The sequence below is a fragment of the Mya arenaria genome, chromosome 10 (assembly GCF_026914265.1).
Source record: "Mya arenaria isolate MELC-2E11 chromosome 10, ASM2691426v1".
Classification (NCBI taxonomy): domain Eukaryota; kingdom Metazoa; phylum Mollusca; class Bivalvia; order Myida; family Myidae; genus Mya; species Mya arenaria.
This window is the reverse complement of record NC_069131.1, coordinates 34,447,734-34,519,822: the sequence shown is the minus strand read 5'-3', so window position 1 is coordinate 34,519,822 and position 72,089 is coordinate 34,447,734. Positions and strand designations below refer to the sequence as shown.

At 32.7% G+C, this 72,089-nt stretch overlaps 4 protein-coding genes and 1 long non-coding RNA gene across 12 annotated transcripts; 3 read left to right on the top strand and 2 right to left on the bottom strand.

Annotated features, from left to right (window-relative positions):
• Nucleotides 1-2,716: 2,716 nt before the first annotated feature.
• On the top strand, nucleotides 2,717-7,076 carry LOC128204125 (scavenger receptor class F member 1-like). Its single transcript, XM_052905487.1, has 6 exons — nucleotides 2,717-2,876; nucleotides 3,685-4,578; nucleotides 5,445-5,565; nucleotides 6,094-6,149; nucleotides 6,289-6,443; nucleotides 6,747-7,076. The coding sequence occupies exons 1-6, from the start codon at nucleotides 2,825-2,827 to the stop codon at nucleotides 6,777-6,779; spliced, it is 1,311 nt and encodes a 436-aa protein (XP_052761447.1). The 5' UTR covers nucleotides 2,717-2,824; the 3' UTR covers nucleotides 6,780-7,076.
• Nucleotides 7,077-17,890: 10,814 nt separating this feature from the next.
• On the top strand, nucleotides 17,891-24,649 carry LOC128204227 (multiple epidermal growth factor-like domains protein 11). Of its 3 annotated transcripts, none has more exons than XM_052905616.1 (5): nucleotides 17,891-18,027; nucleotides 21,544-23,451; nucleotides 23,668-23,774; nucleotides 23,900-23,985; nucleotides 24,509-24,649. In XM_052905616.1, exons 1-4 carry the CDS (start codon nucleotides 17,970-17,972, stop codon nucleotides 23,918-23,920), a joined length of 2,094 nt encoding a protein of 697 aa, XP_052761576.1. In that variant the 5' UTR covers nucleotides 17,891-17,969; the 3' UTR covers nucleotides 23,921-23,985; nucleotides 24,509-24,649. The 3 variants fall into 3 exon arrangements, with proteins under 3 accessions (XP_052761576.1, XP_052761575.1, XP_052761577.1); XM_052905615.1 differs by having other exon boundaries at nucleotides 23,656-23,774; XM_052905617.1 differs by lacking the exon at nucleotides 23,668-23,774.
• A 3,141-nt stretch (nucleotides 24,650-27,790) lies between these two features.
• Nucleotides 27,791-35,513, top strand: LOC128204228 (uncharacterized). Of its 4 annotated transcripts, XR_008256128.1 has the most exons (10): nucleotides 27,791-27,847; nucleotides 29,002-29,137; nucleotides 29,513-29,644; nucleotides 30,463-30,565; nucleotides 30,954-31,031; nucleotides 31,701-31,820; nucleotides 32,137-32,265; nucleotides 32,545-32,691; nucleotides 32,856-32,991; nucleotides 34,055-35,513. It is a non-coding gene; the product is annotated as an uncharacterized LOC128204228 (long non-coding RNA). The 4 variants fall into 4 exon arrangements; XR_008256129.1 differs by having other exon boundaries at nucleotides 27,803-29,137; nucleotides 32,545-32,556; XR_008256127.1 differs by having other exon boundaries at nucleotides 27,804-29,137.
• A 9,156-nt stretch (nucleotides 35,514-44,669) lies between these two features.
• On the bottom strand, nucleotides 44,670-55,690 carry LOC128206918 (multiple epidermal growth factor-like domains protein 10). 3 transcript variants are annotated; one of them, XM_052909656.1, is made up of 6 exons: nucleotides 55,435-55,690; nucleotides 52,096-53,100; nucleotides 47,886-48,021; nucleotides 47,337-47,392; nucleotides 46,943-47,097; nucleotides 44,670-45,195 (listed from the first exon to the last, which is right to left on the bottom strand). In XM_052909656.1, exons 1-6 carry the CDS (start codon nucleotides 55,478-55,480, stop codon nucleotides 45,172-45,174), a joined length of 1,422 nt encoding a protein of 473 aa, XP_052765616.1. In that variant the 5' UTR covers nucleotides 55,481-55,690; the 3' UTR covers nucleotides 44,670-45,171. The 3 variants fall into 3 exon arrangements, with proteins under 3 accessions (XP_052765616.1, XP_052765617.1, XP_052765618.1); XM_052909657.1 differs by lacking the exon at nucleotides 46,943-47,097; XM_052909658.1 differs by lacking the exon at nucleotides 52,096-53,100.
• Nucleotides 55,691-66,571: 10,881 nt separating this feature from the next.
• Nucleotides 66,572-69,793, bottom strand: LOC128204626 (uncharacterized). The gene is made up of 6 exons (XM_052906028.1): nucleotides 69,660-69,793; nucleotides 69,005-69,060; nucleotides 68,651-68,711; nucleotides 68,207-68,262; nucleotides 67,780-67,934; nucleotides 66,572-66,595 (listed from the first exon to the last, which is right to left on the bottom strand). The coding sequence occupies exons 1-6, from the start codon at nucleotides 69,677-69,679 to the stop codon at nucleotides 66,572-66,574; spliced, it is 372 nt and encodes a 123-aa protein (XP_052761988.1). The 5' UTR covers nucleotides 69,680-69,793.
• Nucleotides 69,794-72,089: the final 2,296 nt, after the last annotated feature.

Below are 72,089 nucleotides of genomic sequence, written 5' to 3'. Positions count from 1 at the left end.
TTTATATATTTACTGAACGTTGTCCCTGACAACATCATACAAACTAATAACGTAACCAACATTCTGCGTGATTTAGATCATACACTCGAGTCAAAACGGTTCGGTACAATCTTGATTTCTCAGGTTGTGAGTGCCGTACCTATTAATAAACCCTTTTTGAATGTCGATATGATCTTATTTACCTGTACAAGGGGGGATGTAGGCAAAACTATTGATAAACTTATCGTGATGAACCCAGACACCTCCAGAATTATCCCCTCTGTCGAGTAGAAAAAATAGGATTATATCTTGGACAGACAAGTGATTAATCTTTAAATCGTCTTGGAGCTTGTATACACTGTTTGTTATCATAATATCATCATCAAGTTATATCATCAATTGAATTGTAGAGGGCTTTTAACGAAAAAAAACAAATGAGAAGTACTTTCCAAAATGGCTGCCATTATTTCCTTTAAAGAAAATTTTCAATTGTGGCGATCACAAGATTGCCATTCAATTTGTTGGTATCGCCAACGTTTTGGGTGGAACTGCAATCATGTCTGGTGGCGGTACATTTCCGAAAACTTGCGGCTGATTCACGAGTATAAAAGCGCCACAGTATTCGAGCAGACAACGTTATGGTTGGTATAATATTAAAGGTAAGGTAAGTTTTAACTGAAAAAATAAATGTAATAACGTTATAGTATAGCTCGACATGAATTAATATTATACATAAATACATACTAAATTTGTATACGTCATACATTAACTCCATTTTTTTTTTAAATTGATGCATTTAGCATATACATAATTTACATTTATATAACCGATTACCAGGGCCGTAACAATGAGGATGACTTGTATATCTTATCACTCTAAGATTGCTCGTATTAGAACAATACCAAAATAGCGCTATACAGCATGAAATAACATCGTAAGATTAATACAGCAAATATTATCATTCAATACTTATGAAACTCGCGCAAGAGCAACGGACAGAAGTCCACCAGTAGCCATACATTTAACGAATATACTATTTAAATGTATACTGCCAGAGCCTAACAGACACTTAACGGGATACACACTACGTACCCAGCAACATAGACTGACCAAACATATATCAACATATATTCAGGTATAATATATAGAGTTAGGTTGTGTCTTGATCCTTATGCTGTATATAGAAACAGTTGGCAAGATATTTTTTTGGTGTGTGGATATTTTTTGTTTCATTCGTAAAACGTCTTTCCAGAAGTATTCCGTTTTCAAATAATTTGGAACTAATTTATTATATTGATATGTTGGTCATTTGTTGTTATATTCAGGTTTCTGTTCTTGATGCGTTCATGATAGAATTCACATTCATACCAACAAGCATACAATGCTTTATGTCTTACAAGTAATGTATTTTTGCAAATATATTATATCAAAAGTGACATATAACACAAATTATTTAATCAAACTCAACTGTAGAAGGAATATGTTATCAACTTGTGGAAAACAGTTTTTTTCCATGAATAACAGTAGTATGTGAATGTTTCATTTAGATATACCTGCTATAAACATAATAGTATATGAACGAGCACTGATATATGAATATATATAGTTTCTTATTGTTGGCATGGCCTAAAAAGCTATTACTTTTGTCTTTAATATTGTTATTGTTTCCTATTTGGTTAGTCGTGTACATACACATTGGACAAACATGGCATAGCTTGGTATCTTTCATTCGCATTTTCACTTATTAATGAAGAAAATTGATTTGAAAGGCATACCATTTTTGCTTGACAATGACTCACAAAACGTGTAGACCTCGTTCATATTCATGAAATTTATATTAACAACATACAGTAATTGAGATAGTTATTACGCATCTGAAATGAACTGATATCTATAGCACAATATGACATTTCTAAAACATGTAAATGCTTGAGTATATATAATCATCACACATAAATCACCTGACCTGGAGACTACAATACTGTATGTAAATACTTTTTCATCATATGGAAGAATATTAAATACATTATTGTATTAGAACCCCAAAGCCTTTGTACTTAATTTAAGGCAACTAGCTTTGACAATTTTCTTCGTTTTAAGCGGCTCCACATTTGATATCCAATTGATAAATGATTTCTTATAGCAATCATTGATCCGAAGCAATCCCTACAATACTTAAGATTATCTTCTTTGTTTTCGTTTAAAGTATTCAAGATAACCATTCAAAGTTGTATAATAATTCAGACGACGCTTGTAGGTAGGGGTAGGGTATATTTCTTGAAAATACCATTATTGTTTAAATGACAAAATGCTTAAAAATAAAATTTACATCTATACGTGTCTGCAGCGTGCACAATTTCTAAAGTAATTAACTTAGACCTCCTGTGATCAACGTTGATCAATTTAAATTTCATTAAATCTCGCACTTATAGTCATCTTCTTTACAAAATATCAATCGTTTGAAAAGTTCGCATTGGTTTCAAAATTCAACGTCGTATTAAACTAGAATGAACGAGATTCAAAAGTCGTGTATTTATGAAACATTTTGTAAAGTTTTGGATTATTTCAATTTTAAGTCATGGTCAGTATCTAGTAACACATTAGTTCTTTGTTCCTGTAAATATGTAGCCGAGAGTTCACTGAACTTCCTGGTTTGAATACTAAATAGCGTGTCTCGAAGCTTGTCTAATAATTTTACATTCTATACTTGGCTTGCAACCTGTGTGTTTAAACATTGTTTATTCATACGATGAACGAATTAAAATTCTATCTGAATGGATTTAATATGAAAAAAATGACGGTTTAACTATCATTTAATAAGACGTTTTGAAAACGTATAACAAAGATGATGCCATGCAAAATGTTTACGTTTACTGTTCTGTTCATACTTGTTCGAGGTAAGTTTTTTTCTTGTCAGATAAAATTAAGAATCTCGTTATTTATTTCAATATTTTAAAATTTATATATAAATTGTTTTTATACTGCCAATCTTTGAAAATATATATTTACGAGATGCACTAGACACTATCATTAACTACAATTCACAACCATACAACCATACATATTTTTGAACGGTATATTTTTATAATACCATTATTTGTCTAATAAATAAAACGTGAAACAATCTGATGTCATGCATAACATATATTTCCTTCCAAACACATATAGTATGTGAATCCCGTTCTAGGTCTAAAAATAACCGGCAAACTGTGTGTTTATTGCTCAAGATATCAAGTGCGTACATTTTTGACTTAGGATTTTAATGTAAAATTAAATCGTATAATCTAGCAGATAAAGCTTAACGTCAGTTTAAACTTAATGTACGTCCAATCGTAAAGCATCGAGCTGTGCAATCATATACGGAGACCAACTGTAACGACTAATAATAACATATGTTGTGTAAAACATACCATGAATAGAATACTTTTTTAGAGTAACATTGTTTATGTATTTGATATCTGATAAATTGGATCAATATTTTTCACCACACAGGTTTTCTCTGAGGAACTACAAGTTATATTTCCATCTTTTATAATTGTGTTAAGAAGACCTATTTGCAATGCGTTTCAAATTGGTTCAAAACTATTAATTTAATTTCAAGATATTTTGGAAAGTTATGCAGCATCCAAATACAATATCAAGAATTCCAATTTAATAACATACATACGAACAAATTATTCTTGAGGAATTGTTTTTTTTTTACAGTTGTCTGTACACAGGAGTGTTCAACATGTCAGTGTTGTGCAGACGGCTATCACCCAAAATGTTCTAGTAGAGGCTACTGCAATAACGGATGTATAGACGGGTATTATGGAGCAAAGTGTAACTACAAATGTACTTCTCACAACTGCCTACGTTGTCATCGACGTCATGGTAATATCTGTTTAAAATGTACATTCGGATACTATTTGAACAACTATAATTGTTTTGACTGTCGACCACAATGCCAATCATGCTCTTCATACGGCTGCAACTCGTGTTATGACGGCTACTGGGGAAACCCATGTGATACAAAATGTGCGCAAAACTGTGTTTCGTGTAGTAAATCGGATGGTAAATGTCTGTTCTGTGCTTCTGGATACTTCTTTCATGATGGCAAATGTATCACTTGTGATATACACTGTGCAGTATGTGGCACAAGAGGGTGTACATCGTGTCATGACGGATACTGGGGTAGTTCATGTGATAAAAACTGTGCCCAAAACTGTGCTTCGTGTAGTAAATCGGATGGCTATTGTCTGTCCTGTAGATCTGGACACTACTTGAACAATACTTTTTGTTATGCTTGTGGAATTCATTGTTCTTCATGTGAGTCAACCGGTTGTCAAGATTGTTTGAACGGACGTTGGGGAGGTACATGTGAAAAGTGTTGCCTGCAACGTTGTAGCGAATCGAAATGTGAACAGTCGAATGGTTATTGTTTGTCATGTGTTCCTGGATATTGGGGAAACAAGTGTGAACAATCATGCAGACATCATTGTTTAGCATGCAACAAAAGTAGTGGGGAATGCATATCTTGTAAACATGGATATTGGAGACATCTGTGCACTGCGTGTGGATCACGTTGTAAAGTGTGCAATCAGATAAATGGATGTTCGGGTAATAAATATTGTTTTAATATTGCAAAACTACTTAAAACGTTTCTGCACAAGATAGCGCATAGTGTTTGCCCGTACGACCATTTTAGTGTTACCTTTGCACTAAACACATATATAAAAACAAAAACAAAGCTAGACATGGCTTTGTTTTATCTTTAATGTACATCTGAAACATCTAATACAATATGTAATTATAGTTGAGATGAAAATACAATATGCAAGAGCATAACATTTATTCTGGCTTGATTTAAGAGAGGAAAACGCCGGTCACGGTTTAGGTGCAGTTCTCGAGAACAACATACGTTGGGTAAACAGAAAACGGTCGGTGACTTAAAAATCATTAATGACAAAACTATTGTAAATAAACCATCCATAAATATTGTAGGTAATATCTGAAAATATTTTACTCCACCGAAGGTTTCGGCGAAGGATTATGCATTGTCTTTCTTTATGTCCGTCAGTCCTTCCGGTGGCATTTTTATGTAGCTATTGAACAAAGATAATGATGTTGTATGGAACTAACAGTTTCAAATTATTATATCATTATAAAAAATATGCGGTATTTATCTACTGAATATATTTTTAAAAAGCAAACACACATCATAATTGTGAGCATAACACAGCTTTGTCATTTATCATTAACACTTATTTTTGAAATATCATAACACTTTTCTGAGTTTTGATAAAAGTGGAGTCTTTATATGATTATATATGATATGGTTCTTCGACAATGGATGGCTCGGCGGGGGACATAATAGATCGATTTTGCTTGTTTGATAATAGCTTCTTATTTGATTTCGGGTTAAATAGGTTGATAAGTGTCAACAGAGATAGGTGTATACTTATTCTATACTATCTTTTTTGCAGACGTTGGAAATACAAGTGAAAAACAGACCACATTGACTGCAGCACTTGGAGGAGGTCTTGGTGGAGGCTTTATGGCGCTCATTATCCTTGCAATCATCGCAATGCTTTGGTTTCATAACAGGTTTGTAACAATGGTGACAAACACATACATTTAACACGTTATTAATTATGAGAATAAAAGAGACAGCATGGATAAACAAAACCCAATATATTTGATAAAACCGGCATTTATGCATATCTCTAGATAAAAAAATCAATACAATGTATAGCTTTTGCTGAATTATAGGTTTATATCCCGTTTAATTGACCATAGATAGTGATATTTACCTAAACAACCATATTTATACAATCGCTTCCACACAATATTTTGCTAGTACAATCATGACAATGACGTTCAATATATTTCGAGTTGCTTTTCTTGTCATAGCGTACAAGAGGAAAGGCGTCACGATCTGTTACACACACGAGTTTGTTAACAAAAACAACACTTTTTATTGTGTATATCACTCTCTGTTGGTTGGCTTCTGACAGTTGGCCAATGAAAAGACCGAAAAATACAAAGCGTACAATAACAGTTTTTATATCAGTGTACTGATTATTTTTTGGAAATATGTTACGGTGTAAATTATTGACCAGTAATGTATTTCAGGCGAAGGTCGAACACGGAACACAATGATTTGCGACACAATGATTCTCTTCATGAGGGTAAAGTTATTCAATAAATTTGCATCGTTGCGATTGATTGGCACTTTATTGCTAATATCTATTTCAACAAACTACCGTGTTTGGTACAAATGTGTATAATATTACTTCGCATGTAATCACATATGTTTCAATGCTCTAGCCCAAGGAGATTATACCACAGTGGATGCTAATCTTCGTGGGGTTGAGCTCAATGATCTTAGGTATGAGACACTAAAAGGAACAGATGTTCACACGATGGATCAAACAACTGACTATTCAAACGTATCTGAAAAAGTAAACGACAACAACACCTACGTACGAAACATTTATATGATATTTATGCATATATGTTATTTCATACATCTGAATGTCAGGAAAACAGTTTCTCTGAAATTGATTTACATTCGAAGCCCGTTGGCTCGATATCTATTGGCTCCAACTTGATGCATAGAGCTTTGAAATCTTATCTTACATTTATTTCTGTATTTTCTACATTAATTGGTACATTTTTTTCACACAAACAACCTGTTAACACTGAGCAAAATTGTACAAATATGTAACTGAGCTTATATCGGGGTTGATTTGAAACCTCATTTTGAAGCACAACTTTTATTTCAGCAAAACGTTCTTGGCGGATCATTATCTGATTGAGTCTTAACAAAGAAAGACTGAGTTTCCAATGGTGATGGCAGCAACAGTGATCAGACGAAAGTCAAAAAGGACACACACGAAAAACAGTTATTTCTCATAGTGTAAATTCAAGTTTGCAAGTCAAATATTGTATGATATAATTTTATGTAAATCCGAATTGTTCAACATTTCTTAGTACGTATACTATTGCATGTATTGCATTTCGTTATTAACATCATAATACATGTTGACGGTTATACAGACACTGACTTTGTTCCAGATAAAAAGAGATTGATATATGTAACAAATTGTATGTATTTTTATTCAGAGCCATATATGGAACCAATGTATTCAAGTGAAAAAAGTGTTGCTTTTCCTTTTTATTGACTACAAAAGACAAATGCATTGTATATTTTATTGTGTTATGTAAGTTTGAGGAATACACTTACAAAAACATATATTCTTAATGTACGCGTAGAACCAGCACCACATCGTTTTAACATTGTGTATTTTCTGGTATCTGTTACCTGTTATCAGAGAAAATGAAGTATATATACATGAACTATAAACGAAGTGGCAGATTTCAGACAAACTTAAATTGTCAACGTTTTTGGTTCTGTCTGTATCACAGAAACATCAACGTGCATATCATACACCAAAATGCACCATTTAGACTATAAAGGCAATAACAAATTTTGTAACGGGAACCCCAAATCCTTGTTTCGGTTTCGTGTAAAAAGAGGTCGAATGTCCTAAGCTGCCTTCCAAAAGTGAGCCTATTCACTCTAACATTCTTGATCCACACCAAATGAGTTTAATATTGTACTATGCATTTGACTAAGTAAAATTTCCAAACGATATCATGGAAACAACTTTCAATGAGGTCAAACATTCTAATGAAGTTTTAGGAGAATGGTGTACACTTATAAAGGGTTATATACGACACTTTTTCATGCCATTTCCGACATGATAAAGAGGAATTATTCTTGTCAAACCGATTAACATCGAATGTGCACAACAAACCATGCTAACCAGCAATATTCATTTTGGTTTTATGAGTTTAGATGCAATATATTTTCCATCTACATGCTTCTAGACGCGCTAAAACGTTAATCATCTATAGCCACAAGTCTTTTCATTCAAGTGATAAAATCATAGTTTTTTTTAATACACTTATGACTTTATGAGTTAATTACAAATGTGACACTTCTTTGGTCGTATACAATTAAACGTAAAAGTAGAATCAAACTATGCTTCTTTAATAACTTAACTGTTACCAATGCCTTGTTATGCAGAATCCGCTATTGAAAATAACTGTACTGTGCAATTTGAGATTTAAGTGCAAACTGTGGTTTTTTTCTTTTATATTGAAAGCTTAAGCAATGCATATCCCATCACTTACTCGATCTGGATTCCATAAAGATCACACGTTTTTGTTTATTTTTGTACCTTTTACATGAAATGGGACATGTTTTCACAAATATATTAGCATATATAATTTTGCCTTTATTGTAATTCCTTATCAACATTATAGTACATTTTGACGGTTAAAAACATTTTGTTCCAGTTACATGATGATCAATATGTAAAACAAACTTGAACGGTTTCCAGGTATTTGTATTCAAAGCCTTATGGAATACCAATCTAATCTATTGTAATAAATGTTGATTTTCTTTAAAGTTTCGGTTCCCAGTGTATTCAAAAGACAAATATATTGTATAATTCTTTGTTTCATGTAAGGTCGGTGAATGTTGTAATGAACATATATTTTACATGTACACGTGGCACCAGCACCATTTTATTTCACCGTTGTACTTTATTGTGTTGTTTCTATAATTCTATAGATTCGCATACCCAGATGTTATCTTGCAAACATTTTTCTACTTCATCTGTATCAAAAGACAAACGCCGAATAACGAAAAATCATCATTATATATAGACTGGTCAGCTGACCATTATATTATGTTTGAAATGGCCAATGAACATGAAGAATAGAACAAAAATATATAATATTAGTAACCGCCAAATTTAGTCATTCAAGCATCGGATGTTAACGGTTATTCCGGAACTGGTGTAATAAACTAACTAAACAAATGAAGTAAGCAGAGCTTTTCAATTGCGAACAGAAAAGTACTTTCAATATTAAATAACCTATATGTCCTGCGTCCGTGGTATCGGCATCTTATTTTACAAATATGTCGCTAAATATGGTAGTTGAAAACGGGCTGGTCGCGGTGTTTGATGTCACGTCGGCCCTCCAGTTTGGTTACAAATGTGCTGTATCGGAAAATATTTTGACCATGACAACATATTAACGTTGTTCCGACCTAAGTCGCCCATATTTATCCGCGCAGAATGAACGTTGTCCTGCTTAAACACAGTGAAGTCGAGGAGTATTCACATAAATGGTGATAGCATCACCAAACGCTCATTTAACGTTGCCAAGGTGTCAACACGTTCCGACGGAAAGGAACGTCCAAATGCCGTCCTATTACAAGTTTTATTAACGGGTAGGACTTAAATCTAACTTAGGGATATTTCTTTCAAGTAAATATCTAACGATAACAGTTTCTGAACTGATTGACTGGAAAATGTTTAAATGCATGTATCTTACAGAAAATATGTGTTTTATATCTGATTCAACACTTGAACTAAATGCAATTTAAAGTTCATGAAAACTAGATCATCAATACATTGCATTTTCACAGCTTGCCGCCAAATAGTTAAGAGTTTCTTTTCAACCAGCTATGATACTCCAGGCTGCCATATTTAAAGGCAATGTTCTCATTTGCAGCATCACAATGTACTGAAAACAGATTAATTTTTTGTTCATATATTTGAGGAAAGAACTAGACAATTTGAAGTCGTTACAACAAGGATGCACTTAAGACCATTGAACATCTTGACATTAGCTTATGTTTATCTCAACGATGATCTTCTAACGATGTGTCATTTCTACTTGTTTTATACGGGCATAACAAATTATGTAGAGGACGATGAAATGTACCGATTTAAAGATTTAAGATTTTAAGTTGTAAGTTAGGCGGTTGTGAAAAACTATATGCAATTTGGAACACTTTATTGATATAGGACGCCTAATACACGGCACTAACACTACTCAAAACCGTTCCGATATAATTTACAAAGAATCAAATAAAACGATTTTATTTTTCTTGATCACATTGGAGTTTGAGATACACTAATACATTTCAAACTTTCTTGTAACTTAAATGTGTTCTAATATTAACAAAAACAGTTACATTCTAATTCAAGTAGTAAATCCAGAAAGTAAATAATTGTTCAACTAAATTTTGTATTTTTTAAACAAAGATGTTTCCAATATTTAATCCATTTAAAACAAATATTAGAAACGTTTTTATGGAAAAACAAACACACAATAACAGAAATTGCCACGCATCGTATACCAAAGCTATTTCCCGACAAACAAGGATTTACCCGGGGATTTATCCGTCAACGGCGAAGAAATCGGTACAAACGAATTTGAAGTACATTTTAATCGGTGCAATAGTTTTATAGTATATTCTTAAAGAATCGATATAATGGTACTTAATTCATATTAAAACTACAGTCATAAAGCATATTTTAGTTGATGTCGACTGTACCAAATAGATAAACATTTTATAACATTTGTATTTTTAAATAATTCTATATTTACTTTTTAAAAACGATAAATGTATTTTTTAACAAGGCATGTATGCGAAAACTCTTTTAAAGGTGTTTTTTTACGGAATGTGTTAGCTAAAGTGTATTTGATATTTTGCAAACGAATGTAAAGCATCTGCTTGATTAAAGGAGTCTTATTTCAAGATAAAGAGTTTATGATTTGTTAGCAAATTTACTAAACTGATTATAATATATAACTATATTTATTGGTGGTATTAATGAATTGACCTGTAAAACACTTCAAGGTTAACCGAAAACAACAACAAATAAAACAAATAAATAAATAATAAAATGTGCCAATTATTGATATTTTAGTCTCAAATAGTTACTATTTTATACGTTCTGCTATTATAATCTACCTTTACATGCTGAAAATTTAAGCCTTCAAATTGTTTACCAAATTTGGTATTGTCTTTCAAAATCATTTACTAGTACATGAACAATGGACTTACTTTTGAACCAGATCTTTATAACTCGCTATACACTCAGTTACAACGACATGATGCAAATTTTATAGTAGTATTACACAATATCACATATTGGAATGTACTTGTTAGGTAAATGTTCAAAAGTAATGCTCTATGTTCAGAACCTTATATTAGGTTCTTACTACATCTTAGAGAAGTCTTCTATACGTATTTCAACAAAAATAGGGTTCAGTTGTAAAAGTGATTTAAGACTATGAAATCTTAGAAATACGCACATCAAAGCGGATGTGTTTGTGTGCATTTCTGTAACAATCAAAGCCCTCTTAAACGCTTAAAAGCCAAAAGGTTCAGAGGGGCTTAGACCCCTAAGGCCCCGACAAAACCTTGGTCTGGACCCACCTGAGGACTTCTCCTTGACCCATAGCCTTATTTTAAGCTTCTTTTGTTGTTTCATTCTCATGCCTGTGGGAACTATAACAAGATGTTCAGTTTACAATGTCCGCAGTGAATTTCAACTTCTTGCAAACGGAATGACGGTTCATTTGGCAGTTGTAAAGATGGTTTCAATATGTGATCCCAATACAAAAAAAAATCTGTTCTAATAAAGTCGTGTTTTATTGACAGTTTCCAAGGCGGAAATGTCATCATCTGTTCTTATGCATGTGGACCGTCTGTTGGTCCTTACTCTGCGTCTCGTTACAGGGTTATTATTTGAATGCTCGACTACTTTGCTACTAGAGTGTATTGTATTACTTAATAATATATATCTAATGACAATATATAGATTTTTGGACATACCTTGGATTTAATTGTGCACATTCACTAAAATATGTATGCTGTACTTAATAAACAACACTGAAACAACAGCACGTTATTCAATTGGCAGCATTAAAATTTATCCAGACGAAATTATTGATTAAAAAACGCACGCAAAAGTTTCTTACATTAGTTAACAAAAGTATAAAGCGGTATACAAAACACACACTTTTAACACAGCTTTAACTAATTCATAAGTATAAAAATAAGTATAATCAACACACTCCGTTTTAACAATATCTGCATCTTGAACAGCCGTATAATGACTCAAAAACAATGCTATCAAATGCCTTAAGGGAGGTTTCTACGTTGGTATTTGGTTAAGGTTCAACAGTTAGATGTTCTAGCACATTCAACAATGCATTCAATTATTTTCAAGTAGGAATATAGTGAGGTAATAGAGAGGAAAGTGTAGATAATAAAGATTAAATATAATCGAACTGGCAGATTTCATACAACCTTTAATTGTCGGAGTGAATGTTTTATATCGATATCGGAGACAAAAATCAATATGCTTATCATACACCAAAATGCATCATCTAGACTAAAAAAACATTAACAAGTTTCTTAACACAGGACCCCAAACCTTTTGACCACATGTAAACCCAATATGTTTCGGTTTTGTGAGAATGGGTTCAAAAGTGAGTCCTTTTATTGTAAAGTTTTTGATCCACACCAAATATGTTTAATATTGTACTATGTCATTCACTAAGTGAAATTTACAAACGATCTCATGGAAACAACTACCAATGGTGTCAAACATTCCAATGAAGTTTCAGGAAAAGGGGGTAGACTAATTAAGGGTTACATACGACATATTTTCATGCCATTTCCTACATGATCAAGGGGCATTATTCTTGTCAAACTAAGTATCAAACGTGCACAACAAACCATGCTAACCAACACTCATATCTTTTGTTTTATGAGTTTAGATGCAGAACATTTTTCATCTTTATTTTTCTTGACGCGTAAAAACTCAAATACTTTATAGCCACAAGTGTTCTTCTATCTTTTATCCTTATATGAGTTTATGCGTTTATGAGTAAAATTCGAATCTGCTTTGTTCGTATAACGATTAAACACGAATGCAGAATCAAAGTATGCCTCTTTAATAACTTAACTGTTAGTATTGCCTTGTTATGCATATTCCGCTATGGAAAATAAGTATACTGTGTAGCTTGAGATTTAAGTGTTCACCGTGGTTTTCAATATTTTTTGCGTTTCGTGACAAAAGCAATAACGTCTAAAACTAACGTCTATATCAGTTTGTAATGAGATGATAGGGACCAAAAATACAGGTAAAATATGAAGTCACGTTGTGTATGAAATGTAATGCTTTTCGTGTTTAAACAGCCTTTGATGAAATTAAAGCGACATGTTTATAATAAAACATAATGCGTTTCGGCAAGCTGGTAGGGTTGATTTACGGCTAGTACTAAAACTAATGTGATGAATGAACGGCACCGTACATCTCCGCATATGTGGAGTTTACGGGAATTTATGCTCTTCTGTACACGTTGAGAGTACGGGATCATACCATTCCCGTACACGATGAATATACGGGCTTATACATTTCCCGTATATTATGGATGTTCCCGTACACGCTGAGTGTACGAAAAAGTAAGAATTCACGTACACTATGGATATACGGAGATGTACTCTTTCCCGTACACCCATGTTTTAAAATAGTTTTAAATTTTGTAATTAAGTAAGGTTAAATGTCCTATCATTTGACAGCATATATGATATGGACAACATGTATTCCATTGACTTGCAGAGAAACAGGAATATGTAATTAAGAGTCACGTTTTGTATATATTGTAAATGCTTTTTTGGTTTTTTTTAACAGCCTTTCTTGAAATTAAAGCGACATTTTTATGATACAAAAGAATAAGATTTGACAATGCTGAGTGGTTTTACATTTGACACTTTATATATCATGATCAACATTTTTTAGATATGCCATTGACTAATTTTTTTTGTGTGTGTTTCACAGAGTAACAGGGGCTCGTTTTGTAGGAATATTAACGCTTTTATGTGTTTTAACAGCCGTTAAAAATAACAATGACATATATATGAGACAAAAAATAATAAAATTCAACAATGATAGGTGGATAAATTCACGGCTAGGGCCCGGGAATGTTTTGTTTCCGTGCATGATAAATATACTGGCATGTGTATATTATGGATGTCCGGAAATATGCAAGTAACATTACCCGTACAAAAAAGAAATACGGACATGTTGTGTTTCCCGTACACGCTTAGTGTTCGGGAATGCTTAGTTTCCCCAAATATGTTGAATATTGCAATGGGGCATATACGTTATGAGAGGAGGAGTTCACTCCTAAATGTAAGGACTTATATATATTAACACATAAAGCTATACCACTTATAGTAAATCGTAGGAATTAACTAATACATTTTTTTTAGAGAAGTCCACAGACAACTGTTGCAATTGATGGGTGACCGAAGAAAGGGGGTGCATAACTAATATATGGGTGTTTTTTTATATTGAAAGATGGCACCTAAAATATTTAAGAAGTGTCATCACTGTCATTTTCGCGGGTACTTTTATTTCCTTTCCAATTAGTGCATGTCGCACGGAGAACATTTGTTTTCATAACCACATGACCAGTGGGTCATAAATCTAAGAAACACGAATTATTAAAATTAGAAATTAATTTCAAATAAATAAATAAAAAAATAAAAAAAATAAGTGAGTGAGTGAGTGAGTGAGTGAGTGAGTGAGTGAGTGAGTGAGTGAGTGAGTGAGTGAAATAAATAAATAAATAAATAAATAAATAAATAAATAAATAAATAAATAAATAAATAAATAAATAAATAAATAAATAAATAAATAAATAAATAAATAAATAAATAAATAAATAAATAAATAAATAATGCAATCAAATAGAGAAAAAAATGTATTATACTACTGAAGTGCAGATTGTCGGAGGTCATGGCGGATATCAAAGCGAACTGATAAGCCACGCCAAATTTGGTCAGTCGGGTATTGGCCGGCTAGTTTGACTGACAGCCCGCGTCAATTAGTTACATGATCATCATCATGACCAGTGGGTCATAAAACTATACGAAATACAACTATAACACACAAATTCTAAAACTTATTAATTAATTCGACATACTGCGGGAAATTTTATGACCGAATTAAATATAAATTGAAATAATGAAAACTAAATAAATATATAAATAGCCAGCTTCCATATCTCACTAATAATTGTATTTAAACAATTGTGTCAACTGTTTTGAAGAATGCTGATATAATCCGATCTGAGTACATATCTAAAATAAGAGGCATCTGTTTTTAAAGAAATTAGACTGAATACTTATTAAAATCAAGAACAATAATTATTAATTTCAAGTTTTCATCATATTGAATGTTCTAAAGTGAAACTTAGTGTTCATCTTCTTGGTTAAAAAAAAACAGTTTAACAATTAAATCAAAATTTAAGAAGCAGCAAACTAGTTTTTTTTTTTCTATTCCTAAATTTATTTAAAACGGCTTAAATTGTTAGCTTTCTTCTTCATCATTAGTTACCCATTAATAACTTTATTTTTATTGAAAGCGGTTGAGATTAACCCATCCATTGGTATGAGAGAGTTGCAATAAAGATGCCCTATCTTAAAAGTTACACTCTCTCAAGTTTTGTCTCAGAATTAGCTAATTTTGGGATCAATATATTCACTTCAGTTATTAAGATAACTCACAATAATGATCTCAATTATTTTTTTTCTTAAAGCGTTAGTAGTAACGCTTTTAGCCATACAACATCATTTTTTTCTATGCATATTTATGCGACTATAATAATTTGAATTTGCTTTAATAATAATAATAATAATAATAATAATAATAATAATAATAATAATAATAATAATAATAATGACTACAATAGTAAATATTTTTTTCGTAGTATTTTGTTTATATTTTCAAGAAATGCGTAAATTTCAGCCAATATTTAGCTGCTGGTCATTTAACCAATCGAGAGCGTATAATCAATAGCCGATCGTAATAGCGGGATGCAGAAAGCGCGAGAATCGATATCATCTGTGTCATTCAATGAGCCAAATAGCAACAAGGAAGAATACCCAACAATAATGAGGTAAGACCTCGAGCTAGCATATTATAAGCATAAGATATAATTGTCATTTATTTTTTTTCAATTTTGATAGGCGAGTATTAGTTAGTTATTATGTCTGTGAACCGTGCATTGTAATTTATGTTTCGAACGTGAACAATTGAATGACCGGATAAACTTTAATTCTGATGAAATGTGGGATTGTTATTTTAATAAAGGTACAGCGTTGTGAGCTTAAAATATTTTAAGTAGAAAAAATGCACATCAGAATAAAGATGGCAATCTAAAATGTTTGACATTTTGACATTAGACAATTTTTGGCTCGCTGGTACAATTTTGAGGTACTCATATTAGCTGTGGAATGTTTTCTTGATGTTTGTTTTAACAGCCTGTATAAATTGTTGTTTGACAAGACTGTGGAATTTTAATCATACAACATTTTGTTTGAGCAAATGCCACAATGAAATGCTTATGTTAAGGAAGATCTTGAATGATATTTAACATTGATTACTCAAACATGCCATTTTTAAATCTTAAGAATTTATATAAATATATATTTTTTTTCTATGTTTATAAATAATGTTTTATAAAAAAACATCATGTATTTGTTATTTCATATCATCCGTGACTAACATTGCCAAACCCTACCTAGGTCCATCCAGTATAAGGTCCGTACATTCGTCAGTGTACGTGTTTCGTATTCCAATCCCGCACATGTTGCGTGTACGGGTCCGTATATCCATCCCGTACACGTTGCGTGTACGGGGTCCGTATGTTCATCCCGTACTCGCGGCATGTACGAAGTCCTTTATCCACCCCGCACACGTTGCGTGTTCGGGGTCCGTATATCCATCCCGTACACGTTGCGTGTACGGGGTACATATATTCATCACGTACACGTTGCATGCACGGGGTCCGTATATCCATCGCGTATACGTTGCAAGTACGGGGTCCGTATATTCATCCCGTACACGTTGCATGAACGGGGTCAGTATATCCATCCCGAACATACGAGTGTACGGGCTCCGTACATCCATACATATCTTTTTGCAAAGAAATACTATGCTAAAAATATGTATTTCTTCAAAAATACGTGAAAGAAACAAAACATTTTTTTATATACATTAAAACCTCCGTATATCCACGGGTACGGGGATGGATATGCGAAAGACCGTACACGATATGTTCCGTATACGTATTTTTGTACGGGTCCCGTACACGTTAGGTGTACGGGTCCAAACACACCCGTATATTCAAGATGTACGGTACCGTTCTTTCCCGTATATTCAACCATTTTCTGCAGTGATAAAAGTGAGTTTTTGCACACAATCTGGTTTAAACCCACAGTAAATTTACATTTTACTGACTGTTCCTGACAATTCATGATAAACACCCCTAGTTCTTTATAGTTTATATAAAATGAAATGGTTGTGGAGTTTCTTGCTGCTGTTCTGCTTTACAAGTGTTTGTTTAACCCCCCAGTAAATTTACATTTTACTGACCGTTCCAATGTGCTACCTAACACTCCTTAATAAACACCCTTAGTCTTTTTATATAGTATTTATAAAATGAAATGTTTGTGCAGATTAGTGCTGTTTTTCCATTTTTCTTGTTTTTTGATTGTTTGTTTTTGTGTTCTATGTCTTTGGCGTCTACTCTGTGCCATTTAACGGGGTTAATGTTTAAACTGTCGGCTACTGAGCTTGTTTCCGTAGTTTTTCATATAAATATTGAACTGAATTGAAGGGATTTGAAGTTGTCATATACGTGAAACCGATAGAAAGAACGCTTTTGCAATCTGAGGTTTGCCAATTTACATTGAAATGTATAAGGTATTCAATAAGAAGTTAATGACCCCAAGAGAAATAATCGATTATTTACTCGATAATACCATTTAACTTTTACACCTAGTCCGAATCTTATGAAATTGTGCCTACCTTGCAATTATTGTGTATCAAAAGCGTATAGATCAATACAAATATTAATCCAAATCCAAGTCCTCATAAATGTTTTCATTCGCTATCTGAATGTTGTAATTTTTTAATTTTGCTTCCTTGTTTAACTGTTGAAATATAGAAAATATAAGCTCACTGGATACCACATGATATGGGAACGTGCCTAAGTTATCTATTAAACTAAAATTCTGATAAAGAAAACATGAATAAGCTTAATAAATACATCTTAAAATGGATTTTCGGAACAGCTTTGTGATCGTATATACGATTCTTTGTTTACATGTGCAAGGTAATGATTAACTTGTTCGCTTTTTAATACCTTTATATTGTTAGATAAGATTCGATATTTGGTTTGCAAATGCGTAAAATAATATTTATTTCAAAGCACTCTCCATTTGTTTCAGCCGTTTTAGTCTGCTATGGATTTAAAAATAATATGACAGGCGCAAACAAAAAAAAATGTTTATAAGCGACAGCCATCGTGATATTTGTAATTTACATTTTGTAGAGATAAAGACTACTTTATATAAGTTGAATATATGTATACAATTAGAACATACTTCAAAGGAGAGGGTTTTTGTTTCAAATATGCTTGATTTGATTGACAAAATAGCTTAAATGAACCTGCTTTTTGTTTCTTATTGTAACTAGTACAGAAGAAAAAAAAAGATTGATTTCTTTATTAAAGGCGGGCGACTTAAGGTTAAAAGCTATCAATTGTAACAATATTTATATGAAACACTACAGAAACAAGCTCAGTACCCAAACGATTAAACATAAACCACGTTTTATGGCACAGGATAAACGCCAAAGACATAGAACACAAAAACAAACAAAACATAAAACAAGAAAAAATAAACAAGAGCACGAAACTCCAGAAAACAATATGTGTGTTTATCAAGGAGTGTTACGTACCGTCTCTGAACGTCAGTATAATGTAAATGTACTGGGGGGGTCGAATATTTTGCGTGCGCAACCTCAATCAGACTTATGGTTGGAAGTTTTGATCATTTATAAGATGTGCTGAAATATACTTATTTTTTACAATTATACATTTTATACTTCTAAAACTGGAATGTGGTTTTGTCCTTATATATCAACAATCGTTTACATGATATTTTGACTTCGCAAAAACCAGAAGCAGAAAATTATTTTTAATTCGCGTTTTAAAATAAGGTCTGCCTAGCGATGTTAGAAAATTATATTCTTAATTTTTTTTTTCCAAGCGCATACACTGTCAGGCAAATAACATAATATTTTTTATGTAATATCGAGATTCATAATGTAGTTCTTTGTATTGAAGCTTTATATTAAGCTGAGTTATTTTGTGTGATGTTTTTAAAGGAGTAACTGTTTTTTACTTGCGTCTTTTGAATGACAATACGTGCCAAAAAGTACAAAACACTTTCTTCAGTGTCCCTAATCAGCCCGTACTATATACAAAAGGTTTTTAAGTTGACCGATTTGTTAGAGAATTGACGTGATTGTATTCATAATACGTGTGAACGGTAAACTAAAGATGAATCATTTGGAGATAAGATATTATGTATGTGATATGGATTGGTCACATCACAATTTAGATTAGCAGGGGCATATGTACGTTACTCTGCAGATGAAATGATCTAAGGTGTGGCTTATATCATCATTAAATAGTTTGGAATGAAATGAGTAAACGAAAATGAAATCGATTAACACTTTGGCAAACTCCCCTTTTCATGAGTTATATAAGTGACATGTTTACCTGCAAAACACAAAACAGACTCACGTACGACACATGTGGTAATATGTTGAAGTCGTTACGGTCTGATTAGGGACACTGAAGAAAGTGTTTTGTACTTTTTGGCAATGTAAAATAAAACACCTTGTTAACACTCTATATGCAACAAGGCAAGAAATGGTGCAACTTGGTCAAAATAATATAGTTAATTTTTGAACAGTGTCAAATGCAATTAAATTAATGTCACTTAGTTAAAAAATAATCTTAACACTTTAACTTTTGACATAATAAAAAGAAACATGGTCAAAATGTTTGTTTTCATAGAAGTTTTTTGAAGTATAATCGTGGTTGGTGTGCAGGCAATATCTAGGTTCTTAGGCTAATAATTACAAAATCACTGCTTCTCCACTTTTCGGCTAACAGCAACATAATTAACACCGACTGTTGTATAATCGTGGTTTGTGTGCAGGCAATATCTAGGTTAATAGGCTAATAATTACAAAATCACTGCTTCTCCACTTTTCGGCTAACAGCAACATAATTTACACCGACTGTTGTATAATCGTGGTTTGTGTGCAGGCAATATCTAGGTTCTTAGGCTAATACTTACAAAATCACTGCTTCTCCACTATTCGGCTAACAGCAACATAATTAACACCGACTGTTGTGTATAATTAGTTAAATGTCCAACCATGTGGTCCGGGACAAGTTAAAACTTGTTCGACGTTTATTTTCCCATACAACTATTCGAGACTTGTATAGCCGTCGAATCGAATTTTTGCTGACTTGTCAAGACATGATATTTCAGCAATGCCACATATTGACCTCAAAAGAAGTACCCAATTGTATGATATCAACGTATATAAATTGTATATGAAAATAGTAGGTCTGTCATTATGTATGTACATATTTAAGCTTTTAGTGACAATCTCTTTCTTCTTAAGTACACTAAAAAAGAAAGTATTACCTGTGAACATAAGAAATATTTTGAACATTTATTTAAAAAAAGGTAAAGGACCATCAGCTTTCTTAAGCAAAAACAACAAAATTTGTGTGAATTCGATCGAGTGTTATACATTTCTTATTTACATTTTGAATAACAGTATGTGCCTTATTTTGAAACTAAGTTTTTGTAAGTTGTTGTAATATTGCAAACTATATTATAGAATATTATATACACTATATCTTATTCATAAATGTTATAACAATAATTTACTTTACTGTGTATATTCTTTGTTTTTAGCCCCACTTATATAGTGAAATATTGAACAAACGATCTACATTCATTAGCACAACTCTTATCTGAGGAACCAGTAGCAGCTTTAACACATCCACATACGTGGAATATCTGGGTTTGCAAATAAGTACATTGAAGCGTGCTAATATCAATACATACAACATGACAATATAACACCTCCAAAGATAAAACTGATGAGAACACAAGTATTGCTATGACAATTACTTGTAAACTGTTCGATCCGGCTTGCGGTTAACCGACATAAAAGTTGATACTTAATAATGTATAAATTACTTCCTAACAACTAAACATGCTATGAACAAAACAGTTATCATTTTACTTGTCAAAATAATAGTTAAATGAATATTGGTGTTACTGCAGGCTGTCGTTTATCACAGATAACATAATATATATTTAAAACAATGTATACAGACTACACTGATATAGGGAGCCCTTCATATTTGTAGAAAAAAGAAAAGCGAGAGGAACCACATAACACGGAAACAAACATGTAAAAAACTGTCATATATTCTTGAAATAAATGCTAAATATTCCAATTAAAGTTATTCAAAAATATTTTCAAAAATTAAAGTTGAATTTGCAACGCTGCTGTTTGTTACGCAAGTAAGCCAAAAATATCCCATCATGCTTCTTAAGATACTTCCTTTTAATAAATCAAGAGATCAAACGAAGGTATCCTTCGATTTTATTTAAGATATGACCACAACATTACTTGGGAAAACACGGCAGACGAACTGATAATGCAAATATTACCAGAATACTTTAACTCGTACTATCCCTATATAGTGTACATCCAACATGCAAAATGTTTTCATTTGATCATTTCTCAGAGACATTTCAACAAGCCACTGAGTGTAGGAATTGTGGTTGCTGCGCCGAGGGAAATTACGAGACTTGCTCAAGTGGCTACTGCAATAACGGGTGCATAGATGGATATTGGGGAACCGCATGTTATAACAAGTGCAATTATAACTGCCTTAAATGTTCTGGAAGTGATGGCTATTGCTCCGAGTGTAAACCTGGGTACTTCGGGCGGAAATGTGAGCGTCCATGCGGATCTCGTTGTTCTAAATGCCACAAGACTTATGGATGCCAATCCTGTAAACATGGTTTTTGGGGAAATATTTGCAATCAACAGTGTAATGAATTGTGTTTAGGGTGCAGAAAATTTGACGGTTACTGCAATGATTGTGTAACCGGACACTATGGTTCAGATTGTAATAGTGTATGTGGAAGCCAATGTAAATATTGCAATCGACTGGGAGGGTGCATAACTTGTCACAATGGGTATTATGGCTCAACATGCGAAAACACTTGTGGCTCTTATTGTTCCTTTTGCGATAAGAATTTAGGTTGTACGTATTGTTCAAATGATAGGTTTGGAAACACGTGTCAATATAATTGTAAATCGAATTGCATTCATGGAGCATGCAGGTCTGACAAAGCATCTTGTTTCTGCTACAGCCATTTTTCCGGAAAAAGATGTCAGCGATGCAGTTTAGGCTTTTTTGGCGCCCATTGTAGCAATAAATGCTCCGTAGGCTGTAATAATGAATGCTCTGAGGACAACGGATTTTGCACATGTAAATCCGGTTGGTCAGGAGATATATGCGATAAATGTATGAATGGATTTTACGGCAATTCTTGCAGCAAACGTTGCCGTAATAAGTGCGAACAGTGCACAGCGCTGTATGAATGTCAGAGTTGTAGGCCTGGTCGCTCTGGATCCTATTGTCAGTACAGTTGTGGTAAAGGCTGCATTCATGGTATATGTTCCATTTCATCTAGCTTTTGCAACTGCATCAATGAATATTTTGATGAAACACAACATTGCAAAGAATGTGTACCTGGAAGGAATGGTCAAACTTGTCAGCAAGATTGTCCAACTGCGTGTTTATCATGCGAAAATGAGTCCAATTGTCTACATTGTCAAGATGGCTACTACGGTATAGCCTGCCAACATAAATACCCTAACCATTGTTCAAATGAAGTTTGTAAACAGAATAATGGTTCGTGTTTTAGGTGTAAGGATGGATATTTTGGAGAGCACTGCAATAACGCTTGCTCAGAAAACTGCCAATCTTGTCACAAATTTGGTTTATGCACAGAATGCAGACCTGGATTTTCAAACACTAACAGGCAGTGCACATGTAGAACAGACATTTGCGTCAATCCTGCAAATTGCGACTCATGTACAAATACGTCTTTTTTTGCTAATATGAATGAGTGTTGCTTGTGCAATCTCCATAAATGTGTTTCCTGTTCAAATACCTTGGGTACCGTAAATTGCAAACTTTGCGAAAGTGGATACTTTCCAGGAAATAATGGGCAGTGTGAACCATGCATGTCAAAATGCTTCCAACATAGATGTGATTCCTCATCGGGAAAATGTTTAAAAGGATGCTCTAATGGATACTGGAATCAAAACTGTGAAAAAGAGTGTGATCCAGAATGTTCTTCTTGCAATCAAGAAGATGGATTGTGTTCACAATGCAAAAACAAAACAAAACATGGGACAGACTGTAGACTGGTATGCAGCACTACCTGTAAAGATTCCACGTGTGACATAGCTGGTTATTGTACATATGGATGCATTACAAATACCTTTGGAATGCAATGCGAAAACAAGTGTGATGATTATTGTTCACCAAAGGACAACATAACACTTTGTTCTGAAAGGACGGGAATGTGTTTACACGGCTGCAAGACGGGCTACAAGGGAACATTTTGTCCTCCAGGTAAAACTGGCTTTATTTACAATATGTAGTATCGGCATTATAGTTGACGTAAGAGTGTATTTGTATGTGGTATTTAGTTAACTGGTTACTAAAACAGTACGTTTGTTGTACAAAACTTATTGCAATAATATTGCCGAAATATATTTTTTTGCAATTATTTTTATGCATGGCTTCTATATCATTTTACTATTGAAATGTCCATAGTCATCACAACAGAAGCGGAACAACAACCATCGTCAATTGCGTCTTGGTTCGGGAATTGGTGGGGTAGTTGTTGCTATTGTTGCCATTGTGGTTCTTGGAGTATTCTTGCTTGGAAGACGGTAATTAACGAAATATATACTGCTGTTTAAAGCGAAAGAAACTGCATTCATTATAATTAATCGTGCTGTAAAGGTATGGATAATTTACATATTTGAAACTAAAACTGAATCCCTTGTATTTCTAGAAGAGGACATTTGAGAAATAAAAGAAAATCACATGAAACAGAACCTGAGAACTTTTCTGCGTTGTACGCAACAGTGAACGAACTAAGTACGTAAGCGTTTTGTATTGCATGTAGTTAATGATGTATTTTGAGTATTCATTGCAAAAGGGTGACGGATACGTATCACATATGTTACTAATTGTTAACGTTCCGAAACATTTAAAAGCTATCATAAATAAAAACGAAACCGGACGAAAAGCATGCGTTCTCAACATTCAGTGATCCTTCAAAGCTTCACTCTCACAGCTTACCCTTTTTACAACTTTTTAACTTAATTAATGTTTTATGGCTTAAACCGTTAGTAACGGTTTGAGAAAAAAATGCATTAAACATCAATTTTCCAACTTAAAATCTGCGATCTTATTTTTTGACAGCCGTCTTATATAACTGGTTTCCATGGATGTTCGCAAAAAGTGGACCGAAAATAAAACAGTTGTCAAAACGTTCAATCTGTGAAAGTGCAGCTTTAAGCAAACCCTCTTTTTAAATGAGGTTTTATTGAAAGGACAACTGGATGTTAAAGGAAGGCCTTATTTAAACGAATATGTTGCCTTTTCTGTTTGTATTTAGGACCTTCTAGTGCAGAGAATGCCATTGAGGATACCGACAATTTTCACTCTGTCACCATCACAGTAAACTCCAATTACCAGAGGTTACCACTGAAGAGCTCTGGCAAGGATAACACGCTTATTTTGACTGAAGATAATCTTGAAATTGGTAAGCTGGTTATCTAACAAGTATAAATGACAGTTTGTATTTTCACACAAAAACACTTTCACTTATATTTACGTTTTTTTTAGATGAAGATGATGTTTGCGTACGGGAAATCACAGACATGTTTGATGGAAATGAAGGTGTTTATTACAATAACGCAAATGAAGTTAGCAAATTCAAACTGATGCTGGCGGATTTACCTGCATATGTAAGAAAAATATGTATGAAGGACCTAGAAGAAGAAATCCAGGTACCCTGCACTGCTTTGATGTACAAACTGTTGTGTTAAGCATGTGTTTTTGTACTATGTTATGTGTTACACTTAATATGGCGTGTCTAGTTTTACGTACATTTTGTAGTTACTCATAAACATTGTCAATATTCGAATTAGAATATTGATTAATTTTAATAGTTTTTTATTCTTGTAAGTTTTCAATTTGCAGAAAGTACCGTATGGTCTCGTAAAACCTTATGAAGCTTCACAAACGAAGTTAAACATGCACAGAAACAGATACAAAGGAATATATCCGTGTAAGATACCTTTCATTTTGTAGAAATCAGGTAAATTCTGTTGTCTTTAAAGTGGACTACTTTTTTATTTTCTATACGAATAAATGTTGTATGTGACTGGCGTTACTGACGCTGACTGTTGATTTCCTTTTTCTTGATCATTTTCCATTTTGCTTGACATTTTTCTTACGTTATTAAGTACGATAACCATAGCCTTATAGTATTGTTCTCGTGTTTTCAATTGTATTGTTGATGTCTTTTTTAGATGATGACACGCGAGTTGTTGTACGTGGAGGAGACACAGATTATATCAATGCAAGCTATATAGACGTAAGTCTAAACGACGTATCATCATCATCATCATCATCATCATCATCATCATTATTATTATTATTATTATTATTATTATTATTATTATTATTATTATTATTATTATTATTATTATTATTATGTGTGTTATGTGTATTACTCATATATTTTTTAATATTGTGTCAGTTCTTTGGTATGTCCGCCCTATCATATTTATAAAGCGAAATGTGGAGTTTATTATTTAAAACCAGTTGTATTTGTCAAAACTATAAACATGTGTTGTGATTGTTTTTGTAAAAACGTATGTGTCGCATGTAATGTTAAAGTTTGTATAACTACTGTTGTTTTTATTTTACTTCAACAGTGCAGACAATAAATATGCATGTTAGTTTGAACAATTCCATTCGTATAAACGCAATGTTAAGGCCATCGCTGTTTCTGATTTCAAATGCTATAATTGAACTCTTGGTAATCGTTAATACAACTCGTGAAAAAATGTAAAATTGAATGACCGTAAGCAAAATTAACATATCTTCTTTCTTACAGGGTTTCAGGAAACGAAATGCATACATAGCTGCTTTGGGTAATCTGATGTACTTATTAAACGTGTGTTTATAATAAATTGAACATCTGCGTAACAAATTTAAAACAAGAAAACTAATTGTTCGTAAAAAAAACACATTTAAGTTAATTCCAAGTACATTACGTATATAGTGTATATTATACAACATTAAGGTCCAATGGCAAAGCAGCTTGGCGATTTCGGTCAATTCTGGCGAATGGTCTGGCAACAAAAAGTGGAGAAGATTGTAATGGTGACCAACTTTGTAGAGGGCCAGGTAAGGTGTTTTTTTCAATGACAAGTTTGTTTTCTGCTATGATTAAGAGTGTTGTGGTTTTGTGATGAATGGACAAGAAGTGAAAATAATAAATATGTAGTTTGAACTACAACGATCTACAAATTTAAATAACAACAATATAATATGAACTATGGTACTCCATTATGAATACAATAAACATTATGCAGATGGAATATTATGTTCTATCGGTATTTTAGAATATTAAAAAATATGGTTAAGATTATGAAATATTATATAATTTATACAATGCTTTTACGGCATAAGATTGCCGTTGCCATTAGTCTGTTTTATTATAATACTTTAGGGCAACGTTATCTCAGTATAGTTAATAATTAGTTATTTTTTGTTTCTTTGCAGAAAACCAAATGTGAGCAATATTGGCCTGATAACGGTAAAAGTAAACTATACGGCGATATACAAGTTGTGTGCAAGACTGAAAATTTGTACGCAGATTTCATTTTGAGACAGTTTACGTTTTCCAAGGTAGAGTTGAATTAACTTGGACATTGCCAGTAATTTCAGAATAAACGAAAACAATTTGGCTAATTGAATCTGATCAATATTACCCTTAGCCTATAAGTGATAAAAATGACAAAACAATATGTGACTTAAGAGTATGGTAGAGCATCTTCGGATTCGCACGACTGACCCATTTTATGACACTCCATCCCTCAGCTGTCAATCAGTTACCAGTACTGAGTACTCAAATGTCAACCGACAAGGTATGGGACAGGTATTGGACAGATACCATGTTTAGCGTCTAGGTTTCCAACATGTAGCCTCCCGCATGCAAAAAGGCCATAATACAAAGTAACATTTGAGAAACCTAGGCAGAAAAAGCTCAAATAAGATTTAATAAATAGTTTCTGAAATATTGATGTCATCTTTAATTGCACGCGGAAGTTTCTCCCTAATAATATGAAGAAAACACTGTATGGGATAAGTGTGATTTCAGGAAGGGAGGCTAAAACATATAATTACTTTGAATGACTCAATAGTCCCCCACTTGAAAATAAGTTTTCACTAGATCTTGAAATAAGTATGTGCACTTTATAGTTGTTACGGGATTAAACTAGCGCGATAATGACTTCCTTAAAGGTGAATGTTTTTTTTTGTAAATATGTTAAATATTTCAACCACAATAAAATATTAACTTACCGATTGTTTTGTTACAAGTTTGAATTACTCATATTCCAAATGGCATGCATCGTAGACATATAACATCACAACACGAGGTTATCAATATGAACAAATGCTTTACTTTATTGTTCGTTTCCGAACAGGGTATACAGAATTCCGAAGAAAGAAATCTGCATCACCTTCAATTCACAGCGTGGCCAGACAAGGACATTCCAGATAACGTCACATCAATTATAGAGTTTAGACAAAAAGTGAACGCCTTGCCGAGTACCTTTGATGGACCAGTTATAGTGCATTGCAGGAGGGGTGACAAGCTTTGGTTTTGATTATGTAACCGTTCATTCCCTATCTTGAAGCAAATGTTAAAAAAATGCATGTGAGGAAATAAATTCAAAAACATTTAGGTCGAAAAGAAAGAAAATAGAGAAGCGATTCACATAACAATCTTGGTTTTGTTTAATAGTGTAAATCGTTTATAAAAGTATGTTTTTGTATTAGATAATTAAATAAAATTTAAATTACACTAGCTTGGAAATATGTATTTCAATTTGATTTATACTATGATAAAGAAGAATAAATATTTTGGTGATAGGTAATAGGTATATCAATACAATTCTTTTCATGATCTGCCTTTCTGTTAACTGCACCGGTTCGTTCCGATATCTTTCACTCATAGCCATTGTGATCTTATAAGTCAAATTTATTAGCTAACGCATAGCGGGGGTGAATTGCCCCGGGCTTGGTTGTAAATCTAAAAAAGCATACAGTCCGTATATTAAGACTGGATGACTAATTGAGAAAGTAATTTCCTAAGATAATTCCATACGCAATGAATCTATATAACTACATCACGTGGCATAATAACGTTAACGATGCATTATATTTATTGAAAAGAGATTAACAACATGACTAATTATTTTCTTAGTCCCCATTAGCAAAATTAAACAACATTCATTCTATAAGCCATATTCCTACAACGAAAAGTGTCCCAGTAACTTTGATCTGACATTATAATTTCCCATGGATCGATGCATACACTTCTCCCATAAAACATTACATGTGCATTTATGAACTAAAATTGATAACGTCATTAACGTTTCCCATTAAAATGTATCCTTAAGCTATTTGATATAAACGCGTGATTTAACTCGTAATCATACATTACATGTATTTATAAAACTCAACGGTCTTTCCTAAGCATATCTTGGAACACACGGGAATCAAAGTTAAAGTTTAAAAGCATTTTCAGTTTTGTGAGTTAAATTGCTTTCCATCTCGCTGAGCATTTACTTATCACATCATGTAAGTCTGAGAGTATTGAGTATGTTTACGCCAGAAATAGTGAAATAAATACATTCTACGATTTACAGGTATAATATCGTAGATTATAATGATGTATTAAAGTAAACACATTGAAAATAGTAGTAATTGTAAACTAATCTTAATAGAATTGAGGAAAAAGAATGCATGTTCTTATGCTCTCTTCTAGGTAGATACAATATACAGGTATTAAGCTTTGTATGTCTTCAGTGCCGGTGTAAGAAGAACGGGAACCTACATAGCTCTGGACATTCTGACCAAAGAGGGGGAAGCAGTAAGAGCAATAGATATCCCGGGATGTGTTCTCAATATGAGACAGAACAGACCAAGCATGATTCAGACTTTGGTTAGATGCTTACTGATATATCTGTTGTATGGGATTAGTAAATGAATAGGCACAAAAACGCGAGGTTCGATATTCAATGGTTCCAGGGAAACAATTCTAAAGTACTCTTTCTGTAAAAAAGTAGGTGAAAAAATAAGGCATTTATAGGACAAAAGAAATATTGTATACTTCATTTTTTATTTGATTTCTTGTTAGTTAATTGTTGTTTCTTTTACTCATTACCAATTTGAATTTCTACGTCTGAACATTTCAATGCCAAATGCAGTTTATGAAAATGTAGCATTAATTCATAATATAAAGTATTCCAGCACTACGTCCGAAAGTTGAATAATCTTAATTCACTGTTTATCTAATAACTATGATTACTACTTTCAGAGCCAATACAAGTATCTACACCAAGCTTTGGTCCATTCATTGACACTTGATTGATCGTTGATAAAAAGAGAACACTACCATGAATATATGCATATGATGTCCAGCAAACAGGAAATACAGAAGCAGTTTGAGGTAGGATTGTTACTCAAATTATCAAAGATTATAATAAATCATTGTTTAAAATAAATGCAAACACAGTTAATCATTATCCAGATAAACGATATCGGTATAACGATAACTTGGATTAACAATTTTCGAAAATGATAGGGTTCGTGTATTATTGGAGGCATAAAATAAGCAGTCGTGAATATGTTGTTGTTTTTTGTTTGAATGATCGTTTTCAATATTTTTGATTATTGTTTAAAAAATAAAACTTAGTTAACTTATTTCGTTCGGCTCTTCTCCACTTGTTCGGCAGCGTGTCGTGTGAGTAATTTTCATTTGGCGTTAGATAGACATTTCAAATCAGACTGTGTAAACCAGCCATTTTATACAAACTAAACTCATCCAAAACAAATCACTGAAGATCTGACATCGTTGTATAATTCAGAAGTGTGCTCAGTGTCTGTCTCTTACAAGAACAAACTGTGCTATAACCTCAGACCGAGGCCCGCGTCTTATCAAAGTATAGTGTGAAACTATGCGGATTTCCATTTACGAATTCAAAGGATGATTGCTAACTAGCCGTCAAATATCAAATCGGGACCGTAGTTTTGACTTCGAAATGGCGATCAATTCGAAATGGCAATATCGGATTTTTGACCAAAGTATAATTTGAATAAAGTCGAACACATCAAAACCCAAACATTAATTATAAACAACGATTGATTTGGATAAACGGAGCTCGGATTTACGGTGTTGAAATGCACTATGTAACTTCTACATATAAATTGTGCATGGTTTACGTTAATACTATTCATATATGATGTTGCATTCTGATTATACGTTAGAAAATGCAAATAAACCAAGAGCAAAAGTCGGATCAGGAACTACAGGCTACGGAAAAGAATCGGCTTCTAGTAAAAATGAACAGGAAACACGCAGATATACCAGGTACCACGACTATTATGATTGTAAAAGTGCAGCATTTCTTTAACTGACTGAGATAATATATTGCTTATATATCAAAAGCAACTATTTAGACAAATATACATGAAATGAACATTTTCAAAATACGGTAATCGTACATTTAACTGTAATAATGTTAAATTATGTTTGTTATCTTGTTCAAAGGGCCGGTACCTATCCTTATGACCGTTGGTATCATCATTCCTTTGATTTTAATGTGCCACTTGCTGTTGTGGCGCGGTCTCTGCTGTTGCCGATTGATCATGCACCCTCATACGTACATGCCTAAATCCCGTCCCTGCTTTTGATGAAGAAACGTTAAAGTTTACTATATGTTCACATGATCTACATTATTTGTATTGTGCACTGTTAGGTGATGCCAACAGACCACGTCTTTATCTGTTTTTTAAAACCAGGCGAATCTGATTACATCAATGCGATATACATCAACGTAAGTATATGTTCTAACCAAACCTGATAGAATGGTTTAAATATATAGCTGGATGAGATTCGTCAATCGCTCACTATGCCTCATTCTCAACAACGGGCGTGCGATAACATATTGTTATCGTTTTATTTTTATATTGATATATCATTTAATCTATGTTGACAAAAACAGGTTAATTTGTCAGTTTAAAACAAGTTTGTTTAATTAAAGAGGTAAAGTATTAAACTGAAATTGTAACGCTGACAAACGTTTTCGTTCAAGCTTTTGATGATATGATATTTTGTCGAAAGCATGTTAATCTTATAGCTCTATTTGGTTTGTAATAAAAATACACAGTCAGCAGAAGATTACATTTTAGGATTTTAGGATAAGAACGATATAAATTTACCAGTAGAGTTCCTTACCCTGTTGTTATAAATTGCAGCTGGCATTTGAGGCAGTTATTACTGATGAAGTTATTATCATTAAAGATATATTATTTAGTACAAAGGTTTCTCGATGTCAGACTTGTTGAGATTTGTTGGCTTGCTGAAACATATTTTTCATTACATTCGTTTTAAATAAACTGATAAAAAGGCAAAATAAATGTTAAATAATACTCTGTATAAAGGCCTACCATACGTTAAAGACGAGTTAGTAAAAATGCGTGTGTCACTTTCAACTTCTTTTTAGAGTTTCAAAACAAAGAACCGCTTATTGGTTGCACAAACACCTCTACCTGACACAGTTTCCGATTTCATTGCACTTGTTGTTCAAGAAAACTGTTCCTGTATTGTTAGTATGAAAGCACAGGTAAATTATAGACAAGTCTGATTTTTGAAAATGACTTTAAGTTAGTACATTGACACCGACCATTGGATGCTTCTCTGTATATGTAAATAGTGTCTAAGTTTTATCATTACGTCCTTAAAAAAGCGTTGCAAATTGTATATTACCCTATAATGTTCACTATTAAGCGATTTTTATGTATTTAGCACTAAATATCATAATAAAATTTGAAAAGTACAAAGAAATCTTAATCGAGTTGCAATTTATGTAAAAGCCTCTATATCGTATTCAGGTTTGAACAAAATAACTGGTTTCCTGTTACTTATATACTTTTATCCAGGGGATTGGCTTGTACGTTCCTGGTGACTATCAACCAATGACGAAAGGTGTGATTACCATACTTTCCACAAGAGTTCAAAGTACGAGACCCTTTGTAAAAAGAGAGCTGCATTTTAAACACGACGGAAAGGTATGAAAATAGCAAAATGTCATATTTGTTTTGTTTGAAAACTGAAAGAAAATGTTTTAACAGTTTCCTATGGTTTATATATAAACAAATATATTCTTTCTAGTCTAAAGTTAATGAAAAATAGCATAAGTAACAACAACCACAACCGCACCAACACCAACAACCGCAGCATCAGCAATAATAAAACTACCAACACCATAAACAATAACAATCTGTTGTGCGTTTGCGATATTATATCGCAAGCATTATGTCTAAAAGATAGTTTTCGCTGGATTTTAGACCAAGTCGGAGGTGAGAATACCACACTATGAATATATAGATTTGGATAGAAATTACAATACTCCCAAGTCAGCAGAGCACTTTGTTGCCTTCATCAAAGAGGTTGAAAACGCATCCAAATCATCCCCCTTGAACGGACCGATACTGGTGCATTGTATATACGTACAATCTTTTTATGAGCTCAAAGTCGCCTTCAGATTTTGTCTTAGTGTTAATATTTAAAAAAAAAATTTGATATTACAAGAAAATAATTAATTAATTAATACGGTCGTAGATACCAATCTTTACATGACATATTAACATTGTGACAGGAACAGCGCTGGTAAGAGCGGACTTTTATGTGTTGTCTCGACATTACTTGAAACACTGAGTGAAGATAATGAAGTCAGTGTGGTCAATGCGGTAAGGAAAGTCAGAGCAAGACGACCGCTTTCCATTCCAAATAAGGTAAATATAAAACTACTTTTCAAACAAATCAGTATACATGACTTATGTTTGGTATTATTATTGCACCACAATGGTACAATGAAAACCACAATGACAAACCAGTAGTAATTTTAACGATGAGTCTGTAGAGAGGCGCCAAGTTCAAAACCTAACATACACTGAACGAGAGACACATTGAATAACAACTGCTTGTTTAATACGAATGTACATGAATGATATTTGCATTTATTGCACAAGAATAAACTTTAATAGTTTGTATCTTTTGACTTTTCGAGTCCATCATATGTTTGTTTGTTAAACTACTTAATATATGTTCATTTGTTTTCAAGGTCGACATATTTGGTAGTGTTAATACCAATGTGGCATTCAGATAGCATAATAATATAAGTATATATCATGTGTTTCCGGTACGGATAGAAAAAACCGACCCGAGGGCACGTGCGTAAGCCGGTAACGAGGCTTGCCGAGTTACCGGCCACGCAGCGTACCCGAGGGTCGGATTTTCTATCCGTACCGGAAAAACATGATTTATTTTTTTTCTTGCATATCTTAATTTATCAATTTGTGGAAAAAAATGACGTAGAAAACGAACTTTTGTACAATTACACCAATGAGCGCGTGCGACGTTGTTTACTGACATCATAGAGTGCAGATATTTTAAATACCTAAAAATAGCGTTTTTTTACGATTATTTATTTTCAAATTTAATTTAAAGTCTTGCAAACATATATATTTGATTGCGCTTTATTGAAATGGCATAATATATTTTTCATAAACCAGACAATAAAAGAAATAAGAAGTGGCGCGTTGTTGCGCGTGACTCATCTTACATGGAGTATGTAAGATGGGTTTTTCCAGCACCGGTCACATGACCGGAAACACACGTCCGGTATGCAAGAAAATAAGTAACGATCGTATTGTATCGCCTAGAAGGCATCCAAGTGATTACGTTCTTTATGTTATCGAATCACATTTTTACTTTGGGAGATTTCGTCTTTTTTATATTTTTAAAAACTGTCTATGCATAATGATCATTGCTTTGAATGCAGGTTTAATTTTTCAGGAACAATTTTACTTTTGCTACGAATGTGTTCTCCAATCCTTGAATGCAAAAGATGACGCTGTGAACTACAACACAAGTGCGGGTATCAAGAGGAAATGAACACGGCTGACCATTTTGATACAATTTTTGACGTCGAACGTTGCCCTTTTCAAGAACACATGAATATTTACATCCTATATATATTGGCAATACTCATTAATTTTACAGACCTAAATTTCATACCGTCTATGCAGAATACTTTGAATAAGATATTCATGAATTAAAAAATCATTTGGACGAAAAATATAGAAAATATGTAAGAAGTCCACGTAATTCTGGATCACCCCTCGTATGACATGTTTAGCTACATTACTTATAATTTGCAGACATGGTGACACTTGTAAACATAACATAATTGCAGTTCTGCATCACCGTAATCACATACATTACAAAACACTAGTGTTTATCTGTCTATCTGTCTATCTGAACATTGTTTTGTGAATATCATTGTAACTATTTGCAGAATTACTGCTATCATTGCTTGAACCATAATTTAGTGTATTGTATTTGATCAAAACGAGATCCCAAAGGAGAGGCATTAATTCAAACTTATCGTGCGATAGGTACCATTTGATAGGATACAGCGATTGTTCAATGTATGCACATCACTTTCTGCACAGTAAGCTTGTCGATATAATAAACAAAATATACCACACGGAACCCTCGTGATTGAAACTGGAACTTTGATGCAGCAAGTGTTGCTTTAATGTTTCATAAACGCATTGTATATTTTAATTATCATGTTGTTTACATTATGTGTATTGAATTATGCTGGTTGCCTTTGTAGAAGCATCTTTGAATACACAATAAATGAGCAACTTGTACAAAAAAATGTCCAAGCGATTAAACATGATTTGTTTCATTTTTATAAAAAAAAATGTTGTATTTAAACGAGCCTTTAAGTTTGTTTTAAATGGTTTAAAGACGAGATGTATTGTACGAGAAGATTTGCACTTAACATAATAGTGTATTGAATATTTAAGCCTTTGCATAACTGTTGCTTCATAGCATAATTAATTATTTTATAGAAGTTATATTTTTATCTAAAAATAGTTTTCTGATAGTATTCTATGTTTTCTACGAACTTGCATTGGCCTTAAACATACACTTTAAATAATCCGTATAACATTAAACAGTTAATTTAAAAATAATTGCATTATTATTGATCAAAAGGCAGAATGTGGAAAGGCAAACATGTCCAAGGGAACAAAAAATATCACGCCTAAGTCAATCTTATATGACATTAATATCAAAGTGAATTGATGAATCTGAAAACAGGATTTTTGTCTGTTTACTTTTTTCTTTGTTATTTTTCATTGTATTAAAGCATTTTTTGTATTGAAATGTTTTAATAAAGTTCCATAAAGACCTGTTTCAAACATACATGTTGTATATATCCTAATACCGAATAAAATATCTTATTCTCTGTGACTAGTTGGATCAAGTCTGTGACGTTATAACATACTTCCTATCAGATTTCCAAAGATTAGCCTCAACAAATTAAGACATATATATGGAGAAATGAATCAGTGAATTATGTTTTTGATACATAAAAGTGCCTGATTCTAAATAAATAAAGCCATTAGTACAATGATACTTATATTATATTTAGTTAAACAAATGGCATACTATTAGTAGTGTTCCTTGTTTTCGGCTACTTCTTAACATTTCCTTCCATATCGGACAGTAACAAGAAGAATGAACGTAACATTACCGAACTCAATTATACCACATTTGTTTTGTTACACAGTACAAAACTGCAGCCCTCATGATATAAATGACACACCTGTGTTAATATAATATTACCAAGATGTGCCAAGTGTGTCAAGTACACGACTGAAATAAGAAATAACAAGTGAAAACATAAAACAGAAACGTAAAAGCTTTAATAGGCAATGACAACAACTAGAAAATATTTAATTTTAATAGCAGTGCTCTCCCATACACTAGTATGTTTAAAGCTGGTATATCTAAATGAAATATCGAACGAAATACTGTTATTCGTGATACTTTTTTTCAACTAGCCTTATTTGCATGTTAATATGTTATCTTAATTTGATTAACAGCTTTCCTCCAGTTATTCATACACTTGTTCTCCTATTTATTTACATTTTTACAAAAAAGACCAATCAGTAACTGCCTGGTTTTGATCAATTAATTATTATTAAATGAACTTATCTGGTCTTTACCACCACGATCAAACGTTATTCCACCACGAACAAACGTTACCTTCACCACTTCACCTCGTCACGATTTGACTCGGTGTTATATGTTTGATTTAATGCTTTATTTTCTTTGACATACACCAAAGAACATTTGTTTGTTTTGTGTCATTTCCGCACTAAAGCCATGTTCCTAAGTTAAGTTTCTCACTGGTCATTATATACACTAACTTCACAATATCTAAACTACAATATTTCTCATAACACTTAAAACAAAGTTCAAACCTTATTGGAAACAAACTTTTATTAAGATATTTTAATTTGACTATGCAATTGTTCAGGAAAGTGATTTAAGTAAGGAAATGACTTTGATGTTTTATGAATACCGACCAAACTCATCATATCAAGTGAGAACTAATGAACATCCACTTTTTTCAAATCCTAAGGCTTACAAACTCAAACAGTTATTGCCACAATGCCTTATAATTGTATAATGCTTCAAAGGCAGCATATTCATATATTGGAAGTGGATACAATGCATAGAAAGTATTTTTGTTAACATTCGTAAAAGATATTTTAGACTATACGTTTCTTCACAACCCCGAGTATAAGTTAATATAAATATTGCTAGGTCATTGGCCATTCCTACACTACGGGTTCTTGAAAGTGCAACTGTGTAAAGCTCTGTCACAGGGGTCACTCCAGTTAAATGTATTTCACGTCATAGTGTAACCTGCTGTGCATTTTATATCACGAGGTCCACGAGGTCAACTTGGAATATCCCATTTCCACAAAAAAAAACTTGCCCAGACTAGACACCTAAACAACACGCTAATATTAGCCTAAAGCCGCCTATTACAAATCAAATCTGCTCCAATCACTAAACTTTTATTTGCACAAACTCGGCTTTCTGGATGTTTCATGACTATGCGGGTACAGTTTTGTAGAGGTCTGCAACAAGACACCCTTTACCGAGGCTAGTCATGTTCCATTTCAACATTATAATACACCGTTTACGTTTTCATAACTCACTTGTGTCAGGAAAAGTTGCTATTCAAAAACAACATCATAGTTATTATGGTTATATTAACATACAAAAAGGAATGTTAACATGTTTATATCAGATGCAGACGTTTGTATTTTGATATACGCTGCGGAATAAGTACTCAAGTAATTATCACAATCTTAGAACTTTGTTATGATTGTATGGTGTGAATTGTACCGAAGGATTACTTTACTTTTCGTCTAGATATCAATCCTACGTTTCTGCTAATATAATTTTAATTAAAACAATAAAAGCATAAATCATGAGTTCCATAAAAGATCACTTTTAGCCCATGTCAGTGAGAATGTTTTATAAACGTATAAATATCAATCTATTCAACATGTATTCTTGTATGTGTATCCGTCACTGTTAAGCAATTCATTGAGTTTCTCTGCCCAACCATTTGTTGGAATCATTAAATTGTTTGGTTTTAGATATCGTGATGATACTCTTGTGCTTAAATATAAGATAAAATCATAACGAACTTCGAGAATTTTTACTTCAGTATTGGTATACCTGTTTAAGTCATGTCCATTGTTTAATTGGTAATAAATGGACACCGGGCAAAACACATAGCAGCAAACGTTCAACGCAAAACAAATGCATGAAAAGTTGTGTCAGGGGAACAAATCAATACAAGAATATCATAGCATATTTATATATTTAACAATATTATTTCCCTTTAGCTATAGGTGTTAAAAACAGTTGGTATACGTAATAAGTTTTTTGTGTAATGTTTAAGAATACTTTGATTTAAAAAGTGTCAAGTAGGCGTTAAAGTATTTGTTACAGTATTCAGCCAGGTATAAACATAATTCATTCAATAAGTTTCATTAAGTTAAACTAAGCAAACATGCTTGAAGTATATTGGTGTTATAGTTTATGATGCTGGGGTGTTTTTGTTAATTACATTTAACTAGTAATCATTAGATACATGTACTTAGCATGCCGTTTGATCCCTATACCTCCACGACGTTATATTACCAAATTAAGATTTGATTGTACTTTGTTCAGGTTTATAATGATGTTTGGTCAAATGTTTCACCAATTTTATCTGGCTTGTCATTACTCTAAGGTGCATTCTACTACGATAATTATCTTAGCTAGTTCAAGAGATTTTGCAATAGTATTAGTTGTCTGGGTCTTGTGGTAGTTTGTTAATATGTACTCTACCTGAGAAGCAACTCGTACAAACGTATGGGGTGTGGTGTCAGCGTTATTGATTGTCGTAGCAGATCAAACTAGAATCGTAACTTAACCGTAGCTTTAGCTCTTCGCATGGTAAAAACCGTGCGCGATGGGAAGCAATGCGTATAAAACGTTTTGTTTCTTCATTTATTATCATTCATACTGTATAGTGACAAAGAATCAGACGCTATTTATTTTGAAGACACAAATATTTCCTAGTACTTCTCTTCAGTTTGAATAAAAAGATTGTCCTACTGTAACGACCAAATTGAACAATATAACAGATTTGTCGCCCTTCCAGATCTAAAATAAATCATATACAGCAGTAGGCAAGATTTATGCAAATACCGTCCACTATGTGGTCGCGATTTACTACGTTTAACCATTATCGCTCGATTTGCTTACCGATGTTGTCCCGAACCTTCACCGTGGGAGTACCAATGGACACGCTAATAACCCTTATTAGTCTACCAAGTCAGAACAAATGTCAACGCCGCTGATTGGTTGAGTTGAAAAGTTACTTATATTATCAAGAAGCTGATTTGCTAAACGGCCAAATAACCATCAATAGTCAAACTGCCACGGACAATGCAACAAAGCAAAACGTCCATGTACAAGAGAAACACGTCATTACCACAACGTTAATATGCTAATTTAGAGAAGAATATTACTACCTGAAATTGTTTTCGATGTCTGTGTGAATAATGGCCAATCTTTACTTACACTTCTGTTAAGCTGGGTAATTTTCAATTAAAAGTTTTAGCGTAAAATTATATAGAAAAGTAGAACGTTTATTGCATCAAGCATTATGAAAATATTTATTTGATAAACTCTTAAAAACTGTCCTTTATCAACGGAAATAAGTGCAGATATGTATATTCTCCGTGTGACCACTTGTTAGTAAGTTGTATGTTGCATTGGTTTGTCTTTAATTTGCTAATCATCGAAGTATTTAAAGTTTCAGTAATTATTTTGTGTGCAAACCTGCGTATGCGCATTTCAGAAAATAAAACAGCTAAGTGAAAGCTACAACAACAACAACAAGATAAATATTTTTTTTATATAAAATCTTCATTCGACAACTTTAACGGCTGTTGCTCACTCATTGTGTTCGACGCGAAAAACGTAGGGGTGCGTGTTCATATTCTTTATTCATTTGATTTTCATAGTTTGCAACTTCCTTGCAGACTTATGAGCGTCCTTGCATGGCATTCACTTAAAACGCGTTATGTACCTAGCCTGTAATATCGTGCAGTTGTCCTCTTCATCAAAAGTTGACCGTATTAACTAATCTTATCCATATTTAAAATAGTGCTTTTAAAGTAACTTGGCCAGATATTGTAGTCATATTGCTCTTGTAATAGTAGTTCTAAGATAAATGTTTCAAGCATGATACAATCCATTCGCAGAATTCTTCTTTTTTGGGCATTTTAGCTTCTTAAGGTTTTATTGTATCAATCATTATATAGAGAACAACGAACACCCATACGTATATGTGACGTATATATGACAATAACAATCAAATTTATTCAAAGTACTACAAATATAACGCATAGCCCACTAATAAGAGGAAAAGGCCGACACCTGTCAAGCAAACTTAATGTATGAAGATTTCGTCTGCAAATAAGTTAAGTATACAACATCATAAATAGTTCAATGACAAATATTTGTTCTGACATTAATATATTGATAAAGCAGGTATTGAAGAAACGGCTCATTTAAATCAGGTTATCATGTACAAGTGTTTTCGTCAAGATACCAACTGGTATACCGCGTAATGAATGTATTTTGTTTCAGACATAACACTTTAAGAACTCCAAACACTGTACGTATATTTTGCTTTACATATGGGGCATATATTTTGGAAACAAAATATGTTGTTTTATGTTGCAATGATCATTATTCGGAACTCAATCTCGAACAGCAATAACACACGCCCGCTCGATACAAAAACATAGTGTTTAAGAAATATTTTACACCACTGAGGGTTATATGACGATATAAGGACCAGCCAGTTAGTGTTTTTGGACTTGGCGTTAGCCAAGGTCTATTCGCCTTCGGGGACTGACTGGCCAGTCCTTATAATGCCATATGGCCCGAAGTGGAGTGTAAATATTCCTTATATTATACCGAACATTTTATTTTAACATTCAATATTTTTAATGCGCTTTAGAAGTGTTTTATTTAACAAAGCTAATAATGTTTACTTACGACAAATTTTCCGTTGTAAAAATAGCAAGCCGCACTTACCAGGTGTATGACGAAAGTGGTCCATATTACATTTTTGGCGAACCGGTCAAAAATATGATCTGGACCGCTGACGTAGAATTTTTGATAAAAATACAGTGATATACTGACCGATCGACTGTATATATACACTAACAAAGAAGGGACACATTTATGTAAGGTGTGATATATAAATATATTTCCTTTTTAACTTTTACCTGAATTTTTTTACAAACATTGAGAATAACTATAATAAAATGGCAATTTAAATTTAACAGTGGTTTGTCGAAAGTACCAATGAACATATGCAAACCAAACATTTTAAATAATTCTGGAGATTTCTGGCAGGTTAAATTTGGTAAAAAACTAGTATGGCATTTCGCTTTTCGATCTGAACTAGTCTTCATCTGATGAGAGCAATTGAGTTCATTTGACATATAAACGTTATAACAAACATGCCATTTGGACCCTACAACAACGACGTAACATCTTTTTAGTACAACAAAACAGACATAATATTTGACTAAAACAATAAAGGGTCAAAACTCTTTATTCTTGTTTATGTTTAGTGTATGTATAATTCATTGATATCCGTATTCAACATTCAGATTTTAATTGCGTCTCTCGTTCAGTGTATTTTACCCCCTCAACCTTGTCACTCTTTACAAGCTCATTGTTAATTGTTTTGCTGCTGTTTTTGTCCTTGTGGTTTACATTGTATCATTGTGATACAACTCTATTAATAAGCAAATTCATACAAAAAACAGGAAGTTTTAGATTAGCCTTATTTGGAATTACAAGCAATCTTCTAGCTCTGACTTTCCTCTTCACATTGACCACAATGATATCATTATGTTGACACTTTGTTACAAATAATGTCGAGACAACTCAACAATCACCGCTCTGTCCAGCACAGATCCTGTCACAACGGAAATAGGTCGTTTAAATATTGCAAATAGCGTTGAAGATTAAATTGACGCTCTGGCCTTTCTCATTTGTTTGTATTACTAACGTCAGTATATAACTTTAAACAATCAGAGATACTAGATATATTGCGATATCAAAGGTACAAGGGTAGATAAAATAATAACACGTATTAACAATTTAAATGTTAATAGGGGCTTACATGTTTTGGTTAACACAGAAAGTGCAACAGCACCAATCCTTTAAGCTGTGATGATTATGATACGTCTTCAACATTTTTGTTGAAGGCAGCAAAGTGTTCTGCCAGCCTAGAAACATTGAATTTTGTATCCGGGTTCAAATATTCGTAATGTGCATTGTAGCATCTTTCCTATGAACTAACGAAGACATAATACTTTTATGATTGTGATGGTATTTCGAACATGCATTAAACATGTTGTTTGCGTTGCTGTTGTTGCTGAAGTGTGGTAGTGGTGGTTGAGTGGGTGCTGCTGTTGTTTGTTGGTGTTATTGCTGTCGTTTCTTACATTTATTTTATACTAGAAAACACATATTTGTTTTTTAAATGTAAGGACAATATTAAAAATACGTATCGATTTTGAAAATAAAATAAATAAATCGGCTTTTCCTTAATTTGGGACAAAAAGTCTTGCTTTTTGATCGCACAGACTACACACGCGTCTTCTTTGTTTAATTGTCCTGCAGCAAACAATATAAGGAGCAGGAAATAAAAGAACAAACAGTATGCGATAAGGAGGATATTACAAATTACACATTAAGTGGTTATTCATTGCAAAACTTAGTTTCCTTACATGTATAAACTTAAGAGTTTGATGTTGAATAATGTCTAGAAAAAAACTACACTGTAATTAATATATGGCGTGAAGAATTAACAACGCTGTTTCATCATTTACGTCAGGTTAGAACGTATTACACTAATTATGTATTAAACGTATACGTATAATGACGTTATTTCATAATAATGGTTTCGTGGAGTTTGATATGAAAACAAATATTAGAATATCCAGCCAGTGAACTATTTATTTAATGTTGGTTTTTTCCGATATGCCACCAATGTAACGATTCACGAACTGTTTCCTGATCATCAAACAATGTTTGCGCAACCCAAAAGCACTTTTTTGTTTTGAAGCTCTGAAAAAGTGATATGTTATGTTTTAATATTGTGCTTTATGTTTCATGCGTTTAGTGTGTGTAAGGTGTTTCCTTTATGCCTTTGAGTAGGGTATTTTTTTACTTACTTGTCTCTGTAGTTTGATTGCAGTTTTACTTTACAAGATATCGTTTTATTTCAAACATTTTTTTTTGACATAATTATTAAGAAGTCTTTTCAAGTACAATATATTTTTCATAAATGTTCGTTAATAGTTCAAGTTAAGTAATTGTCAATTCATTGAACAATGACCTAAACATACTTTGAAGAAAATATTATCTTATATTATCTTCTTCAAAGTCTTACCCACAACACTCCTTATCATAGAAGGTCACATGCTCCATTGTAATACACCACCATACCACACCCTCCACCAAGATGGTCACCATGACAATCGTCTCCATTTCCTGTTGCAATGACATTGCCCAGAATCGGCCGAAATATTCTAGCTGCTTGGCCATTGGATAATAGTATTGCCTTATTGATCGTTTCGAAAACACACGGACACACGCACAGTAGTTTAGTATATACATATATATTTGCAGCAAACAATGATAATCGGGAAATATTATTGTCCACGGTAAAGTAAGTGGTGAACATTTAGTTGTAACTATTTCTAATACTAGAGTCAGACATCAAATTTAGTCAAAATAAGTACACGCAATGAAATACAAAGCTGATATTCACTGTATACCAATTATCAGTTAATAGCTTAATAATAGCAAATGAGTCATATTTGCATCATGTACACTACAACGTTATGTAATATTTTAATCGAAAAATAACATCCTCCTAGTGTTACATTAAATTGTACGATTTTCATTCTGATTTTAAAATGTTAATTATTAAGATTTACGACACGTGTTTATACCAGTTGTGATGCAAAGCAAGTGGTCAGTTTTATTAAACACCTTAGTCTTAACTACTATTTTTGAATTATAGGAACCTAAGTGGTGGACAAATGTCGATTGAATCATTTTCATTCTTGTTTTCAAAATTAAAACTGGCTAAGATTCAAGCATACGATGGATACAGTTGCCAACCTTTTTAACGATGACCCTGTTAAGTGGTACACCGTTCAGGTCTAACTTACACTGAACTAGAGACATAAAACGTATCAACATACCACTGACATAATTAAAAAGGTATACAAAATTGTTAAAAATGTTAACAAATTGTCTTGGAGGTTAAATTCAAGCTTTTAATTTACTCAATGAGATTGCAAATAACAATATTATTGCAAGTTTGTATCCACTTACTCAAAATATCCTTTTACAAAACTGGCCCCTGTGTTACTTAAAAAAATACTTATATAAAAGGAAGATACAATATTTCTTTTGAACCAAAATACGTCCATATAGCTTGCGTTAAAATGTAGATCTGAAACGTAATATATCGGAAATCCAAAAATGTACATGAAAATTTATGCTGCTGGATATTTTATATTTTTTATCGTAATCGTATGGTAAATTCCGATTTATTTATCCGTTACGACACGAATTATAGTTCTATTCGAGCACATTGACTTATTGAATTATATGACACCCATGAATGTCAAGGAATTAATAATTTCTCATTACTAAAACTCGTATTTTCTTTCATTCAATTCAAAGTCAGCTCCAGAACAATCGTCATAATCCGACGGTTGTGTATATTGATGTAGGCGGTCAATAATCCACTCTTTTAGTGTTCTTCGTGTTCATTAGTCATTTGAAACTTATTATATAGTGTTTGGTTTATCGGTGTGTGACTTTTGTAACGGACACAATGGAAGAATGATGGCAATATAACATATGGGTTTAAAAATATTTATTTACAGTTACAAACTAAAATACAATGCAAGACGATGTGATACTTGTGTAATGTGTACATGGTACATGTATTCTTAATGATTGTAACAACATTTCTCAAACGTACATGAAACAATGAATTAAGCTATAGATATGTCTTTTGTAATGAATGAAAAATGGCAACATAATGTATAGTTTAAATACTAGGACGGTTTTTTTAAAGACTTAGAATTAAAACAATAGGAAAGCGTTTGAGTTTGTTTTATATTTGGAACACTTTATAACTGGAACAAAATGTATGTTTATTTAATCGTCATTTTTTATAATTTTGATAAAACATTACATTGCATGCAACCATTAACGAGCTTATACATACAAATATTTTATTTATATTGAAAAAACAAAACATATTTACACTAACTCCGCAGCAATATTTGTTGTTACTTCCATACAGCATGTAAGCTTAAACAGTTGTCTTTTGCATCTTTTTTGACTATCGACTAATGAAAATTGCTGTCATCCCCTTTGAAAACGATGTCCATTGATGAATAGTCTGGATTAATAATATATGACTAAAGTCCACCAAAAACGTTTTCCTGAAATTAAAAATTATGCTTAAAAATGGAAATTCAAACTATGCCGGACATAAGTTCAGTTATAAATATGTACAACATTGCCCAGTGTAAGCACATTGTATCTTGAGCTTGGCTTATTTTTTAAAAATTAATTTATAGAAAGAAGTACAGGGCATGTGTTTACCGAATCAAAATCGTGGATTCGAGGATTTTATATATGGAAACATATTATTTTGCTTAGGAAAATCATAAATGAAAAGAAAGGCCCGCTGATAGGCAAAGTTTTATAGACACCATTGAAAGTAACTGCCCAAAATTATCTTGATTATATTATTCCAGTGCATAAGAAAATAATGGTTGTTCAAGGTTTGCAGCTTTTCATTTCACCGATATGGCTATTTCTATTTTTTAGATTATACCATATGTTCTAATACTTCTCTCAATCTTTAAGTTTTAAATACACTCTTGTCAAACGTAGGGTTGAGTTGTATTCATCCTGAAATTTTACTCCATTTTGTTAAACATGTTACTTAATTTTGCTCAATATTACAGTTAATGATCGACATCCAGCCGTTAATATAAAGTATTGCTTTATAAGCTCAGCTAACTGTAGTGATATTTGGCTTGATTCTTGTTTGAATGTTCAATTGGTTAAATAATCGACAGAAGTTAAGAAGTATATACGTATCAAAGTAAATTACTACGATAAAGGCTCAGATAATGTCTGATTAAACTCCTAGGGCCACGCGATGCCTTATTAATATATTTGTATGTGAATGTATTAAATTATCATCCCGAGGGTTACAAAATTTTAAGAGACATTATTTGTATACAAAAACACTTTGATAAGTTTACATTACGAAAACATAATTGGCCTTTACAAAAGTCACTTAATAGTGACTTTTTGCATGCCAAATTAAGAATGTACTTTCAGGGTTTTTTTCATGTTATTACGACGGTTTGTAATAATAATTGGTGTCAAAATGTCAAAACAGTTAAGAGAAGTCGTTTTAGTATACAAACACTTCGATAAGTTAACATTACCGAAACTTACTGGGCTTTAAAAATCCGTGAACGTATTCGTACAAATTTGATTTTCACTAGTTGTAAAAAACCCGCATTAATCACTCTAGATGATCTTTATTTAAAACGAATACATGTATACATGAATATTTCACTGTACAATTTCTAAAAAAGAACTTTGTACCTGGATTCAGCAAAATCATTTTAAACATTTACGAATTAAAATTGAGTTCATTTCCTTCATTTGACTGTTATTATGATGTATATATTATGTTAAATTCTATTATCATTTTAAATAAGTAAAGGTTTAAGAAACGCATGTTTATATGTTTCTGCTGTATCGGTCTGTATCGGTAAGTTAATGTAAGCAGTATATGTATATTCCATTTTAATCCAAACACATTATTTTTATATTTAACCTTTTGCAAGAGTGTTTAGAATGGTTTTGGGCTAAGTGGACAATTCATTTGATATTAACACAAGCATTTGCACATGTTTGTGTAAATATTAAATGAATTTTCCACTGCAGCAGAGCTGCTTGTTATTTAAAATGAGGAGAAATACTTCCAAGTTGCATTAACATTTGCATAAGAATTATTACGTTTCCCTTCCACTCCTGGCATGTTTCACTAAGTTATGGAATACACTTTAATTAAATGGATTCCGGCAACTTCAAGCCCGTAGAGGCAGCGCATTTGCGCACATTATTACTCGCATGCATATACATAAAATAAGTGTTCCTTACGTATGCAATGCTGACATTTGCGTTTGAAGAGACGTTTGAATAATCAGTTGTTTGGTCCATCAAACGAACATCTGTTACTTCAAGAGTTTCATACCTAACATCGTTGAGTTCAATTTCACGCAGATTAGTATTCAGTGCGTCATAATCTCTTCGGGCTAATGTATTGAAACATACATAAGTTCATGCTTAGAATTATACAAATAAAGCCAACGTATTGACTGTAAACGAACACAGTTCTTTTTTATGAATGATATACTGATAGGTACTGTGTGTTTGTTGGAGTGTGCGTTTCTTGTATATCTATTTTTGTGCCCAAAACAAAGATAGTAGTTTAACATAGACAGCTCCAAATTACAAATCAATCAAAATGATACAAATGTATTGAATTACTTACCATCTTGAAATGAATCGTTGCTATGTATATCATGGTGTTTTGCGTTTGACCTTCTCCTGAAATACATCATTGGACAATTATTGCTTACTAAGATTAAACATCATTTGCATTACCACCGTAAACATCTGGGTTGGTTCCATATCGTACTGCCAAGCGCCGTAATATTGCCGTAAAAATCTTGGGTCATTGATATAAAATATATTTTTATACGCTTGGTTTTTTCACGCATTTTTCGTCAGTAATATACACGGCAAAAATGATTTTTTTGTGAACAAAACCGTGCTCGTTAAAGGACATATCAATCCTGCTGTAAGCTATGATACAAATATTTTGAAAAAAGGGTTGATAAGGGCTATGTTACTTTATATGGTTCATACAAGGAGTCATTCAATTCAACGACATTCAAATTAATTATGCATTTTTGCTATCTTGAATTATTTAGGAAAGCAGGTTATAGATTTCACTAATCATTCTTTTTTATCCAAGCAGTTTTTTATTCACCGAGATAAAACATTTCAAGTTGATTATTTTGACATAACTGTTACGAACCTTTTACGAAACCAAATCATTGCAAGGATTGCAATTAGTATAATCCCCACAATGAATCCACCAAAAACCCATCCAAGTGCTGCTGACAATGTTGTCTGTTTTTCACTTGTATTGTCTTTGCCTGTATTGCCAATGTCTGCAGATCAACATAGAAATATACACTTAAGTTACAATAATATATTTACGGTAGCACACCCCTAATGAAAACCTCCACTTGAAACTCTTCAATTTCAATGCTTTAGCCTTTGTGGTTAAGCACAGGACTACTAATCTTATGAGGTTTTCACTGTAGCGGTTCGTTTCGATCCAGGAACATTTTACTTTTCAGTTTTTCTTTTTCTTTCAGTAGCATTTTATTACAAAAGTTTATACAGCATTTTCTTTAAAAAGTAATTAATTTCATTTCTAAACATAAACAAAAGCTTCTTTGAATATGTTATATATATATATATATTCTTATTTGCAGTCACAAATGAAATAGGTGGTTGTGAATTTCAAACCCTTATGTTATAAACCAGACGTTAAAACATTCTGATTAGTTTTGCATATTGTTCCAAACCTTAAAGTTAATTAATAATGAGGAACATGTTCTGAGTATTTCTAGAACTTGTTAACTTTGCTTTTAAACATCAAGGTTACAATTTGCATGCGTCAAAACAGTGGGTTAAAATTGTAATACCATTTGGCTATTTCAGTACAGTTAGTTTATATTTGTTGATGTCTTAATCAATAATGTATTATTTCTAAAAGCAAATATATTTTCGTTACTCTAATACTAAATTATTACCAAAATGTTGAAAATAAATGAAACAAAGGATTTTCTTGTTTAGGGTGATGCCGTTTTTATAAAAAAAAAAATCTAAAATGGGGGTAGGGTAATCCAAGTTTAAATAAAATTGTTATTTGACGGTAAATTTATTTTAAATTTTGTTTTTGAAATCAGGACACGATACACATTATAAATTATGAAGCTGATTATATTTTGAAATGATGGTCATTAGGGGTGCGCTACCTTATTTAAAAGGCAACAGCAAAAATGGTACCCATTCGTCTTAAGTGTGTATCATCACACCTTTGCCACACCCATTATATACCATTAGGTAACATACGTTTGTTAATTAAACTATGATAAATCAAAACAGACAAACAAAGTTCCTTTTTTCAATACATTAAATAAAAAAATAAGTTGTAAATAACTATATAATAAAGTAGACTTATTGTAAGGCCGGTTTGTTTAACAGATTGTTGTCGTTAATGCACGTTTTGGTTTTCTTTCAATTAACCAACCTAAGTTGTTCTGGGAAATGGATCGAATCCAAGAAAGGCGTTTTGCTCGGTTTTCTTTCCACCAAACCAAGTTATAAACAATGCTCGTGCCTATTGTCTTTTCAACCCACCAATGTTTTTGAAGGTTTGACGCTATTTCAAAACATATGCAGCGCAAATAAATGACCCTATTTATCGTCATATAACTAATTGTTTATCAATACCTACAATATGTAGCAGAATTATAAATAATACACATCAAAATATAGACAAGAAATCATTCTATTTCGACAATTATGTTTTTAGTGTATGTTGCAAATGATGCATTTATTTAAGGATTGATCACATTTTTTCTTGTGTTTATGTGGAATGAACGTGAACGCAGTAGCAAATTCCATGAAGCGCGCCAGCCCTTTTTCGTCATTTGCTCGCTTGCTCTACTGCGTTCATACAACATAAACGCAATGAATAATGCGATAAATAGTTATATTATAGGGATGGCAACGAGTAGAGAAATTAGTACTCGAGTACACAAACAATTTTCCGATCAAGTACTCGGGTACACGATAGCTCGGAAAACTTGAATTGGTTTTCGGGAGAGACAAGTTCATGTAAGTATATATTTGCCATTTTCACCTTTCAAGTCCGACGTTGTGTATGATGAACAAAACTCAAAATTAGATTGAACGAAATTAAATTTAATAGCATACATTAAACTTCAAAATACAAAGTACATGTATCCAAATAAAAAAAGCACAAACGAAAAACTAGCACTACGTAAAATTGAACAATTTCCTGTTTGTAGTGCCACCAGTATATGCTCACTCGACAAAAGCGTACATTTACACGATTTGCTGTCGGCTGCTCGCCATTCAAAGCTGTAGACTAAAATCTACTGTGATATATGTTCAGTTGTTTACTCTACAAAATATTATGTCTAAGGGTATTTCGTCATACTGTGAGTTTGTTGTTAACATCATTATTATTCATTATTCCAAATTTAAGATATCCAACAATTAATTTTGATGACCATTGCAAAAATACGCCCATTAAAGAATCAATGCTCGTAACTGGTGTTCCCAGTTCGCTCGTCAACGTGCATTGTTTGGTTAAAACTAATTGATAAACAACATAGTTTTGATAGCGGTCCATCTCCTAAACAAACTGTCATTTAATTATTAGGATCAATTGTGAACCTAGAGGGGACTATGGGGACCGTACATTGCCTTGTTGGCAAGGCGCCAGTACTGTTAATATCGTGTATTTCGTGAATAATAAACATTTTTTCCCGACTATTCGAGTAGTGATAAAGTACTCGGGTACTCCTTGCCATCCATGTTATATTTACATTATAAATAATTATTCATTACGGTTCAGAATTACCAATATCTTCTACAACTTGGTATATGTTCTGAAATAAATGTTACCGAAAACATACGTAAAAAGACGTATAAAAGAACAGCTGATTTGTGTAACGTCGTATATGACTAGTTAAGTGACGTCGCGCTAAAATCCAAACAATATTGAAGAAATCAATGACGTCGTAACTCATTGCGTGTAAAACAATATAAACGTTAGGTTTCATCTATAAATAACTAGGCGAATGTAAATATATGTAATGAGTAGAGTTAGTGGCTAGTATCTTAACATGTGTTTATTGTGGCAAACATGCATAGAATAAAGATAACAACAGGTAATTTGTCTTTGTAGCCCCTAGAAAAGTATTTGTGTGAATGTTTTTGTCTCTAGCGCTTACTGATATATTTGTGTTTGGGAATGTCCGAATTATATGAGTGTATAAATATTTCGTATTTTAACCTCGAACTGACCTTAGACTTAATCTGAAAGTGGCCAATGTTAATGTTAATGAAATTATTGATGGGGAAGTAGTATCCATGTAAATATTCACCCTCATCTGTTGATCTGTTAAAACTTGTCGCATTCAAATATAACATTTTTACTGAATTGGCAAAATATGGCGGCCATTTAGGACGCCATTTTGAATTTCTCGGTCCTCACCACATATTGGCAAATATATGACACCAGTTGCATAATACAAACTTTACCAACTACTTTTGCAATAACTTGTTCTTATTTATGCAACTCTTCCCAAAAATCCACGGATTATCAATCAACTATTAATTCCTATTAGGTATTGAACATACAGGTGGTATACAACCTTGAAATGTTCCAAAAAGTTGACAATTTAAATGCTTCAGAAATGATATATGACCACAAGTCATTCCTTTTTGAGGAGTTTAAAATTCCATGTATATATATATATATATATATATAGAAAATTGAAATACTTAAAACTTTAAAAAAAGAATATTGCTTGTTTAATAAATATAACAATTAATAAGTTTTCAGCAAAAATCGATATAAGGTGGAGGTACGTAATTGGCCGGTACATCTTACTAGAACAAAACATGCCTCCTTCTGCTTTATATGTCTGATGGGAAGTGTTTATAACATATTAAACTATGCTTTATATTGAAAAATTGTATTAGTTGGTAAATGACTAAAAGAATAAGAGAAACATAACAAATGTTTTAGCACTTTTTCACAATCTGACCTTGAAATGACATTGACATTGACCTATTGCGACCTTAATGGGTAAAGCTTCACATATGTGCATAACTAGCTACAAGTATTTAAGTCAATACATGTTTTTGTTAAATAGTTTTTATACAAATTATAAGACCGTTCGTTTGCTATTTTGGATGTTGTCTTAAAATAAACTTCAGACATCCCCCAGCACAAATATACCAACAAACGCTTTGGACAAAACAAAATGCACTCAGGAACTGTACTATTTTGCAAGAACATTTGAATAAGTTTTGCACTCCAAAACGTTAAGTACCTAGAAATCAAACCACGTTAAAAACATTCAAAAGTTAATAATAATATATAGAAAGTATATTAAAACATAAAGCCTGTTTACCTTTAGGACAATATCTTCCCCTGTATCCATTAACGCAGCCGTATAAACACATTCCTGTTATTTCAGAACAAAGTGTTGTGTTGTCCTTTCGTTTACAATACTCTTCACACTTGTTTTCACATTGTTTTCCAAACCTTTTTGAAATGCATCCATTAGTACAATGTCCATCAATGTCACACATGGAATGTTTACATGAAGTGCTGCATTCCAGTCTACATTTGGGTCCATATGTTGTATTTTTCTTGCATTGTGTGCACGATCCATCAGCTTGATTGCAAGATAAGCATTCTGGTTCACACTCCTTGTCACATGTGTTGTTCCAATATCCAGTAATACATCCATGAAGACATCTTCCCGAAGCAGAATTGCATTTATTATCTACGCATTGTGAATTGCAAGTTTTACAATATCCATTTCCATGTACGAAATATCCGCGTTTGCAAATTTTGAAATTTATGATATCAAAAAGCTTTGCACAGGACGCACAATTTTCAAGATTACACATGCAGCACTCATTTTTAATTGCAAGATATGAAGTATTTGTGCATGAGCCGCAATTTTCAGAATTCGCGCAAATATCTGTTCTACATGTACACTGTTTTTTTGCGTTTGTAAATCCACGGTTGCATTCGGAACATAACCCATCTCGGTCACATTCTCGACATGATGTCGGACAAGATATGTTACAATGCTCTCCATAAAATCCCCGTATGCATGATGTGCATGATCCATACTCTTTTTCGCAATCATTTCCCTCACACCCTTCAGGACATGTATGTCCACAATTTGTACTATAAAAACCCGTCTTACACTCTAAGCAATCAGAGCCATCATAACGTGCGCATCGTTTGCAGTTAGGGTGTTTGCATTTTTTGTTACACATATCACTCCAATATCCATTTAGGCACCTATAATTGCACTTCCCATCGTAAAGATCACATTTGTTCCAGCGTCCGAAGCAGCAACCACAGCTCTCACACTCACTTGGAGTTGTTGCCAATGAAACTATGACAATATAAATCAAAACTAGAAGCAACACTTCTATTAGACATGTGAACGAAAGATGTACGGAGTATTATTTGATTGCATGCGTGCTGGATAAGATTTCTTTCTATAGTTATTTTTATATACGTTTATTATATGTAAAGTTACTTTTCGCAAGTGGTGTTTTTGCATTTTTGATAAATTATCACCCTAATATCCATTTTGACACCCATAATTGCACTTCCATGTGTAGACATTTCATTTGTTCCGGTTTCCGTTGCAGCAGCTACAGCCTTGACACTCACTCAGTGTGTGTACAAATGCTACTACGACAATTAAATTCAAAACTAGTAGCAATCATAATTATATCAGATATGTGATAGAAAAAATAACGGATGATATCATATATCTGATTGCATAAGTGTTGGATAAAAGATATTTCTATATTTTTGTTTGTATAAACGAGGGGTGTCTCAGACGTTCGAGGAGTTTTTATCTGTTATGATATATAACGAAATGAACAATTAATTATACAGATACAAAGTTAGTACTTGTTTTTTACATCTCATAAAATTAAAAAAAAAATCAAAAATAAATATTGTTTGTTAAACATTGATTTAAACAAAGCTGCTAATGACGCTCTGGCGCCCGTTACATTCTTATATTTTTTTTATGTTATTCGGTCATTTGTTCTCGATGAAACACCGCCAAGTTTAACATTCATAGTGGCGCAATATCCATTTACTGTCGGTACCTTATGCAATTCACTTTCAAATTGAGAAATAGCTGCCTGCTTTTTCATCGGAATTTCAACGTCCAGTCTGGACTGTATGGTGGGTTGCTTAGTCTCAGATAACCGTGAACTTCGAAAAAAGCTGGGTTGATGTTGTTGTGTTGGCAGGTGCATTGTCTTGGTGTGAAATAAGATCACACGGATTGAAATTCGGGCGCTTCTTCTGTAAAGCGTTCATTAATGTTTTATAAAATATTCTATAAACTATGGATCAAGTTGTTGCGCACTGTTTATCTTTTTAACAAATACACACGCAATTTTCCACATTAAACATTTAATAAACCTTCCTGAACAGTCGTGTTTAATGTTGCGGATTTTAATTGATTTAACCGTAATACCTCGGAATAGTATGCCGCATTGACGGTCTGTCCATAGGGCACCTGATGAAAAAGAATCATCCATCGCCTATCTATAAAAGCAAACATGTGTTTTCCACCCGACTTCAAAACACTCACTTTCTTCGGTGGTAGAGTGTTAGTTGTCTTCCAAACGGTAGCTTGTTGTTTGGATTCGTGTTCATGCTGCCATAACCAGGTCTTGATACAATCCAGGGATTATTTTCATTATTGTCATATCAATCTTAAAACTATATAGAAGACGACATTCATTTGGTTTTAAGTTCGGTAGACAGTAGCCTCGGTACCCACCTTTAACTCTCTCGTTTATTCCACATTCAGGGAACGGCAACAACGCTCGTCGTCTCCGATAGACTGACGCCCGTCGTTAAATCGTGCATGCCACTTTAACACCAGAGGTCTGCCTTCATTCTTGCCAGATCTTTTCATTATATTAAACTTCTCTGCAGGCGTTTCACAAAACTGAATTACTGCCCGTTGTTTCACATCGCTACTTGACGTCATATCTTCATAAGTCTAATTTAGATAAATGTGATCGTATTTACAGTTTTCCTGTACATTAAACTGTTACAAACATTAAAATAACATGATATGAAGTCATTGGCGGCAGACGAAATTGCGCAAAACACACAAAGGGGAAATATGTATTTGTATATATAGAATACATTGCTTGTATAAATAACGTAAACTTGCTTTCCCCCCGGGGGACGTTACAAGGTTTCAATAGAAACGTTTTATATGTTTTGCATGAATGCAACTCAACCAACTTTACAGCAATCTTATTTCATAAAGACTAATGATTTTATAACATTAATAACAAGTAAATCCATCCGTTGAAACAAAACTTATGAGAAGAGTCTACGAAATTCTGAGACAACCCGATGCTATGTTTATAATTAACTAATCTATATAGTTAAAACTTGTCCTCATAGTATATTCGGTTAGTATTGGTGAGTGTTTAATATGAATAACATAATCCAACGAGTAAATATAGTCGCATTGTGCAAGAAAATAAAACTTCGAAAAAACATTAACTAGATACTGTTACTTTCAAAAAGCAGAATGTAGCTTAAAATGTTTTCCATAATTGTAGTGACCCCCTGTGGTTCGTCAGTCAATATAAATATATGATAAAAAGAATCGCATTTTAGTTTATTCAATCTGATTTAAATACTGAAAATGAAAACAAATTAAATAAATACTTACTCTGAGTTTGAACAAATATCAGACAAAGAACCAGCACAATACCCATGGTAAAGTTATAAATGAAACGCAACTATAACCATTCATCTTGTTATTCTATCATTTGAATTCCGTCATTTCCTTTATTCTGCCAAACTAATAGCAATTACAAAACCTCACTTCTTGCTTCTCAAATGTATAGCCACATTGTCTGAAACATCATTGTTCATAAACACATTGTTCGCTTACAAATTGCGCACACACCGGGACGTGAATTAGTTACGAGTGTTAATCATTGTACAGCACATCCACACATTCAGGAACTGTCTCAAGTTGTAATTTGATACACACATAATTCAAGAAGTTCAGGAAATGCGTCATTAAGCAAGCTATTTTGCTGCATTAAATATATTGAAAACAGTTAAAATATAGTTCGTCTTTTAGACAGGAAACATTCAAGTTCTTAAGAGTTAAACACAACGATTTCTTAGCGTTTGTTTGCATGCGCATAACGCAGTAACTATACGTTAGTAGAATAAAATGTAAACTTTACGTCCCATCCAGTGAGTGACCTTGAACGTTGAGGGGCAAATGCTGCTAAAAAGGGAGAGCACTGATTTTCTAACTTCTTTAGCAAGTATGACTTATGCAACTTCAGTATAGTCTAGACCCATAAATGCAAGCACGCTTTAAAAAACATTTTAATGCTTTCAATTATAATGCATAACATATCTAGAGCTTACATTTTTTTTAAATGTATTAAATGTTAAGTGCGTTCTCGTATATAACTGTTATTTTGTCTATGCAAATACATTGATGGAATATAAATGAATGAATGGAGTATACATGTATATATAATATATAATATGCTTTTGTATTAAAGATGAACTTTATGTTCATGGTACAAATACATTTTAGGCTGTGCCCAGTTCTGCTATTGAAACGTATATGGGTTAAACTTGGCGTTACAAACTTATATTTAAAATAAGTAATTTGAAAAAAGAACGAAATCAGTAATGCCTATATGAAATTTGTGAGAAAGTTCTTTTACATTTAGTCACATGTTATCCTCCCATCCAAACGAAAAGGTGAGAAATTATATGAACAAATACAATTATGAAATTACATAACAAGAACATCATTTATAGATGATTTATATGTATGTGACTCCTGGGCCCATTTCATCAATAATCATGGAGCAGTTTTGTTCCGAGGAAAACAACTTAAAAGAGAAGAACTGCATTGTTTTAATACTTCCTATGCCTTGGATCCTTGATAACACGGTCTCAACATCAAGAGGCAATCATGTGTTTTACAAATGCGTCTTTCATCAATTACTTAACACACGATACTCTATGTCAATGTCCATACAAACGGAAATCCATACATGAAATGTTGTTTTTGTTGGTTTTAATAATAATAATAATACTAATAATAATAATACTAATAATAATAATAATAATAATAATAATAATAATAATAATTTTAAGATTTTTAATTAATAATGATTATAATAAGAATAATAGTAATAACATGTGTTTTCCTATACTTGCTGAATGAAAACTTAGGTATAATTATGTCATTATGAAAAGATGTTTCTAATTCGAAAATTAAATCGAAAGTCATACAGTGGGACCACCTACATTGACCAATTATTCTATTACAATTTTATTTATTAATATTTTCGTGCATCTTCGAAGCGAGAAAATATTTTTAAGAGATTTTACTAAATGTAGAGTTAGGTATAACGATCAGAAATAATGCCAATTGTCAAGATTTTACATGTATATGGTGCAGGTTTAAAACGTACAGTTTGTCGGGAAACCTGAAACAAGTATATTGTTACGCGCTAGGGCTTTCTTTGTGTGTCAAGAATGAGTTTGAAAATAGTAATTATATCTGCATTTATAGCCTTGACCATGTCTAGTTAATGCACAATGTAATATCTGAAGACAACATAGCATCTCATACATATAATTACAAAGCTAATCTGAGAAAATGCAATGTTTTTTCTGGATTATTCATGCGTATAAAGGCTGAGCAATAATTATCAATACATTAATATTGATATTATGAAGCCAGGAATAATTTTATTTTATAAAACGAAGACCATCTTTTTTCTTGTTGTGTTCTTCTTGGCAAGTAAGAGGTAAGTCTTGTTGTTGTTGTTCTTTAGATACATTTTGGAGTGATTCCCCTCGTTTGATATTTATTTAAAAAATATTGTTAGTATTATGACTGCACTCGTAAGAGGCAGTGTGTTTTATTGCCGTTTATCAACGATGATGTTTAAAAGACATAAAGGTCAAGGCCGAAAACACACAACACAAGAGATAGACTTTAAAAGAAAATATTCAAAGATATAACATCAATATCGATATATCATTGATATATTTACGTATTGTTTCTTGAATAAGATTTTATTCGCCGATACTGAAATGCCGTGTTATTTTACACACAATATTTCTTTAAAAATACATCTTTTTTGTTATATTATTAGCCATATTTCTTTAATAACATTACAGAGACCAAACAGTGCATGATACCATCCGAGTGTGGCGGAGCAGACTGCTCTCGTGACTGGCATTGTATAGACGGCCAGTGTCGTTGTGGATACGGCTTCCCCGCTGGGTTCATCGGCTAGACCACTTACCCAAACATCAACGCAGTGACCTCCATAAAGGCATATGGTAGCATTCTCTTTTAGTCGTTTTAGTGATGTTTAAGATGCCGAACTGGTTACAACCGACTTTATTGTTTATACTTTCCAAATGGTGACATTACTAATTATACTAGCAATAATGTTTAAACTGTTGTAGTGTGGTTGTGTTTATAAAAAAACGTAATTGATTATTTTGCTGTATATTATAATAAATAAAAGTAAGAAACCTGGAAATGTGTTACATTTGAGAAGGCATAATGTGTGCGTGTAAATGAAGCTTTAACGAAGTCCATAATAAAATTTAACTCTGAATTAAGTTTCAATGCAATCAATTGTTCAACCTGCATTTATCTCTATAGTAATTTATTGAACACAACATAAATATTATGATGCTCACAACTAAATCCAGACATTTACTAGAGTCCGACTGTTTTTGACACATATTTGCATCGATTAAATCTCAACTACAGCTTAATATTTTCATAAGCACGTCTTTGTTTCAAAATGAATGTTTCAATATTGTCTTCATTGAAATACTATAATTGGAATGACAATGGCTGAGGTTATAACATACCACAAGATAATATTTATTCGTTTAGTTTTTTGACCTTCTGAATTTATTCTAGGAACTTAGGCAGCAATATATACGTTCAATTTGTTTACCTTCAGCTTTTTTTAATATCAGGTAATGTTCATTTAGTGAAATACACTGAAATTTGCAAGTTAATCGAAGCAGATATACACACACACACGTAAATTACACCATGTATGACCTTTAAGTTAAGTTTCAAGTCCATGTAGTTTTACACAAAGGAGTGTATGAAATAATTACTAAGTAAGATATAGCAAACATGTACCAACATGATCGGTATTCAATATATTACTTAAATAATCATGTTGTTTGAGTCGTAAACACGTGGCACGTGTCGCAAATGAAAACAAAACATATTCGTTACCTGTAAAGATGAAATTTGATAACACGTAAACCTAAGAGTATTACATACACTGAAAGCTTTGTATTGAAAAATAACACCACTGATTATATTGAACTGATAGTCTGTGGTCCATTTCTTAATTATTAAGCTATGCAAACAGCTCAAGTCGCATAACTTCAGGTGGAGTTGGTGTTATTCTGTAAGATAAACCGCAATAGATATTGCTTTACATTTAAACCTTCAATGTCACTTAAAACACAACACAGAAAGATAACTTGTATTTGGAAAACTGAAAAACAAATAATAATAGGCTCTAATGATGTCATAATGACCGCTGATCAAGCATATAAATGAATATGATTATGAGAAATGAATATGTAATGTATTTGGCTTTATCGATGACTGTCTTGAATACTGAGAGACTGTATATTTATAGGTTACTTAATTATAGAAATAATCCTAAGTTCATGATTAGGGTTTATGCAAGTTTTTAGAAAATGAAGTATATCAGGTGAATAATATCTTACAAAAAGGGCGAAACAAACTACTTTACAAACAGTAATATGAGTTTAAATGCAACAATACTACACACCAGAAATACACAGGTGTACATGTTCAATAAAATGCCCAATTACGTGCAAATCTACTCATATAATTAAACACATTTCCAGATTGAAAAGAAAACACATACAAATATACATATACTTATAAACGCTTACAACACCCACAATCATACTTTTAAGCTCGATTAATTACAGAAATTATTAAAGAAAAATCGTAATGACATTTTCTACATATTTCAAATATAATGTGTATTCAAAGTTGAAAGTAGGCCGTACAAAACACAATGGTATACAATTATATATATAGTTAACAGCATAATAATAATAATAATGTACAATTCAATCATATTATCTATATATATATATAAAGTTAATGCATCCATTCCATCCATTACTAGATTGAAATTTTGCATTACAAGCTTTGGATACTTTCACTCACGAGTGTTTAATGTTATATGTTTTCTGTTACTCAAGTCAGTTAGTTAATGATTGAAGCAATATATAATACTCGTTAGGATAGAACATTATTTAGAAAATGAACAATTGTCTAAGGTGCATTCTACTACGATTATTATCTTAGCTAGTTCAAGAGATTTTGCAATAGTATAAATTGTCTGGGTCTTGTGGTAGTTTGTTGAAATATACTCTACCTTAGAAGCAACTCGTACAAACGTGCGCTGTCAGCGTTATTGGCTGCCGTAGTAGATCATTTATCACCGTGTCTATTGAATTGTCGTAGCAGATCAAACTAGAATCGCAACTTAACCGTAGCTTAAGCTCTTCGCATGGTATAAAACCATGCGTGATGGGAAGCAATGCGTATCAAACGTTTTGTTTTTTCATTTATTATCATACATTCTGTATTATGACAAAGAATAAGACGCTATGTAATTTGAAGACAACGAATGTTTTCTAGTACTTCTCTTCAGTTTGAATAAAAAGATTGTCCTACTGTCACGACTTAATTGAACAATATAACAGATTTGTCGCCCTTCCGGATCTAAAATAAATCATATACAGCAGTAGGCAAGATTTATGATATGTGGTCGCGATTTACTACGTTTAACCATTACCGCTCGAACTGCTTACCGGTTGTGTCCCGAACCTTCACATTGGGAGTACCAATGGCCGCTAATGACCCCTATTAGTCTACCAAGTCAGTACAAATGTCAACGCCGCTGATTGGTTGAGTTGAAAAGTTACTTATGTTATCAATAAGCTGATTTGCTAAAGTGTCAAATAACCATCAATAGTCAAACTGCCTCGGCCAATGCAACAAAACAGAAAGTTCACGTACAAGAGAAACACGTCATTACCACAATTTTTATATGCTAGTTTAGAGAAGAATATTACGACCTGAAACTGGTTTCGATGTCTGTGTCAATAATGGTCAATCTTAACTTACACTTCTGTTAAGCTTTGCAATTTTCAATTAAATGTTTTAATTTAAATAATATAGAAAAAGTAGAACATTTATTGCAATTGCAATTATACCTTTCAAGTATTGTAAAAAATATTTATTTGATAAAGTCTTAAAAACTGTGCTTTGTTCAACGGAAATAAGTGCAGGTATGTAAATTCTCCGTGTAACCACTTTTATGTTGCACTGGTTTGTCTTTTGTCAATCATCAGAGTGACTCAAGTTTCAGTAATTATTTTGTGTGGAAACCTGCGTATGTGCATTTCCGAAAATACAGCTAAGTGAAAGCTAAACAACAACAAGAGAAATATTTATTCTTATATAAAAATTTCATTCGGCGACTTTAACGGCTGTTGCTCACTCATTGTGTACGACGGAAAAAACGAAGCGGTGCATGTTCATATTCTATATTCATTTGATTTTTAGGGTTCAACTTCCATGCAGACTAACGAGCTCACAGATATATTATTCCTTGCATGGCATTCACTTAAAACGCGTTATGTACCTAGCCTGTAAGATCTTGCAGCTGTCCTCTTCATTAGCGGCCTCATTTTCCTCACTGTCATCAAAAATTGATCGAATTAACTTCTCTTACTTCAGAAAAATCTCTCAAAAATCTTATAAAATGTGCATTGAAAGTAACTTGGCCAGGTTTTGTAGTGATATTTCTAATGTAATAGTAATTATATGATAAGTAAAATGTTTCAAGCAGGAGACAATCCATTCGCAGAATTCTTCTTTTTGGGGGGCATTGTAGCTTCTTAATGCTTTATTGTATCAATCTTTATATAGAGAACAAAGAAGACCCATACGTATATATGACGTATATATGACAATAACAATTTAACATATTCAAAGTACTACAAATATGACGCTTAACCCCCTAATAATAGGGAAAGGCCGACACCAGTCGAGCAAACTTAATGTATGAGGATTTCGTTTGCAAATAAGTTAAGTATACAACATTATAAAAAGTTCAATAACAAATATTTGTTCTGACATTAATATATTGATTAAGCAGGTATTGAAATAACGGCTTATTTAAATCAGGTTATCATGTACAAGTGTTTCCGCCAAGAACCAACTGGTTTACCGCATAATGAGTGTATTTGGTTTCAGTCAGGACATTTTAAGAACTCCAAACACTGTACATATATTTTGCTCTAGATATGGGGCCTATATTTCGGAAACAAAATATTTTGTTTTGTGTTGCAATAATCATTATTCGGAACTCAACCTCGAACAGCAATAAAGCACACCCATTCGGTATAAAAACATATTATTTAAGAAATCTTACACACCATTGAGGTTTATATGACAATATAAGAAACGGCCAGTCAGCCACCAATAATGTAATGGGACTTGGCGTGAGGTCCATTCACGTTTTGGGACTGGCTGGCCAGTCCTTATAATGCCATATGGCCCGAAGTGGTGTGTAAATATTTCTTATATTACACCGAACATTTCATATTACCATTTAATATTTTTAAAGCGCTTTAGAAGTGTTTTATTGAACAAAGCTTATAATGTTCACTTGAGAAAAATTTTGCCGTTGTGAAAATAGCAAGCCGCACTTACCAGTTGTTTGACGTCAGCGGTCCATATAACATTTTTGGCGAGGTCCAGAGGTGACAAAAATATAATATGGACCGTTGACCTCATCAAACTACAGTGATATACAGACCGATGACTTTATATATACACTAACAAAGAAGGGACAAATTTATTTAAGGTATAATATATAAATATACATGTGTTTATTTCCTGTTTAACTTTACCTAAATTATTTTTCAAACCTTGAGAATACATTTATTATAAAATGGCAATTGAAATTTAACAGTGGTTTGTCGAAAGTACCATTGATAATATGCAATCCAAACATTTAAACAATTCTGGAGGTTTACTGGCAGGTTAAATTTGTTAAAAACTAGTATGGCATTTCGCTTTTCGGTCTGAATTGGTCTAATCGGATGAGAGATATTGAGTTCATTTGGCACAACTACGTCATAACAATCATGACATTTTAACCTTCCTATAACGACGTTACATCTTTTTATTCAATTTGACAATCGCCTTATCATACCGAATTAAAAAAAAAAAAAAATATTACAACCAATATCAAGTAGTACAACAAAATAGACATAATATTTGACTAAAACAGTAAATCTCCTTATTCTTGTTTATTTTAAATGTATATATCGTCACCTTAGTGCAATAACTCAATAACTGCATATAGAAATAGAAGCAGATATTGAGTTCTTGCACTAAGGTGACGATATGCTTCATGGGAATCCATTTTAAACATTAAGATTTTAATTGCGTCTCTCGTTCAGTGTATGCTACCCCTTGAACCTTGTTCCTCTTAACCTTTATTGTCTTAACATGCTCATTGTTAATTGTTATGCTGCTTGTTTTGTCCATGTGGTTTTCATTGTATAATTGTGATACAACTCTATTTCCAAAGAGATTCCTACATAAATCATAACGTTTTATATTAACCTGAGTTGGAATAGCAAGCGATCATCATGTTCTAACTTTCCGCACCACATTGGCCATACTAACTGCATTACATTGACTCGGTGTTTTAAGTTATGTCGAGACCACACATACATGCCGTTCAGTCAAGTATAGATCCTGCCAGAACTGTAAAAGGTCGTTAAGATAATGGTGTCCAAGATCGTAAAAAAATAAACAAATGTTTGTCTCTACCTACAAGTACATTTGGAGTTATGAATGTTTATGAAACAGTATTCATCTATACAGTTTAAGATTAGATTGACGCTCCAGCCTATTTCATTAATACTACTTACGTCTGTAAAACTTTAATATAACAGAGAAACTATGTATATTGCGCTGTCAATGGTACAAAGGTATTTTAAATAATAACACTCAAACACAATTTAAAGGACAATAGGGTCTGAAATGTTTTGTAAATACAGACAGTGCAAAATTATAAGCCCATTCAGCTGTGATGATTATGATACCTCATTAACTTTTTGATGAAGGAAACAAAGTGTTCTGCCAGCTTTGGAGCAGTTTGTTTTGTCTCCCGGTTTAAGTATTCATAGTGTGGAATTGTTATATCTTTCATTGCATATTTACCAACGAAAAAATATTATTTACAGACAGTGCTTGCGGTGGTATTTAAAACATTAAAATGCTGCTGTTGTTGTTTGAATGGTGGTGATGGTGGTTCTCATGTTGGTGGCATTCATTTTTGTATTCATTGTTGTCGTTGCTGTTGTTGGTGGTGGCGGTGGTTGTATGGATCCTGCTACTGTTGATGGTGTTATTCGTGTTGTTTCTTACATTTATTTCATACAAGGAAACACATATTTGTTTTTGGATAAATATAGGAAAAAATAAAGTAACGTATCAATCTTCAAACAAAAAAATAAATTGTCTTTTTGTTAATTTGGGTTCAATCGCAGTTTTAAATCAAACCATTCCTTCGTATTAACAATCCAACATTCTTTTAACCAAATCGTCTTGCACTTTGATCGTTGGCTGATTGCACAGACTACACATCCGTCTTCATTGTTTACTTGTCAGCAGGAAAGTAATTACCAACCTCCTACGGCAAACAATATAAGTAGCAGGAAATAAAAAAAATAGAATGAGATGTAGAGGATATTGCATATTAAGTGGTTATTCAATGCAAAACGTATTACATTCATGAAATGTATATTGAATATTCACTGTACGGTAGCAAAGTTCATATCGTGCAGAATTTTTAAGGCTTTTTCATCAATTACGTCACGTTAGAACGTATTTCACCAATTATATACGTATACGTATAATGAATTTATTGTATAATGACTACACGTTAAATATGAAAAAAATATATTAGTTAATATATATATCCCCTAAACTATTTATCTCATTGTTTTTTTCTGATATGCCTCCAGACTAACCATACAGGAATAGTTTTTACCTGAACATCAAGTGCAATGAAATCGGTAATTTTGTTGTTTGTGCATCCAAAAAGCACTCTATTGTTTTAAAACTCTAAAGAAGGGATATGTCATTTCTTTTTAATTTTGTGATATTTTATATCTTGCGATAAGCGTTTGTAAGGTCTTTTCTTTATGCTTCTGCATACGGTGTAATTTTACTTACTTGTCTCTTTAGTTTGAAAGCAGAAAAATATAACGTATATTTTGTAAACATAAAGAAGTCTATTCCAGTTAAACATTTTTTATGATTGTTCTTTAATAGTTCAAATCGTCATTTCATTAAAACACCTTAAACATAATTAAAAGATAATGTAATCCTTGTTTATCCTCTTCAAAGCCTCACCTAGAACACTCCTTATCATAGAAGGTCACATATTTCATTGTCATACACGACCTTACTTCACCCTCTATCAAGTTGGTCACCATGACAATCTTTTCCATTTCATGTTGCTAGGTCATTGCCCAGAATCGGTCGAAATCGCCAAGCTGCTTGGCCATTGGACTATAGTATTACATTATTGTTCGATTCTAAAACGCACACACACGCACGCATGCAGGCACGCACACACACACATTATATATGTATACATACATACATATTTACAACAAACATACATAATCGGGACAAAATATGTTTTGAATGAATTTAATTAATTGTCAACAAAGTTACTGGTAAATATTAAGATGAAATTATTTCTTTAATTGTATTGTCAGACATTAAATTAAGATGGAACAAATACCTGACATTACCAAGAGTTGAACTATAGACATTTTACTTTCTAAAAGCGTGAAATTAAATATAAATTATGCAAATTATTATCACACTCAATGAAGAACAAAGCTGATATTCACTTCGTACCAATAAATAGTAATAGCTTTAACAACAGCGAATGAGTCATCATGTACAGTACTAAGCTATGCAAAAAAACCAAAAACAAAACATCTTCCGAGTGTTACATTTCATTACGGTTTTGAAATGTCTATTACAAAAAAATCCGAAACGCTTTTATACTTGTTGTCATCTAAAACAAGTTGTCAATTTCATTAAAAACCAATTCCCAATATAGTCATGTATTTTGGTTATTTGGCGTATGACATTTGTTATGGATACAATGGAATAATGATGGCAAGATAACATCTGGGTTAAAATATATTTATTAACAGCTACAAACTAGAATATAGTGACAAGAAAATGTGGTACGTGTGCCATGTGTACATGTACCATAAATGTTTGTAACAACATTTTCAAAACATATATGAAGCAATGAATTTAACTGAAAGATGTGTCATGTTTATTCATGTAAAATGGGAACTTACAAATGCAACTATATTATACTTTAATAGGTCTGTTTTCATTAAGACTCAGAATAACATATGAAAACCGTTTAAGTTTGTTTTATTATTTGAACACTTTATAACTAAAACAAGATTTATGTTTATTTAATCGTCAAAATTGTGTTGAAACATTTCAATTACAACAATATATATAGCGAACAATTCATATTTACACTAAATTTGCTTCAATAATTTTTCTTGGCATCTTTTTTACTTTGGACTGATGCGAATTGCTATCCCCTTTAGAAGCGCTGTCCTTTGATGTTAGTCTAAGGTGAGAACATGTATGACTAGAGTCCACCAATAACATTTTCCTGAAATCAAAGAAATGCTTACACAATACAAGTTTAACCAATGCTCGACATGAGTTCAGTTATAAATACGTACTCAGCGAAAGCAAATTGTATCTTGCGCTCATCTTATTTGTTCAATAAATATAGATCGTTTAACACGCAGAAATAAATGTCAAATGAGATGTTTACAGAATCAATACCGAGGAAAATAGGTCGTGTAAAATTAATTGCTTAACCTTTAAAAATAAAGAAAACTATAAGTTTGGATAACATTTTCTAAAGAGTAAAACTAAATTAGAGTAGAGTGCAATGTGGGTACAGCTTTGAGGTCGTAACGTGATGTTTCCACACAACATTTCGCGCTTTAGTCTTTATATGCAATATTAGAAAGAAGTATATCATTACAAGCTCAGCCAAAAGTTGAAAACTGCACGTTGATATCTAACCTTGACGTAAAACATGATGAATCTTATTTGATACATGGCGTACGTTTTCTTTTATTCTGAATACTTTTTGAGGACATTGAATTATATTATTAGTTAAGTGAACACAGTTCATGCAAACAAAACACTTCGCCATACATTATTAATATGTAGTTCTTTAACAACTTTATGAGATGAATTAAAGACAGAAATGTCAAATCACTTAAGCAAAGCAAAGCTAATCTTCAAGAAATCTTATTTTGAATAAATTTTACCCTTAAGTACGGCATTTGATGTTTGATGATACCCACCCACCGGTCATTGGCACAAACACAAATTTAGACAGACTGCAGATGTTGTTGTCTAAATTCACCTCATTGAGCAGATAAAAGTTAAAAAATCTGGGGTCTGTGAAGTTTAAGGCATCAACAATCTTTGAAAGCAACAACACCGGTAAAATGTTGTTCATGTTTACCGGTCTTTACTCGTCACCTTATGGCAATAACTCGATATCTGCTTCTATTTATATATACAGGTATTGAGTTATTGCACTAGGGTTCGTACTGGCCTTATTTTCGGGTTTAATCCGCTATTTACCTCACCTCCATTGGTAGGGAAAGACATTGATAGGTGCATTAATATTGCAAAACAATACTAATACTTAACAGTCTCGACATTTGGCGAAAATATTCAGTAAATAAATTTCAGTGAAACCTTTTTCCTAATATTCAGATGTATTATATCACATGCATGCATACATATAAACAATTTAATGCTTCTTACGTATGTAATGATGTCATCCTCTTGTTCGGGGATGCTCGAATAAGCAGATGTATGATCAATCGTGTAAACCTCACTTACTTCAAGAGTCTCATACCTCAGATCGTTCAGTTCAACCTCACGAAGATTAGTATCCACTATGTCATAATCTCTTCGAGCTAAATCATTTAAACATACATGAGTACATCCAAAGTAGATTCATATAGATATCATTAAATATAAGCCAATCTTAGAATTGGAAAGGAAAATTGTTTAAGCAAAAGTAATGAGCATATATGAATACTCTCTTTTATAAACAGCAATTATAATGAAACACTTGCTGACTCACCTGTATAACTGGCATTTGTGTCCGAAACAAAGCTAGTAGGTAGGAATAGATAATTCAAAAATAGGAATCAATCGAAACGATCACGTTCATTGAATTACCTACCATCTTGAACTATATCATTGTTCTGTAAATCATTTTGCTCCGTGTTCGGCCTTCGCCTGAAATGCATCATTATACAATCATTTCTAACACAAAGTCAACATAGTATGTTTACCTCCTGTAAACATCTGGGCTTGCTACATGTTGTAGTGTCAGATACCGCCATGTGTTTCCGAAAACAAAATTGACCATAGATATCAGTACTAATATCATTCGCTTGCTATATTTCGTTATTTTCATTCGTGGAGCGGCTGTCACGTGCCAAAGCACAGAAAGTGATAAACACGAACAAAAAGGCATTTGTTATAACACACCTGCGTGTTAACAGTTAAACCAGTTCTTTTCTAAGAAAATGAGACACTGGAAATACAATTAAAGTCAGTGACGTCATTTGGTTAGTGTGACATTTTGGATGTCATTAAAGCTGTCACTTGAAGAGTTCCATACCTCAGATCGTTGAGTTCAACCTCAGGAAGATTAGCGTCCACTGTGTCATAATCCCTTTGTGCTTAAACAATGAAATATACGTGAGAACTTGCGAAGTAAATGTATATACGTACCATCTTGTATCTCTTATCTTAAAACTGTAAAAGAAAACTGTTTAAACTAATGTATTGTCTATATGTGAATACCCTCTTCTGCTGATTTTTTTTAAATATGTATTTATATTGACTGTAAATTTGTTTGATAATGTGCCCTCTTGTATAATTGTCCGTTGTGACCCAAACAAATCTAGTAGGAAGTAGATAATTCCAAATCACAAATAAATCAAAATGGTACATTTTTAATTGAATTACTTACCATCATGAAGTAAATCATTGTTTTCTAAAGTATCCAGTTCTGTGCGTGATCTTCGCCTGAAATACGCCATTGCACAAAAACTTCATAATCATGGTGAACATAGTTTGCTTTACCACCTCTACACATTTGGGATTGCTACATGTATATGTGTCAGACACCTTAGAATATTTCCGAAAAAAATCCTTGGTTCAACGATATGAATAACATTAATTCACGCTTGGTATATTCAACCTGTCACGTACCGAACCTCAGAAAGTGCTTTATACGGCATGCAGATATATTTTTAATTACAAACATGCGTGCGCAACATGACGTGACGTTTTTGAAAGCTTTAATGATATAAGTGACGAAAAATAGAACAAAAGATGTCAGTGACGCCATTTCGTTAGCATACAACTTAGGATGTTATTAAACATGTAGAAAAGGGAAAGGGTTTATTAGGGAAATATCAGTTTATATAATCCACTGAATGGTTTATATACCTTATCATCTCTAAGCATTGTATTCATTTTTAGTTTATTATTATTAAATTAACCCAATATATTAATTTCACATACTATTCATAATAATTATCATCCTAGCCATGGGTTTGGATTTATTCATTCACCTAAATAGTAACGTTATATTTTGGATAACTGTCACTTCTGTTACGAACCTTTTACGAAACCAAAACATTCCAGCGATAACAATGATTATAAGCAACGCACTGCCACCACCGAGACCCCCTCCAAGTGCTGCCGATAATGATGTCTGTCTTTCTTTTGTTTTTCCAACGTCTACAGAAAAAGATATTCACGTATGTTAACACTAATTAATCAAGCAAACCCACCCAATGCAAGTAAGAGACAAGTAAGGTACTAATCCAAACCAAGCAAAACTTGTGTGTAACATTAATTACACTTTTGTTTTACACACATTATATAACATTCAGTTATGTATTTTTGTTTGTTAAAAAGTAATGACTCAAATCAGACAAATACAGTTTTTTTTCTTTCAATGACCAAAGAACAAAGAAATTAGAGGTTCCTCACTGCCATATAGTGCAAACACTTCTTACAACATTTAATAATTCACAAACACATACTCCGAAAACCTTCAGCGGGGTATAATTATTTCAAAATTACTAAACTATATTATAACTGGCTTCTAAATATTGTCTGTCGTTAATCCTTTTTTAAGCTAATGATCTTTTTTGTTTATCTAGAGGTTTGTTTTGGCATTGGATCGAAACCAGACAGGACTTTCCTCAATTTTCGTTTAACCCAAATAGGTTATATGCCATGTTTGTGCCTATTGTATTTTCAGCGCAACACTATTCGAGGTTAAGAAGCAATTTAAAAATATATACATTGCAAATAAACGCTTTTATCTTTTTATTAACAGTTATCAATATTTATATAATGTAGCAGATGTTTTAGATGTATATTTGAGACAAAAGAATGCACACTGATTTAAATATTTCCGATATTTTAAATATCGCATAACATTTAATTGATTGTATGGGCATCATATTGGATTTAACCAAGAGAAAATCAAACGACCCCACAAAACCGTTCATTTACACATACGCAAAATAATTAGTTAAAGTTAGCGACTAGTATCTTAATTGTTTGTTGTTGTTAAGATAAAACAAATTGAAGTTCAAATATGAAAAGGATAAAACGCAAAATATGTCAAAATTCTTTGGGCAAGACCGATACAAGAAGTTTTGCAATATAACACATTTATTATCTGCAAATAAAATTAGGTAATAAACACTCTCGAACTATTATACTAAGACATTGTATTGAAAATAAAGCCTCTTTACCTTGAGGACAAAACGCTCCGATGTAGCCAGTCTTACAGCCGTTTAAACACATTCCTGTCTGTTCAGAACAAAGTGTTTTGTTGTCCAATATTAGTGTACAATATTCTGCACATATGTTTTCACATTGCTTGCCATACATATTTGAAATGCATCCATTTGTACAATTTCCGTTCACGTCGCACAATGAATTTGTACAGTTAGTGCTACAATCCAGTCTACAATCAGGACCATATTTTAGATTGTTTTTGCATTGTAAGCATGATCCATTTCCTTGATTGCAAGATAAACATTCTGTATGACACTCTCTGTCACAGGTATCATTCCAGTATCCATATGAACAACCTTCAAGACATCTTCCAGAAGACGAATCACATTCATTTGCAACGCATTGTGAATTGCACTTTTCACACAGTTCATTAGTTTTAAAATATCCAGGTTTGCATTCGGAACATTTACCGAATTTGCCGCATGATCGACAAGATTCGGGGCAAGTGTTGTTGCAATGTTCTCCGAAATACCCATGTTTGCATAACATGCATGATCCTGTTTCCTGTTTGCAATTGTTCCCCTCACACCCATCAGGACATGGTATTTGACAGGATATCCCGAAATACCCGCTATTGCAGGAAAGGCAATTATACTGGTATTTACATGTATAACACGTCTGTGGACACTTGTTCTCACACGTTTGACCATATTTTCCGGGTACACACTCATGACAATATCCTGCTGCTGATGATGTAATAAAAGTATCCTCTTTGCAATCGCAAAATCCTGATTTAATAGCGCAGCTGTCATTTATACAGCCTTTCCCACATCTGTGTTGGCAGTAATCACCGTAACGTCCAGGTGTACAAAGCGTACAGTTATATTACGCAGTGCAATCTACACAGTGGCTATTGCATTGTTCACTGCACATGCTTCCATAGTATTTATCGTCGCATGTGTAACATTGATCCCCTGCCCAACCTTCTTTGCATTTGCAAGATCCGTCGACAGGATAGCATGTTCTTAAGCAGCCTTCGGAACACCTCTGTGTGCAGTCGTAACCATAATATCCTGCGATACACTGGTCACAATTATGTCCAGTATAATATGTATTGCATTGGCATAATGCTATCGTTGAATTACAACTGCCGTGTATGCAAGTTCCTTTACATTGATACTGACATATATTTCCAAATCGACCGTCCGTACAGGAAGTGCACTGTGTAGGCGTAGTGCACGATATACAGTTATAGGGACATGGTGAACAAAGGTTTGACTCTAGGAAATAAC

Excerpts from the sequence above, each read along its gene's own strand:
- LOC128204125 (XM_052905487.1), top strand. The coding sequence starts at position 2,825 with ATGATGCCATGCAAAATGTTTACGTTTACTGTTCTGTTCATACTTGTT. Across the intron at positions 5,566-6,093 it reads ATGCTTTGGTTTCATAACAG|GCGAAGGTCGAACACGGAAC; the intron begins GTTTGTAACAAT and ends AATGTATTTCAG. Across the intron at positions 6,150-6,288 it reads CAATGATTCTCTTCATGAGG|CCCAAGGAGATTATACCACA; the intron begins GTAAAGTTATTC and ends TCAATGCTCTAG.
- LOC128204227 (XM_052905615.1), top strand. The coding sequence starts at position 17,970 with ATGGATTTTCGGAACAGCTTTGTGATCGTATATACGATTCTTTGTTTA. Across the intron at positions 23,452-23,655 it reads GGGAACATTTTGTCCTCCAG|TCATCACAACAGAAGCGGAA; the intron begins GTAAAACTGGCT and ends AAATGTCCATAG. Across the intron at positions 23,775-23,899 it reads GTATTCTTGCTTGGAAGACG|AAGAGGACATTTGAGAAATA; the intron begins GTAATTAACGAA and ends TTGTATTTCTAG.
- LOC128206918 (XM_052909656.1), bottom strand. The coding sequence starts at position 55,480 with ATGGGTATTGTGCTGGTTCTTTGTCTGATATTTGTTCAAACTCAGA. Across the intron at positions 48,022-52,095 it reads GGGAAGATATTGTCCTAAAG|ACATTGGCAATACAGGCAAA; the intron begins GTAAACAGGCTT and ends GTTGATCTGCAG. Across the intron at positions 47,098-47,336 it reads CAACGATTCATTTCAAGATG|CCCGAAGAGATTATGACGCA; the intron begins GTAAGTAATTCA and ends TCAATACATTAG.
- LOC128204626 (XM_052906028.1), bottom strand. The coding sequence starts at position 69,679 with ATGTTTTGGTTTCGTAAAAG. Across the intron at positions 68,712-69,004 it reads CAATGATTTACTTCATGATG|CACAAAGGGATTATGACACA; the intron begins GTAAGTAATTCA and ends TCATTGTTTAAG. Across the intron at positions 68,263-68,650 it reads GTTGAACTCAACGATCTGAG|GCGAAGGCCGAACACGGAGC; the intron begins GTATGGAACTCT and ends GATGCATTTCAG.